The 72,089-nt window shown below is 37.2% G+C and overlaps 3 protein-coding genes and 1 non-coding gene across 5 annotated transcripts; all 4 read right to left on the reverse strand.

Annotated features, from left to right (window-relative positions):
- Positions 1–5,416: 5,416 nt before the first annotated feature.
- Positions 5,417–24,014, reverse strand: LOC146157452 (calpain-A-like). Its single transcript, XM_083387541.1, has 11 exons — positions 23,813–24,014; positions 22,214–22,372; positions 21,030–21,161; positions 19,289–19,482; positions 17,129–17,260; positions 16,394–16,508; positions 14,285–14,373; positions 11,177–11,347; positions 8,747–8,865; positions 7,768–7,904; positions 5,417–7,049 (listed from the first exon to the last, which is right to left on the reverse strand). The coding sequence occupies exons 1-11, from the start codon at positions 23,987–23,989 to the stop codon at positions 6,825–6,827; spliced, it is 1,650 nt and encodes a 549-aa protein (XP_083243667.1). The 5' UTR covers positions 23,990–24,014; the 3' UTR covers positions 5,417–6,824.
- A 1,763-nt stretch (positions 24,015–25,777) lies between these two features.
- Positions 25,778–38,931, reverse strand: LOC146157453 (NACHT, LRR and PYD domains-containing protein 3-like). 2 transcript variants are annotated; one of them, XM_083387508.1, is made up of 11 exons: positions 38,695–38,931; positions 37,902–37,979; positions 35,085–36,904; positions 34,546–34,713; positions 32,707–32,868; positions 31,722–31,883; positions 30,517–30,693; positions 29,824–29,985; positions 28,906–29,067; positions 28,280–28,441; positions 25,778–26,896 (listed from the first exon to the last, which is right to left on the reverse strand). In XM_083387508.1, exons 1-11 carry the CDS (start codon positions 38,861–38,863, stop codon positions 26,837–26,839), a joined length of 3,282 nt encoding a protein of 1,093 aa, XP_083243634.1. In that variant the 5' UTR covers positions 38,864–38,931; the 3' UTR covers positions 25,778–26,836. The 2 variants fall into 2 exon arrangements, with proteins under 2 accessions (XP_083243634.1, XP_083243633.1); XM_083387507.1 differs by lacking the exon at positions 25,778–26,896 and having other exon boundaries at positions 27,257–28,441.
- Positions 28,058–28,132, reverse strand: Trnaa-ggc (transfer RNA alanine (anticodon GGC)). The gene has a single exon. It is a non-coding gene; the product is annotated as a tRNA-Ala (tRNA).
- Positions 38,932–45,611: 6,680 nt separating the features above from the next.
- Positions 45,612–60,903, reverse strand: LOC146157455 (solute carrier family 22 member 4-like). Its single transcript, XM_083387520.1, has 11 exons — positions 60,642–60,903; positions 59,090–59,245; positions 58,045–58,148; positions 56,223–56,377; positions 54,894–55,062; positions 53,825–53,957; positions 52,608–52,732; positions 51,816–52,030; positions 49,621–49,803; positions 47,120–47,261; positions 45,612–45,824 (listed from the first exon to the last, which is right to left on the reverse strand). The coding sequence occupies exons 1-11, from the start codon at positions 60,819–60,821 to the stop codon at positions 45,725–45,727; spliced, it is 1,662 nt and encodes a 553-aa protein (XP_083243646.1). The 5' UTR covers positions 60,822–60,903; the 3' UTR covers positions 45,612–45,724.
- Positions 60,904–72,089: the final 11,186 nt, after the last annotated feature.

Genomic DNA, 72,089 nt, shown 5'->3' on the forward strand with positions numbered 1-72,089 from the left:
TAGCAAAAAGTAACTGTATGTAAGTGCAAATTTTTGGAAGGCTACTCAGTGGACGGGAGATTCTCACACTTGATGATTGTATATCACACTTTCACACAAAACAATCAGGGCTACAGGGATTTAAAGGCATGATTCTACATTTATATAAAACAACAATTTTAGGTTTAGATTTTGATAGTTTAGGTTTAACAATTTTTAGTCTTATTTGTCATAGTAAATTTACTTTCACCCTTGCAACTAGAAACCATGCTAAGTTTTTTTCATTTCACACTCCACATACTATTTTTGATGTTAATATTCAAACAAACAACTTTAAGTTCAACACAATATATTTATGCAATCTGGAGGCACATATCGACTAATATTCTAACCAATTACTTTCAATTCAAATGAAAATAGTGAAGCATAGTAACCTCATATAAGTTATTCAAACCCTCATACTGCCTGGCAAATTATACAGAAACTTGACATTTTGAAATTGCTACTGTCAATATTTTGAGAAAGACTATAAATATGATGGGACTACAAATAAATCAAATTTTAATAACTGCTTACTTTAATTAATAGTAAACAACTTCTTATTTTGAAGAAAGATTACTAGTAATTTTTTCAAGCTAAAACAATAGGCATACTTTTGCTATAACGCTTTTTTAACACATAACAATAGGATATCTACTTGAGAAAAACACCACACACTTAACCCCACAAACCAAAGCATATTCAACGATTCTCATTACACATCGGTCTAAACAAATCCCAAAGTTTAAGCCTGTTTCATGGAATCTCAACCACAAGAAGATCAAGCAATGTGACGTAGCGACAGTTTCTTATCCATTCTGATTATTTCCATTTGAGCTTTCTAAACACATTTAAAATAGCCCACAGATTGCATGAGAAATAAATAAAAATTTAAACTGAGACTTTGCATATAATACTTTTTTATAGTTTGTTGGTTAGAGAAATGTATAGCCTAATACTTGTTGCCCCTTCGTTTAATAAATTTTATCTATACCAATAAGTGTTAATAATCAAAATTAAGGACTTCCTATCTTGTATAATAATAAATTTGCATCTGTGTAACATGGAACATATTCTAGATTGTAACATTTGCGCCACAAATAAGGTTTTGATACAGTAACTTGACACCTCTAGCCTACAGCTTCCAGTATATCACAAAATCATTGTAAGCGAATGAAGTTGCAATAATATTTTGAATGCACTTTTCAAAAACAGGACCAAAAAGTATACGTGTTTTTACAAAACATAAAATTTTTTTTTTTGACTGATTCTTAGATAATAACAGCTTAAAAGTCATGTTCTTCAAATAAATTGTTCAAATAAGAAATAAACATGAACATGGATGAAAGCATTAAAGAAAGACGGCATAAACGAAAAATACCAAATTTGTATTATGTTTTTTCTATCTGTATGGCAGGGTTTTTGATAGAGAAAACCAATTAGAGAAGGTAAGAAAGTAAAACTTGGAGGATAAACAAACAAACTACATTGTTTAATATAAAATTATCCTTTACCTGAAGTGGTTAGTATTGCAATAACATAAGGTTGAGTACCAGGCCAACAGCTAATATGTTCAGTGGCAATAAAACAGGTATGAGTAAAGTTTACTACCTAAAAATACATGATTCAAAGCTAACCTATACCCTTTGGGAATATATCTTTACCACAAAATTGCACACTGCCTTTTTTTAACTCACAACAATGCAAAAATGACAGGTTAACAAAAAATTCCTTGTAAACAATGTTTATACATTACAAACTAATATAGTACAGCAAAGCAATAAATAGCAAAAGGTATCTTATGTTTAGAAAGCAAAAAGTCTTTCTTATTCTTATTGTGGCAGGTTATCACTTAGCTAATTACATCCCACATGGTCCCGAATTAAAACTATTTTGCTTAAATTAAAAAAAAAAATTATAGCACGATTTATGCAAATGCAACATTGCTGTACCTACATTAATTTCCAAACTTTGCTGAGACCAACTCTAATATCACTTCAAAGCTCTTGCGTAACAGTATGTGTTTCACAGTCAAGAATCACCAATATAAATTATACAAAAAAGGTGTTAAAGTTCCAATAAGAAGTATAATAAATAGATAAATATTTGTTCTGTCCAGTGGTGAATGAAAATTAATCTTAAACAATACAAGTAAAATGTAGTGAAATTTTCACAACTAAATTAAAAAAAAAAATTTTCTTAACTAGCCCATTTATAAAATATTGCAGACTTGGCCAAATTTTCACAAAAGAACGGTAATAAAAATAGGGGGTGATAGGATACACCAAAGATCAAAAGTGAACCCCGCTTGTATAACATAATTATAGGAAAATTGGCGAGTATATTTGATTTGTTTTGGGTTTGAGTATAAAAACTTGGTCTCGTCTAACATACTTCCATAGTGGTTAATTAGTTTCTAATTAAAAAAAAAATCAGTTTTTACCAAGTTCACATTCCATGGCAGGTGAGCATCCGATATGTGTGCACACCTGAATTTCACACTTAAATTTTATTATAATTACCAAAAAAATCTTTTTTGTCCAACGGAATTTTTAGTATCTCAGTCGAAAAACAGAATTTGAATTAAAACCCTTTGCTCGGAACGAATTGTGTGTAATTTTTGAAAAGGTTAAATTATGTTTTAGCATTTACATTCTTATGAGAATAATTTGCGGTTTAAATTAAATTCATTGCAAAAAAGAAATGTATAAGTCTAGTTCAAATTCGTTTTTATAATAATTGAATTAGTACATTTCACACTTGAATTTTTAAAAAAGTCTGATTTAAAGTGGTAAGATTTACAAATTTGGGTCGGCAAAAAACAAGATTGTACACCTTAAATTTTTGCACTGCTCTGCTCAACTGAGATCTCAGCATAAAGTGCCATAAAATGCAGACTGGGTTGTTACCTTACAAGCAAAACATCTACCTGGCGTTAGGAACTAACATTTAATACAACATTCAACAAACTACCTACACCGATACATTTTTAGTATTCTAATGGGATTATAAACTTTGGAGCATAATGGTTGGAGGTTGTAGTAAGACGTGATAAGAATATCAAAGCCCATACAGAAGTAGGTAGCATTTTAAACGTTTCGAATAACTCTTTATTCATTTTCAACACCTTATGTTTTAATGGAATTATATTACAGGATTTAGAAGTTTAAGTTTGAAAAATCAACCAACAGTATTACTTCCTTTAACATTCCTAAACAATTTGAGCGATGATTATAACATACTGCCAAGAAAAATAGAAACATAAAAAGTTTACCAATACACAGTTTAAATTATTTTCCTGAAAGCAATGATGATGTTAGGCAAGTCAATATGGCTAGCGTTCATAGAGTTATTGAAACTTTTTAATTTAAAATAGCATGCATTTTTTAAATTAAGTTGAAGAGAATTACTACTTGCATCACATTGTTTGACAGAAAATACAACAGGGCTAAATTAAACAAAAATATTTTTTTAACAAATCAATGCAAATGCAGAAAATTATATTTATTATTTAGTGAAATTGCGTAATAAGTTAATCACTAGATGTAGTTGTTCAATACATAAATTGTGAGCTAAGGTGAGAAATGAAGGATCAAACTTTTTATTTTTCAATAATTAAGATTATTATCAGTTTTCGTCAGTTAGTATTGTAAATTTAGTCACTTATCGTTGTAAGTTCAAATTACATATCTAAACATAATGCTAACTTCAGATTTAGAAACAGCACAAGGCATAACAACATTTCGAACAAAAACACAAGTGAAACCGAAAACAAATCTGACACCGTTTCGTTTTCAATAAATAAACTCACATTACAACCACTTTCTCATATGTCACTCATTATGGGACGCAGGCAAGTTAAAAAATAGGCCATTATTGCACATCGAAAATGAACCTAAAGCAACAGCGTTTCATTTCACATACATTCAAACTTTTACAGCTTAAACCTTCGCAGCGAACAAACATTTCCCTCAGCAGTTGTCGTGGGTTGGGCGTTTGCTCAGCGAGGTGTGAAATTTTTTTATGACGTCACAGTAACGTTTCGACGTTCTAAACTTGAAGGAACTTTTTCAAATAAAAACAACGCGGTTATATTTCTTTATTCATTGTATTCCGTGTGGGGATTGTAAGAAGGGTGTTCACAATGATGTTTTACAATTTATTAGAGTAAAATATTAATGTTTTTTAAAGAAAAACGAAACAGTCTAGTCTGGATTGTGGTAACATTTTCGCCACAGACCATTTCCGTTAACCTTTTTTAAAAATCACGATAGCTACTGAGTAAGGCTCATCAAATCAAAAGCACTTATTACTTCATCAAAACCATGATACTATATAATATTCTATCATTGTCAAAACCAAGCAAACAACCTTAGGTTTTGGTACTAAACCAGGTTATGTAGGTAAGGTAGCAGCTATATTGCTATTGTGCAATTTTTGGACAAACTTTAACAGGAACTTGGCAGTTATTACGGTACTAAGATTCTGAAAGGTAAATCTAAACTGAACCCAATATGCCGGGTTATCAAAACTTGGCGGGACACAAATCTGGTAAAAAAAGTTCTTTTGTTTGATGTATAAAGACATCCAAGTATGATAAAGTGTATTGCGTGGCAAACAAAACTAAAGATAGGAAATCAAAACGATACCGGTACCATTTATTGTTCATCTTTTCAGTTAAGTGATGTTCTTTATTGTTTAGGTAAATTATTTCATTAGTCTTCGTATGATAAACTAAAATTTTACTAAGCCACTTTGTGATTATAAACGATAAACATTTGATGACTGCCCAAATGAAAACTATGGAAAAATAACCGACTTTGAATTCGATTACAAATATACCATAATCAAAACCAAATACCGCGTTTTTTAAAACATGTCTAGTTGTCTACAAATTTCTGGTCTTAGCCTATATGCGTTTGGTGCAACGATATCAAGAAATTAAGAAGACGGAGTCATCCCTTACAAATCCTTAAAATTATCTGTTTTCGACTTTTTTTGATTAAATATACAAATCTGAACTGAATCCAATACTGAAACTGGTCTAAATCCGACCTAAAATCCGATAAAGAACCAATCGTGACCATATTTGTTAGTTGGTCGGGTTAGTTTTTTGACATAGGCCAGGCCTATATATGATAGGTTTGAAATCGAAATCGTTTTTTTTTTTTTTTACTGCGTGCTAATTTTGGCTACAGACCATTGCGAGTGCAATCATATACAGAAGAACAAAATGTTACAAAATACTTCTCTAACGTAATTAGATAGCTCACTTCCACTTTTTATTTTCTACCGTTAAAGTTGCCATAAAGTCACCGTTGTATTAATTTATGAATAACAAGACGTTCCTATAAAACTATCCGATGGCGTTTATTAGCAAAATAGACCGACCGTGATAAAAATTATGATTCTTGATTTAATATAGGCACAATAATGCAATTACAGACAAGACAAAATGGAGACGAAATAAAAGTATTACAGACAAAACATTTAAGCCACTATATATGTAATTAAAAAGCTATTCTCATTTTACAGAAATACAATCAACAGAAAGCACAATTAATAAAAGGTAGCAAACAAAACAAAACAATCCCAAAATGGTAAAATAAATTCTTCTTTAAGCTTTGAATCTGAAATATTTGTACGGCATTGTGACAGAGATCAAATTGAACAGTCAAAAGCTTAATATAGCGTAATGTTTTCAAAAAGGCATTTGCATTTAAAAATACATTTTCCTTGAGGAGTATAAATTTACAGTTTACAGAATTTCAAATGATTTTTCGCCTTTCGTTGTGTCCATCTAACTAAAAACTAAATCTCTGAAAACAAACAAAAGTTCATAAAAACTACACAAACTTTAAAATTGCGTTTACTACCAAAATGGCAGCAGGAACACAAGTTTGGCTTGCAGAGGTTTAAAACTTAAAACAAATAGATAAAAAATGCGAAAAGTTGCCCAAACACGAGAAACAAATTTCGGCAAATGCTTTACCCTGTAACCTATAGCTAAAAAGACACATATTACAGAAAATTAGCAGTGCCAGCCACGTAAAAATCGGCCTATATTACAGCAATACACTTTAGCGCGCTAAAACAGATACGAAGCAGGGATACATAGAATAGACGGAAAACACTGCGCTACGTATAAGCAATATAACAACCAAGAGCGCTTTATTCGGAATGTTATGGATCACATTTTCAAAAAGTACGTATCATACAGAGCTTGATGTTCGCTGTTATATTTTACTTACAGCGTTCTAAGGAAGCGATTTTATCAAAAACTCCCAGGTTTGCACAGTACAAGCAGCATAAAGGATAAAATAAAATAGCCACAGTTCCCCATATACAATCTAAAGATGTATTTAAAAGCCAGCCACACATCTTTAAAAGCTTGACACTTGGCGCTGCCCATTAATGACCCCCTCCCCCCAGCCCCCTAAAAAACGATCTGCAGTGCCTGTACACTGTCCATAAAACTGTAAACATACAACGGATTATCAAATTAGTGGTTCTCAAAATATGGAAAACCTTTTTGTAATGCCGTAAAATTGACCTTTTGGTTTTGCAATTTGTATTACAAATAGGCAGACGCGCAAGTATGCAAGACTTTAATGCGCACTATGCATTAATTAACCGATAAAACCAATCGTAGTAAGGATGGATGACTTTTAAAAAGTGTGATAACTTTTTTTCATTAATTTAGTGCGCCGCAAGCTAAAAACGTTCGAACCACTGGACTAGCATCTTCCCCGACGAAAAGGGCCTATAATACTAATGGAGAAAACACAACAAACGGCAACCCATATTTAGAAGATCTCCTCCAGATTGACCGGCTTCTCTGTGAAGATTCGGACCAGGTAACTGCCGCTCTTTGCAGGGTAGAAGGTTGAAGGCACAACCACGTAATTGCCAGGGCTCAGCAGGCTCGTGATCGCCACCTCCCGGCGGTTTATGTACGTGCCTGTGGTGAGCACGTCACGGTTTCGACTGAAGTAGCGAGCGTCCAGCTTTCTGCTGGGCTTGCTGCTCACCTGTACGTGAAAACGACGGGAAAAAAACATTGTGTAAGCCGTATTTTGCACTTGTTTTTTGTTAACTTTTTAAATAGGTTAAAAATTAGACGTATATGCATATGGTATACCTACTTCTGTATTGACTTTTACATCTTACTAAGTTTACTTACAATTTACAACGAGTATGCTCCGAGGTTTTAAATTTGTTAACGCAATCAGACACCGTAAACACCGCAGCACAGCAGTTTTTAAAGGTTCGAGTCAGTGTTGTAAACCAGTCATATTAAAATGACTTAAGTCCCAGTCAAGTCATTTGTGAAAAAATAACAAGTCTAGTCCCAGTCCAAGTAATGATATGCCCAAGTCATGTCCCAGTCAAGTCATTACTAGAGCAAGTCAAATCCAATTCAAGTCATGGACATAAAAATAAAGCGCAAAACTAATGAAATTGGCAAACTAGTCCGATTGTTATGGGCCATCACTCAACCAAAAATAATAAAAACGCCATATACAGTAAGCTAATGACTTGTCATTACAACACTGGTTCCAGTAAACCGTAATGCAATTGCTGTCAACAAAAGTCAAAAAAAAAAAAGAATTCGTCGTGAATTGACCCAGCTACAAGTTATCCGCCAGCATACGGCGATTTGGCAAACTTATAAGTACCCTTAGTGTATCATAGTTAGTTTTAAGCTTTAACGAAGAAGGTTATTTCCGTATTGCTACTCATATTTACCTTGTAAACGTTCAGACACAGATGTAGGTTCTCAACGCCCTTGGAGCGCTGCATTCTCCTGTATTCCTGCATCAATCCGACAACGATCGAACACTTGCCCTTTTCCTGCGGTTCGTCCTCGGCAGGATCAAAGTCGTCTGAAACGGTTTGTCAGTTAGAAACTTTCTCAGGGAAATTAAAACTTAGATTGCAATTTTAAGCGCCGTTTCAGCGCCGATGCACGACAAGGGGCAGAGAACTCAAGTTAAAAGAACTTAACTACAAGTTTTCAGTAAATGACAACTCAAGACCCAGTTAAGTCATAATTAGAGCAAGTCAATTTCAAGTCAAGTCCTTCACTGAACTAAAAAACTATAACAACACTGTATTTCAACCCAAGTCATTTATTCAAAAAACTTGTCAAGTCAATTCGTTTGTCAACAAAGTCTTAAGTCAAGTCATAATTAGAGCAAGTCAATTTCAAATTTTCAAGTCCTTGTCATAAAAATTAAACGTTAAACTATTAAAATCAGTAAATTAGTGCGATTTGAGCAATACCCTCCAGCCTACTAAAAATAACGAAAACCCAACATATTCTAAGCAACATGTTTTACGGGCACAGCTTAAGAAAAATAACTCAATTTTATAATTAAAAATGCTTGATGATAACACTTTATTTCAACACGGGTCATTAGTCCAAAAGACTCAAGTCAAGTCAAGTTATTGACTTAAGTTATAACAAAGTCGAAAATCTTAATAAAATTGCGGTAGGAGAGAAATGACTGTTGGGAAAAACAAAATTTGTATCGCGATGCCGAGTAGTTAAACCCTTTGTAGCAGTGCATATTTGTAAACGGAAAAAAAGCATGACTTACAAGAGAAGTTAGAGATACATTGCTGCTGAGAAACAAAATTTTCATTACAAGTCGTAAACATGAATTACGATAACTGGTCGTAAAATGGCATCACGAAACTAAGTAGTTTAATCAGCGTTTTGTACCAGGTTGCAGAAGTTGAAGATAATACTGCGGGTTGGTTTGATAAGAATATAGGTCGTTTCTGCAGCCTCCAGCCGTTTTGCCAGTCACCCATTCGCCGTGGATCTTGGACAAGTACCAGCTGCAAGTAAACAAAACAATATTAAAATAAAAATCCCCCGCAGTGAATGTCGTGCGCTGTCGCTGAATTGCTTCCTTTATGAAACGGTGACTTCAAAGAGCAATTTTGTCCATATATATATGCGACTGGTCTTTTGTTTCAGCTCGGGGCTTTCACTAGAAACCAGGAAGAATGGTTGGAAGTGAGTGAGGTTTGGTTGCGGGGTGCTTTCGTTTCCTGCAGTTCATCAAAGGTCTATGCGCTCAACGGCTTTCTTGATGGCAAGAGCATTGTTTGATGGCACATTGAATGTGGTCATTTTTTGATGAATAGATTTATTTAAAGGTAAGCATATACAAGCGTTGCTTTTTAATGAGGAAACGTTTAATATTCGCAGATTTGTCCATTCAGCATGTGATTATAAAAAAAAAAAAAAAAATTCATTGCTATGAAAATTTTATGTCGAATTTTCAGGCTGAAAAATTATTTACGACAAAAATTACTTTTTGGTTATAACGTTATATGGTAATTGGCAGATTCATTTGTTCAAAACCATGGGCTATAACACAATATAGCAATTTTACAAGGGCATAAAATGCAATAGGGACGAAGAGTCACTGTATGATGGATTGTTTTGTTTTGTTTAACCACGCAAAATTTAGGTAGATTTCGCAAATTATCGCGCTTAATGCAGGTGTAATTAATTTACATAGTCGGTTTAACTACATTAGTACATTATTAGTTAGGTTTTCTGTTACACATTTAAAAGCTTTATTTAACCTGGCCAACGCCAAATATTTTTTCTTATATATATATATTGAAAGCGAAAACGACAAAAGTTGAAATCAAAATTTTGTCTTAATATGGAAATATTCGTTTAAAAATATATACTTTTTATATTATTATGGAAGGTTTATGGTATATGGTTCGCGCGATGGATTCAGTTCATTTACATAAATAATGAAATAGACGCATCCTTAGAATTCTGACACACATAGGAATAATTGGCATAGTGATTATTGTATGGTTTTTCGTATTACGGTAATCATGTTCGTAAAAGCTATACGAAAAATATTAATTGGCATGCGCTGCGTAATCCTTTTATGTGGTTTTACCAAACACCGAATCGTGTAAACTAGATTCTAGATCCGTGTATATTTCTCACGTTTTAAATCGCCCGAAACAGTGCCTAACTTCCGCCATGAAAAATCATAGGAATGAATCATTTCCTTCGACACATGAATTATGGTAAACTGAATGTGTGAAATATGAAAAATCTCCTTGCCCTTACACGTAAATGACGACAATTGCATTCAAAGCAAATATTTTCAAACTTTCCTGTCCTGGTCAAAGTCAGTCATGTATAAGTTCTAGTCATTTAAAAGAGAAATATATTTCGCCACAAAATAAGGCATCATCAGTCTCTAATACGAAAAGTTCAAATAAATCCATTAAATAATATATTTCTCTTTTAAATGACTACAACTTATTATTGACTGATTTTGACCAAGACAGAAAAGTATAAAGCATGTTTAAACATAAATTATATTCTCACTATCTTATTTTGCGTGTGCATTGCTTCTGCATTGATGGGAAAGAAAAAATAAAACTTGAACTTAGAAGGAAGCATATTATTGTTGAAAATAAATAACGAGTTATTTGAAACGTTTAAAATGATACCTACTTCTGTATGGGTTTTGATATTCTTATTACGACCGGCAATGTACAAAAAATAGACACACTTATTAGAAATAACTACATTAGTATTTTCCAAGATACTGTACTCAAAAAAAAGCACAAGTCCTAAAAATAAGAACGGAATGGCAACCCTGCCCCTAACTGTGATGAAGTATTTGCGCTTTACCTCTCCAGGAACGGAAAAACATAACTGAAAACACGAACAACCTACTAAACCAGTGGTTCTCAACCGCCGGTCTGCGCCAGCTTTTCGGCCGGTCCGCCAAAAATATTACAGTTTTATATTTCAATTGCAAAATGCAAGATGTTGAAGGCTTGACCATCAAATTTAGAACTTCGCAAGTTCCGTAATTTGCAGCATTGTGACGTAACATAGAGTTAATGGGCTACTTTGGACTTTATCGTACGTCACAATGCTTCAAGTTTGGTACCAAACTGTTTAAAAGTAGGCTATAACTCTTTTATGTCTTAAAATTTAAGACCAGTTGTATATGCGAAAGCATACTTTTGTCATAATTACATTTTGGGTTGATTTTATATCTTGAAGGTCCACCAGTCTGCAAAATGCGTTTTTCAATTTGACCGGTCCGTCGTCTAAAAAAGGTTGAGAACCACTGCACTAAACCACACTTACCTGTCGCCGGTCGGGGCACCATCGCTGTCAAAGTCAGGTCCGACCGTGCATATCGTGATGTCGGTGAAGTTTCTCGTGAGGTCGTCGTAAGACATCCACCACTCCCCGTTGTCACTGTCCACGTGAAGTTCGCGCTTTACGTCGGCGCTCACGTAATCCCACGTCAGCGACCTGTCGGGAACATACAGGAGCTGGATCAGTCGTTATCAAAGTGAAGCCAGCGAATAAAAGTTATTAGCCTTCAGCGAAACTCTAAATCAGTGTTCCTTAACCTTTTTATCGCTCGTACCCTTTAGGCTTTCATTAAATTTTCTCGTATCTCCTACCTACAATGGCCGACATAAGTAAATTAAATCGTAACGATAGAATTTAAACTAAATATATTTATATCTTCCGTGTTGAATGCATGCGTTAAATACAGTCTTGTAAGTTCAACAATATTTACAACACACAAACAATAGGGCAATTTCCTAATGGCTTATTTGTTGTTGCTTTTCGTACTTGCCTAAATACAAATATGCCTAAAGAGCGCATAATTTCACACTGCATGTCGTACCCCCTGCTTGGTGCTTCATACCACCAAGGGTACACGTACCCCTGGTTAAGAACCCCTACTCAAAATGCATTACGTAGCAAGTGAACCCGCCTAAATGATCTTCGCTATTTATTAGATATAGTTTGATATGTTTTTACCTTGTTTTACATCAGTCCTTAAGTAATGACAGCTTTTTTTTAAATTAATTTATTTTTTTAAGGCCGCCATGTGAATTGCAACTTCTTACAATACCCAAAGGATAATCTGACATTAGTTTAATTTAATGTGTCTCCAAAAAAACATGTCATAATAATGGTTTAACGAAACATCGCGGTATTAAAATAAAAAAAAAATCTTCTCGATAATACGTCGGTACAAACCAAATAGCTGGACGTAAAAACACACAACAAAATCCACTGCCCAGTTAGAACAGAAGTCCTGTTTTTTTTTTGTCAATTAAAATATTCGATTTAAAAACCAAGGACCAGTTCAAATGAGTGAACCAGACCTATTCTGGAAACGGTTATACAGCATAGATAAGAACATTTATGCCTTGGTCCAGACTTCAGGACTAAAAACACACTAACTAACTAGCGGATTGGTTGGCAGTGTTGATGCGTTAAACACGTTTTTTAATTTTAAGTGGAGAATCCCCTTGGATTTCGTACACGATTTTCGCCAGTCAAATTGTAAGTTTTGGTGGAAAGCGCCATTAAACGCTGTGATGAATTTCGAATAAATTTGCCGGAAGAATCAAATGAACTGATGCTTAAACTTGTTACATGTTATTCGACGCACTGTACCTTCGCAACACCAGGTTTTCAAACGTTTTCACTTGAATGATGGATCGGCCGAAATAGACTTTCGGAAGTTAATGCGCTTCCGAAAACCTATTTCTTATGCCTTTGGATTCACTAAATGACATTTAGGGTAGTTCACATAACCACAAAGAAACGTGACAGCCCCTTGTTCAATTTTCTGCTTTTTAGTTAGTGTTTGGTTTGGGCACAAAGGCGTGAAAAATCCTCGGAAATCAGAATGGATTTACTAAAGCCGTAAAAAAAAATTTTTAACGGACCTATTGCTTTCTATTAAACTAAATTACGCGGGCCACTTCTTACATACCACTAAAGGGGGCTGCTCGTAATTTAATGATCGGCTAACAGCTATGCTTAGCGATCACAGACAGCTATAGGGTCAGCGATCAATACTTAAAAACTGAGGCATTACCAAGTATTTGTTCAAGCGTATTTTTAGATAAAGTTTTTTACATGCGCACCTAACTAATTTCGCATTGTTACTTATATAAAAGGGCGTATCGTTATGGAATCCAACACCACTGGTAGCAGGTTTTTGCCACTGTTCCGCCGATGCGTATATTAACAATAAAGCCTGTTAAAAAACCCGAATAAATCCAGTATTAGACATTTTTAAAGGAATATATATTTAGCCTATACTGACATCGTCGGTTCCTTAATTTTGAACGAACCGTCTTGATACCCTTGATTTTAAACGAGTAAACAAGCAAGCGCACAAGGGTGATTCATAGCTCGGTAAATCATTACCAAGACGCATATTAAATCGAATATGATGTTCAACATCCTTACGAAAGATATCTAAATTAAACAAACGCGTCGATTTAATGGTTAACGACTTAAGTGACAGTCGTAGGCGGATCTGAGTTCAACGCTGTATTTTAACAGGCTTATATGCCTATTTTGATATTAAATTGAAAAAAAGAAAAGAAAATGCGCTGATACTTTTTTCGTTAAGCTGGAGAAAAGGTAACACCCGATTGGAAAATTTAAATACAAATTTTGTATGTCGACCTACAGACTACATTTGTTTCTACTGACAAATTTCAACAATATCCCTGACTTATACATTGTGTTAGTTGTAATTGATTTTGAAAAAACAGTGTAGTAAACAAATAATTTTGAAATGACTGAAGTACCAGTTAAGTCATTTTGGCAAGAACTTAAGTCCAAGTCAAGTCATTTTGAATAACTGTATAACTGTTTATTTGATGCTACAATGCGAACACAGTAGCAAAGGATCAACGAAGAACCACAAAGTGATTATCGAGTCAGTTGACCCTGAATAAAATAACAAGTCAAGTCAAGTAATGATTAGAGCAAGTCTATTTCAAGTTGTCATAAAAACTAAACGTTAAACTATTAAACTTGGTAAACTGATCTGATTAAATTGTGAGCAGTAACTTAACTTAAAATAAAACAAAACCCAGCATACTGTATAGCAAGAAAGTCGTTTTATGTGGAAGATAAATCACCCAAATTCTTATGAAAGAAAAATGTCCAATAAAAAGCAATCCTTTCAACGTAAGTCATTGTCCAAAAGACGTAAGTGAAGTCATTTGAAAACAGTGACTTAAGTGCACTTCAGTCGAGTCACACTGGCATTAGGTTATAAAGTTAAATAATGTACACCTCGTGAAAAACTCGATGTAGACGCACGAGATTGACAGCTGTTCGACAGCGTTCATTCCGACAACCTCAACTGGGGGGCTTTGGCGCGGAAAGATAAACAAACAAACGGTCGACATTGAAACTTACTCGTCGCTCCAGTCGCCTCGCCACTCTGTGTGATTTCCCCACGGATTGCGCAACTTCACCAGGTAAATGTAGCTTCCCCTGTAAGAGACCTGTGACGTACAAAACATTCCTGTTGTAAACAAGTCATTTTGAAAGTAAGTCCCGGCCGAGTCATTTGTAAAAAACTTAAGACCAAGTCAAGTAGTTTTAAATACATAACAAGTCAAGTCCAATCTAAAATGACTTAAGTCACCGTCAATTGTTTCGTAAAAAACTTAAGTCGCAGTAAAGTCTTTTGTAAAAAAAACCTAAGTGCAAGTCAAGTGTTGTTGAATACATAACAAGTCAAGTCCATTCTAAAATGACTTAAATCACCCTCAAGTCTTTCGTAAAATAATTAAGTCGCAGTGAAGTCATTTGTAAAAAAAATTAAATTAAGACAAGTAATTTTAATAAATAACAACTTGAGTCCCAGTCAAGTCATAATTAAAGCAAGTCAATGCCAAGCCAAGTCCTTGTCATTGAAGTTAAACTTTTAAAATTGGTAAACTTTTCCGATTATGAGCAATTACTTAACTGAAAAATAACACAAAACGCTACTTACAGCAAGATTTTGTTTTAGATACACACATTGTGATAAATGAATCTATTTTACTAAAATATTGCTTAATACAAACGCTTCATTACAACCGAAGTCATTTGTCCGAAAGACTTGAGTCAAGTCAAGTCTTTAAACACAGTGACTTAGGTTGACTTAAGTCATTATAACATTGCAAAACACACATATAAAGAAACTTCTAATATGGTAAATGCCCGCGATATAATCTATTTGAAAAGTACGACAGGCGAGGTACACTGATGTGCATTTGAAGTGGTTAAATTGATAGGTGGACACTGCCACAGGACAGATAACAATTTCCTGGTAAACGTCCAATGAATGAGAGTTCAGCGAAATGAATGAGATTAATCCGGATATGGGCGCGAAAGATTGCAAAAATATAAGCGCATCAACGTACTTTTAAAAAGGCAGGAAACCGTTTTGGCAGCAGTATGTTCGAAGCACATTGTACAGAGCAACTGACAGAGTAAAATAGCAATTATAGGCTAAAGAATGTTGTAGCGCGGAGCTCAAACGCGCTTTCAATGACAGAGAAGGAAGTAACTCGGATTGGGCATAGTGACAGGTATATGAGTTAAAAAAAGTTTGTTGGCAGTGACAACCGCAAGTCAAGGAAGTAATGACTCTTAAATTTTTTAGAAAGGCCTCTGAACACGATTGCGGCCAAACTTTAGGTAATGTGCAAACTGAAAGTAGAGTTTTTCGATGGGACCCTTATGGTAAAATTGAACACTCAGTGTGACAATAAATAAAAAGGGCTAGGATTATCACACAAAAGAAATGTTAATCTTTAAAGACGGGGTTCTACGTTAGTACAAACGCGTAAATGATGTTTAAAATCTATGAAACTAACTTAAAATCTTTGAAGCATAGAGTTATTCGACACGTTCAAAATGATACCTATTTCTGTATGAGCTTTGATATTCATTCTAACTTGAAAAAAAAAATTGCGACCATTTAAAGGAAAAACTAGTCTTCACACCATTTAAAAGAGTACACCCAAAGCCATCGCAGACTCACCGAATATGTCAATCAATGAAGCAAGCAGGGAAGGCCAGCCTGCAGTGAGGTTCGAACTCACGACCTCCAGTCATACTGGGACATTCGCTCTACCAACCGAGCTACGCATTCATTTAAAAGAGTGTTCTATTTTAGTTTGTTTGTACGCAGGCACTCGTCATAAAATGGTTGGAGAAGTAGAAATAGTAAGAAAGTCAAATACGTAATTCTGTATGGGCTTTGATCTTCTTACTAATCAAAAATCGTTAACAAAGTCAAAACAAATTGCGACCATTTACAGGTAAAACTGGTGTTCGAACCATTTAAATGAGTTTTTATTTCAGTTTTTTCTTGAACAGCACTACTGGGGCCTGCGCGTGCGAGGACAGCACAACAAGACCACCGGACGAAGGGGTCGCACTATCGGTGTGTCCAAGAAGAAGTAGACACTGCTGCTCCTACATTTTCGGGCAGCGAAAAGAAACTCAGAATGATAACCAACTAAAACCGACCTTTGTTAGTTGCAGAACGGAATAGGCGTGGGCAGATACGAGGCCAGTCGACTGGTTGACCGACTCGGTCGTTCCTGTGATGCCGGTGCACGCGAAACTCTGATTCTTCATCGCCCTGTAAGTGGGTGAAAGTTGACGGTGAATCATTAACCTTCTTGAAGTGACAAGAAAGGCACTACTTGGAAATAGGTGCAGTGTGTGCTTAGCGAGGAACACGTGCGTTTATCTATGTCTATTTGTCCGGATTAAAAATGTCTCCAAAAAGGGTTAAAAAATGGGTCAACTGCTATCGAATTAGCTATAGGTAAACTTGAAGAGTTTTGGTCAAAGTTTTGTGTACCTGTCAGTGATGTAATGACTCAATATAATGCACTCAAGTAACAGTGTTTAAACGAATTGAAGTCTTTCATCTTAATTTTTTTACATAAAACAATCTGCCTGCTATATGTTAAGTTTTTGGGTTTTTTTCAGTTGAAATCTTGCTCGTTATCAAGGCGATTTATCAATTTTACTAGTTTAACGTTTAATTTTTCTAACAAGGACTTAACTTGGAATTAACTTAAAAAAAAGAAAAAAAGCTAAAATTATGACTTGACTGGGACTTGACTTATTTTACAAAAAAACATGACCTGGACATAAGTTATTTCACGAATGACTTGACTGGGACTTAATTCATTACAAAATAACGTGTTGACAACACTGGTATGCCTCTACCTGGCAGCAGTTTCGCCTTACTTTCTTAATATAGTGAGTAGGTCGGGTGGAGTGGACGGTCCGAGGTTGTACGAAAGAGCAATTCCACCAGTGAGATCTTCCATACCGTCCTGTGTGTGTCCGCCCTCGATCGCTTGGTACGAGTTGTGCAGTCTGCGAATGCATACGCCGTTCATTTACTACACTTTTGGAGGAAAATCGCCAAAATATCGTTAATATATAATATATATATATACCGTTAACAACGCCTAATATTGCTTGAAATTTGATTCTAAATAAAATAACATGAAATACCACATTTAGGAATTTATCGTCCATAGATCTCTACCGTTCTGGGAAAGTTTTAGATATGATTTATTTTCATAGGTTTAAAAATATATTATTTTTTTCATTTTTTTTTCACTAAATTATGTTTGGACGTCCAATTGACATGAACAGGATTTTAATTGAAAACACCGATAAAGCCCTTTTAAAACTTTTTATAGAATATAGGATTGAGGTTAAAATTGAAGCTAAGCCTTTGTTCTGACATTTAGTCAGTAAAATTTAATGCAACGTTTTCTAAACATCGTTTTATTTTACAGTCAACATTTTCCAACACACGCTTTGCTGGGTCAGTCACTATAACGCGCTTTGCGGGAGTTCTCGGCTTGACGTGTCGAATCTCTCAGCAGCCTCCCACGAATTTTGTTCGCAGTCCATAACATTGCGATTGTTGACCGCTAATCCCAGACGAAAACACATTCCCCGTAGCGCCAATATACGTGCTGGGGCGTCCTTGTTCAAATACAATGCCAGTTTGAAGAAAACAAAAATCGCACCATGTGGTCCAAGGACTCTAAAGACGCCTTGAAGACCAACTGGGGTTTTACTATAGTTATGTTTTACAACCCGCCGTGCCCTTGACATAATCCACTTTGGAGGTAAATGCAGCGTTCTATTGGCAAATCGTTTTTCTTAGAAACGGGGTTTAACAACTAATTTGAAAGTACTGTGGAGCAATCCAGCACAACATAGGGTCCGCTACATCTGTAAGGCGTTCAAGATTCGTAAAATCGCCAGCCATAACAAACATATGGCGATGAGCGCTAAATAATGCATACTTTTCCGACAATCTTACGCAGGCTTTTTTAAGTCGGTTTTCTTCTTGTCTGACAAAAAAAATGTTTTACAACGTTTTTCTGTTTTTGTCTAGTCAAATTTTTGCACAGTTGAAAGGGAATTACACGAAATCAGATTCATTTCATGTGCGAGACAAATTGAACAATAAAAAAATGGGGATATTCGACCATGTAAAAGGAACAAAAATACGGCCTTAAACAGCGGCGCCCAAACGGCGCCCCCAATGGTCCCTTCCCCCTACCCCAAACGGCGCCCCCAATGGTCCCTTCCCCCTACTTACAGTTTCAGGCATTATTTTGGACATTAAGACCTTCTTCCGGCAGATTTAGATCTTATTCAGACGATTAATTTTCTATTCTGTCGTGGATATTACTGCGTATTTGGCTTTATTATTTCGTTGGTCTTCATACTATGGTATTATAATAGATTTTTCATCTTTGAGTATTGTCGCCTTGTAGGTATTATTGTGTGTTCCCTCTCTGCTTTTGTCTAATTTTCGCACTGTTCAAAATGGAAATACATACAGTCAGATACTTTGAAAGGGCAAGACAAACTAAAAAATTAAAGAATTGGGCTAATCGACCAGTTCAAGGGACTTACAAGCAAAACGTACACAGAAAAAGGAGGCGGCGTAACAAAGAACCAACTTACTTGGAAAAAAAAATAATTTTGACAATGTTGCTCTGTTATTACCTAATTTTCTCACTGTTGGAAGTGAAAATATACGTAAAGTCAGACACTTAAAATTAAACAATCAAGGAATAGGGATATTCGATCAGGTAAAGCGACTTGCAACGTAAACTTACACAGAAAAAGGTGGTGGCGACCGACACTAGAAAATAATGATGGTGGTTAATAGACGTTACTTATTTCCGTAAAAATTTAGGAAATTTAGAGCCCGCTTCAAACTTTTTTGAAGTCTTTCACTGAAATCGAGTACCATCGTTTTAAATAAACCATTTTTTAAATAATTTTTTATTTGTTTTTTTTAAGGTGAAATAGTTAAAAATCCTGTTTCCACCGCTATCCAGTGATTTTAGATTATAAGGTCACACTTACTTGGCAAAGGCCTTCTCCAGCAGCGGTAACCAGAACTCGTTGCGGTCAGCCGAGTGTCCGAAGCACAACGAGCCGCTAACCGTTGGTAGGCTGTCGTCCACTATAACGTCCACCCACGAGCCAAAGCGCCAGAAGCGAAAGTGGAACATTCCGACGTAATCTGGCCCACTCATGGCCTGACCGTCCGGGATAACCTTTGACACAGAGGGGTCAAGGGTCAGTGAGATTACGGCGGTCACTCGTAAGAATGCTTTGATATAGCTATCGGTGATATATAGGTAATGTATCGGTAATTTGGCCTTTGCTGTTTAATGGCATGTGACCGCGAATTGGCGACAGCGTTGTAGGCCGCATTTGCTTCCTGATAAAGGAGGCGAATTGTATCCCTACAAGCCATTTCAGTGACTGTTCAGTTTGCTACTGTAAATGAGAATGATTTGGCTAAACTCTTTACTGATTTGTCCTTGCTTTGTGATTTATCGATGTAAATACGCCAAAACTTTGCCTTCCTTAATGAAGTTCAAAAACACGGTTAAAAAAAAAAGTCAGAATATCATATTGCGCTGGGAAATCAGAATCTCGCAGCATTTCGAGTTAAATGGGCCAGTCTTTGAACGTATATATGTAGCTTCTTATTAGGTGCAATCTATCTTTTATCTCTCGTGCGTCTTATTCATCCCCAGCGTAACATATTATAGCGTAATAAAAAAGGCGGATTGGCACAACCCTGTATTATTGGTAGGCGAATCGACCTACCATGCGAGTTTTTTTTGAATTACGACGGGAAATGGCAAGCGACAGCAGGCTTGCTGTATGTGATGAACATCCCGCCATTGGGAATTTGGGAATACAGTGCAAAATTGTCTTTTGGTGTATTAGTGTACTTGGTGTACAAAAGCAAGCCCAACACCAAAACGTAACATCCAAGTTTGAGGTTTCCGAACTAAATGGATTTTATTACTGAAATCGTGAAAGCGAAAATTGTTCATATTTCTGTGAAACAATCGATACGGAGTTACATAAATCACTCTCTAGTCTGGCTACTTGAAAATGCTCCCACACTCATTTTTTTAATTAAAACCCAAGTATCGGCAGCACGAATAGACAGCCGGTAAGCATTTTAGTCATGTGTGAATCAACCCAAGGCTTTAATTTTGATTATATTATTGGTATCCATTCATTATAATTTTGGAATAGCGAAAATAATTAATATTTCTGTAAAACAATCAAATTCAAAGTTACATAAATGACTGTTTAGTCTGGCTACTTCAGGGGTTCTTAAACTGGGGTCCATGGACCCCTTGGGGGTCCGTGAACTAGTTCTAGGGGGTCCATGAAGGTCTAATTGAAACATTAGTGTATATTTAAGCAGTAATCAATTTATTAAAGAAAACAATTTATTTAAAAATGAAAAGGTTTTGAACTAAATGTATTTAGACTCCATTTCACTTTCACATTTTCGGACCAAAATCAGCAAGTTGGTGAAGTCTATGCGTACTGTGACGTATTTTTTTGGCCTTCAGTGGTCCACGCGAGATGAAAGAAAATTTTAGGGGTCTGCAGAAAAAAAAAATTTAAGAACCCCTGGGCTACTTAAAAGTGTCCTATTCAATTTCTGAGTTTTAAAGCCTGAAAGTATATCGACAGCAGGTATACACCCCAAAAGTGTGAGCCATGTGTAAAATAACCCAAAACTTTTTTGTTCTAAATCTAATTAAAGTCATACGAAGACAAGCCTTACTTTTTTCATTTGTATCGGCGATCTGCAAATGGCGGCACACGAGGCGAGAAACCAGCAATCGCCCAACATGCCCTGCTCGATATCTTCGCTGCTGATTCCATCCTTTGTAAGTCGAGGAGCGCTAGAAAGATCCTACAACGAAAAAATAGCAATAGTTAATTAGAATTTTTATTCGCTTTAGACTTATATTGGGGCCCAAAAATGTACTTTCATATTGGGGTCGAAAAATGGCCATTTGTTTGAAATATATAGAATTGTGGCCAGTGTATTGAACAAACGAGAATTTTATCAGCAATCCGATTGAAACGCTTTTTAATTCACAGTTGTGTATAAAGGCAGAAAATATTTTCGAAACGCAGCGGAAACGGTAAATTGGCAATTGCATGGCCAGGCATCATCCCTAAACGCTTCAATACTGCGTATAACATATTCAAAAACTGTTTACCCAATTTCGCTTTGGACTTACATTGGGGAAAAAATGCACTATATTGTTTGAAATATATAGAATTGAAGCACAATAAATGTGTGGGTGTTCGTTGTATGACTAAAAACTTTAGCGGAATTGAATAACGAGCGATAGAATTTGCAATCTGATTTGAATACCTTTTAAAGCACCATTAATATTGTATACAGACAGAAAATATAACCGAAAAGCAGCGGAAACGGTAAATTAGCAAATGCACAGCCGGGCATCACCCCTTGAAGCTTAAATCCTGGTTATAGCATACTGTTAAAAACTGTTTACCTAATTTCGCGCCACACGCACAAGACATCAATTGTGGAAAATGAAATAGGCAGGGTGAAACTTTATACGACCAAAACAACCCGGGCAGATTTGAACGTCGCGGGTTATACTCAACGAACCGTTTCAACGTTTTTAAATATACAGCTTAATATAGTCGGTTAATTTATCACACATGCGTACAGGAGGGACATCAAAAGTTCGCGCGCGCCGCAGCAATTAATCACCAACAGCCAGCTTTTTTAACTTCACCAGTTCTTTCGCCAGGAAGACGAGCAACCCAAAAACCTGTAGCGCACAAAAGCACGTCGAGCCGAAATTAATGGTCGGCAAACAATTGCCGGTCAAAAGGGACGCTATTTTGGGGTGCTAGGCCAATAGACGAGAGGTGCACAAGCGGTTTTGAAAAAAAGACAAACTGTCACACCCTTTGCATATTTACCGTCGGACGTTTCCACTCTATTCGACTCCAGTTAGTGGGAGGGTACTTGGAGTAGTAGAGGGATTTGTTGTCGCTGGGAAAGTCGACGTCCCTGTAGACGTAGGCCTTGCCCGCCTCCTTTGCCCGTTTCTGGATCGCCGATCTTATTTCGTCGTATTCCTGCAAGCGACAAGTTTTTTTTTTAATATTTTAATAAAATGACCGCATGCAAAATAAACAATATGTATACTTCAAAGCCCATACAGAAGAAGATATCATTATTACTGTTTCGAATAGCTCTTTATTAGTTTTCAACATAGTGAAAAGGCACTGATTATTGTAATAAGTGTATATATACTGCTCAATATGTTGAAAATGAATGAAGAGTTATTTCGTCGTATTCCTGCCAAGCGATTAATTGATAAAAATAAACAAAATCCAAAGCGGTGTTTCGCGACCTTTTTGGCTTGCGGCACCCTACATGAATTATAAATAGTTAGCGGCACCCTTGCTCGTATTTTTGCTGAGTGTTAACTGTAACGGTGCAATAAACAGGATTGAAACAGCACATTAACTGTGCAACAAGGTTGAAAAAACTTTTTTTAATTATTTGCGCTATTATCGTTCGCAAAAATTATAGTGCCGCGGCACCCCGGTTGAGAACCACTGCTCTAAACTGTTAAAAGTCAAGACTTGTACAGAACTTATTAAACCGAAAAACAGTTTGTTTGGATGTCTTTTTTTATCCTATAACATCGTTATACCATATAGTGTGTGTTCTAAAGCGTCTTTAACCAAGCTACATTTTCTAAACGGGCCGCGCTGCACATTTAGCAGAATTTCCGGCCCCCTTTGGTTTGTCGATTTGTCAAAGAAAAGCTGCTAAACTGCAGCACTCCCAGTTTGCAACATGTAGCTTGCAGAAGAACGGTTAAAAAACAGAGCAAGATTAATACGGTTTCCCGCAGCGGCAGTACTGGCACCAATAAAGTAACGAAGTTAAACCGAACAAAACGCGCCTATATTTGCCCACGTAACATTCTGGCTAGCTTACAATGAAGTTGTTAAACCACGCTAACACACTGCAAACTGGGACCACTACACTACCAAGTACCGACTTGGGCCACTCACATAATCTGAAGTATTCGCACCAGTAGAGCTTGAGGGCGTACTGGATGCGTTTTAGTGATTTTTATAGCTTGTCTTGGCCGAGTTTTGACTATGGTTTATCTGATTGGCGATAGGCTTCTCATTCGCAGTACGTACATGCATAGGCGCCAAACTTTTAAAATTCCATGGCGGTATTTTCTAAATCTATCCAGTGCTAAATTGCCTATGAGTTTAATAAAAATCTGAGATCTTTGCGCTGTTGCATGTAAAACAAACTATTTCCTATTATAACAGTTTCTTACAGCGCCATCAGGCAGAAAAGTTTGCTATAAAATTGGCAAAATGTAACCTTAAATTTAAAAAAAATTTTTTGGAAAATTTTTTGGTTAACTAAAACTGTGCTACAGGAATTGATTTTGCACATTTACTCATAAATTGGTCAAATTCCAGATCGTTTGGACGCCCTGTCAGAAATCTAGGGCGTCCAAAAACGTAGCCTACACAACTTACCGACGTTACTTTGTATTCGGTATAGGTTGAACTCCCTTCAATGTTTTCGACGACATCTGGGTCCTCAACTTTGGGTTCTGGAGGAGAAGGGGCTTCGATTGTTGTGTCGTTAAAGTCGATGTCATTTTCTTCTTCTTTCGGTTCTGGGTCGGGGGTGCTACTGCTGCTGTTACCCATAGTATTTGCACTAGCTATACACACATATACACACCTAAACCATTAATACAGCAATAGTGGGTTTAAAACGCTACTTATTTGGCCTAATATCCTTGCTTTAACGACCTAATACTAACGATTAAACAATCGTAGGTTCTTAAAGTTGCTTAATTGACATTATATTCCTGCTTTAACGATCTATGATACGATTTTTATCACAACACAGTTTACCCCGCGGCCATGCGGTTATATAGTAATGACCGCGTGTCTCTAAAGGCTCCTTTCGCTTTAGAAGTTAATCTTTAATCTTGCAGCTGCTACCCTCGCCAGCTTACAGCTGAATGGCCATTTCACTGAGGCAAAAGTTTGCTATGGCAGCATGTTTATGCGCCGATACAAGCCAACAGTTAATAACAGTTGCCAAACAAACACTAAGTATACACGAAACGAAATTCCAGGCACCCATGACGAAAACTCAGCTCAACGTTTATAAAGCAAGCTAGATACTGATTAGATTTACACGGTCTTAACTGTGTTTATAGTTGCACATCTTTTAACAGTCAGTGCAATCCAATACATTAAGCAAGAGCTGGTAAGTACAACCTTTCGCCGAGGCGAAACACTGAACGTCTGACAACTGTTTAAATTCTAGCAACTGCAAGCTTGTTGTCTGGCCGGTCCATTCACTGGCCGAAAGGAAAAAGGGAATGTCGCGCTGTTGTAAATGCAGTTGTCCTCGGTCTGTTTCGTCACCGGCAAATGGCGGTATTCATTCAAGTAGTTTGAACACTTGATACCCTCTGTGCTTGAAATTTCACCATCGTTTTGTTCGGTAATTTGCCTGACACTTACACTTGCGAGTATAGCATTTCGAGTTGCAACTAAATTTGTCAGAATTTTTTTTAAACAATTGCGACATAGGGTTTTGTGTTACATTTTCAGTCGACCGCTGCCATGAACTTTAGCCGAAAACTCTGGTATCTTCGTTACGTCATAATGACGTCACCTCTATTGGAATTCAGAAAAATTACTTAAAAATATATTTCTGGAAACTTGCGATTGGTATGATAGCATAATAAACAGTGAGAAGGGAAACCTATATAGGACGCTGACCATTTTTTTTAATTGGAAAGTAGGTGGGATAAAAAAACATTTTTGAACATCAAACTGGCAAAGTTTGAGGGTAAAAGTAAAACCTTGTCGCAATCAGATGCCAGTTTTTTAACTGTGGCAAACATTTCTTCCATTGAATTGTCGGCATCAAAATTAAGACTATTGTTGTTAAAATAGCGTATACTGTATTGCAAAATATTGGCAAACAAGACGTACCAGCATTGGATCGACCAGCAGTAAAGAATTGTTCCACTCTTTTCAAACACATTGATATTTACTGCCTACTTTTCGTTTTAAAAACGAATATCTTCTACGAGGCTCATTACAAGCTGCTAGTGCTAGGTCACAATTGTGAATTGCTGGACAACTTTAACAATGATTCAAGTGACGAAACAATTAATTTAAATTTAGAAAAGGCAAAATCGTCTCCACTATACAGTAGTAGATTCGTACGTTTTAATACCTTTTGCATAAAAATCTAAAACCAAAGGCAAATTCGTGTATCAGTGTAGGATGGCAAAAGTTTGCGCGCTCATGTCTACTATGTATTCACATCGGTTAACAGCAAATTATAAAACAAGCTATGACGTCATTTTTTTAGTTAAAATAAACTGGCTACCCTCAGTTTAAGAACCCGTGATTTGGTTCTTCATGGAATTACGCGTAGATAGGTTTGAATGATAGACTCTTTCGTTCTAATTTTACCACAATAAAATTTAAATATTGACTTTAATAAGGCAAATACTTTTTATTTGATGAATCTGTGGACAGGTAAGGTATTTTTGCACTGCAATTTTACAGCTTTTTCCTGTGGAGCTGTATTTTGTTTATACAGTCGTTTTGTTCAGCGATATAACAGGTTAATTAAGACTACAAAAAAAACGATATCCTGAATGAAAAAAACAAGCATTTGTTATTTCTAAATACATTTAATATTTCAACTTGTAGTTGAAATAGTATGGCATCACGAAATCTAGAACGGGTAAAAATAACATCGCAAAACGCATCATAACAATAACTTGAAATACAGATTACTTGATCTTAGTTCATGCATAATACCGTTAAACAAAAAAATATAAATAATAGTATTACACTAAGTTCGTAGGAAGGATTTATACGTTTTGATTCTTTTATCGGGCTTAAACTTTAAGCACCACGCTATTATATAGGTGGCAAACAAAACAAAGAAATTTGTATTTAACCTTTGCGTTAACTACAGACGAAATTGGACAGATAATAATGTCACCCTCACTTTGTGACAGACTTAGCTTAAAAGCGAACAGTAAACGTGCTTATAGCTAAATAAAAAAAACTCACTAAAGCGACAACTTAAACTACAGTATGAAATCTTAAAAAAATCGATAAAAAAGATATGTGGGTCATCACAGTGTGGGAATGTGAAAATAAATGCAACCTTGAAGGTCAATATAGGCAAGGTGGTGGAACGAACATGGCCTTTAAAAGGCTCATTTAGAATGTATAATTGAAAATTTGCAACTGTTGGTCTGCATTATTTCATAAATAAAGTTTGACTCGTGAAGCAATTTCGTAGAACGCGTAAAAATAAAAAAAAGTTGTTGTATTTTGTGACCAGTGGTGTAGGTGTAGGTAATAAGCTGCATTTACGAGCTCAGCAAAAACAAATTCCTTATATTTTGTGACCGTTGGTGTATGTAATTCCGTACAGCTGCATGTAGAGCTATACAAGTTTATTGTCAACAGGGGTGGCAGTAGTCGTGATCAAAATGTTTTTGTTTATTTTTCTATGGTCGAAAGATCCAGTTTTCCTTGCCACTTGATGCCGCTAACAAAGCACTGTTGAAAACATAAAATTTTAATATTAAAGAAACTTAATAATGATAAAGCACAGTGAAAAAATAATATTAAACCGTTGCAGGACTATCTGCCAATGAAACTAACCTGTACCACAGAAATGGCTGTGCTTAAATAAATTTATACAAAATACTTCAAAGTACTGATTGCAACGCTTAAAAACAAGTAATTCGTAACTAAGTTTAACGTTCATAAACCTTGCTAATTGCAAGTTTTCAAACCTTAACCGTTTGTAAAACCAACAAGTGAGTTTTTAATTCACCAAAGGCCTATATAGTTCTTGTCACTTACAAACGTACTACATTGGAATGCTTAAAAAAAACAAGGCATAAGTCTGTCGGAATAGGTAATAAATTCATTGATATAAAGCCTAAATAGCCAACATAAAGCCTGAAACTGTAGGAAGATGTTATGGGACAGTCGGGGACCTGACACGGGCGCTTTGGTGACGTTTGGACACTCTAGTTTGAATGACGCCGCTAGGGCGCCGCTGTTTAGGCACTGTATTTTTTGTCCTGCTTTGCAAATTGTTGTTATATATATAAATTATAATGTTTTAAAAATATATATATATTTAAAAAAATAGTTCTAATATATTAAAATATGATATATTTAAAACACGCCTTGGTAATATTGGCAAACTAAACGACAATAACTCGGCCGCCGTTTGACTTGATTAGGTCGTCTATTGCAGTATTTTAATACTGTTAGATATTTTAAAATTGGTTCTAAGAATAATTTCTTCAAAATTTAGGGATATTTGAGAAGTAAAACGAAAATATGGCTCTTGTCAATTAAATTTGAACTTATAAGAAAGATTTTAAGTTTTTTCCCTTTCAAAAAGTTCAGTAATGAGAATTGCGTCGCCAAAGATTCGCTGTTATACTTTCATAGGCTACTTACGCTTAATATTTGGTCATTGGTGGGCTTAGAAAATGGATTAGGGTTGAAATGATTAGGAGAGAATAATGTATTCAATGAAACATGAACACAAATGTGTGTTAATAACTGAGATCTAGCCCTTCTGAAGTTGCTTTTTGACCAACGATTACGGCTTACGTATAATTAGTACACCGAAAGCCCTTACGGACTCACCAAATCTGTTGATCTATGATGCAAGCAGGGCAGGCTAGAAAAACAACTAGCCTGCAGTGAGGTTCGAACTCACGACCTCCGGTCAAGCCGGGACCGTCGCTCTACCAACTGAGCTATGCAGGCTCAGAGAGCAGCGGTTGTTTCTCGACTCGCTTCCTTTCGGCGGGTTTACGGCTTGTTTCGATTTACATGGTATTACGACTATTAGGTATTAGTCATATTTTGGTTTAATTTCGAACTGTGTTTTATTGTGACGTTGATGCTGTTTACCTGTTGCTCACTGTTCTGCGGACGAGTGTTGAATTTTCTCACTATGCCCGCTTTAAGATCGCACTGGCACAAATGCAGGTTTTCAACCTTTTGAAGGTTGTCAAACAAAATAGAGGCATCCTCTTGGCAGATTTGATTCATCGACAAATCTAGTGATTCCATCTGGAAAGCATATCGTGACATCTTTTTGCTTTGAAGAAGCAATACAAAAATGCTGTGTTCACTTTCAATGTGACCCGCGCAGAAGAAAACCAACAGTGCAAAATTTAATGAATATTTACACTGCTTGGTAAAACAAAGACTATACAACGCAAAAATATTCTTTAAAATAGCAGAAATGTTTCATATATTTCCCGCACAAAACAGGCAGTGTCAGTTATACATTAACTACAAAAAGGCCGAATATTCTTGTAAAAATTAAAAAATGCAAAATCGCCTTTTAAAGTAAACAGCTCACACTAAGCAAAACAATTAAAATACACAAGGAAAAATTTTCTGTTAATTTTTACCAATGATATATGTTTTGCTAACTTGAGAAAAAACTGATGAAAAAAGTAGCGTTACATTTATGAGCTCTCCTTTGTGGAAATACCCTATAGCGGAAATACCCTATACGAAACACTTACAGGGCTTTTCAGTTTGTCAAAGGGATTCTTTTTGTCGAACAAGCGACCGCCTTCCACCCCGCAGTTTGACATCTCTAGTTTCTTTATTTTGCCGACACACTTGAGCAAAGCCTTTCCTCCCTCTGATTCGATTCGGTTGTTGCTGATGCTCAACAGCTCCATCTAGCGAGAGTATGCGAAAACAACATTACACCTTCGTCGAAACACGGAAATACTTAAGAGTGACAAATCATCTTCTGATAAGGTGCCAAGCGTTATTTAACGATACTGCTTTTCGGTTCTTAGTGTGACATAACAACTGCAGCAAAATAATATTAAATTAATGGATGATCTTAAGACTGTTTATAAAAACAGGTATAAAACATAAAATAATTTCTTAAAATTTGACAGAAATATATATTTCGCCTTATTAATACTTAATAGGCATCATCAGATTCTGCACAAAAAGCAAACATTTATAAAATGGCAGTTAAAATGTATAAATTAATGAAGTTTTATTTTAACTTAGCCTTCTGTCGAATGTTTTTTGGCAAGGGTATATAACAAAAACAGTGTTAAATTTACCTTAATGTTTTATCTACAATAAAAATTATAATAGAATAAGACGTCTCGACGAAAGCAAATAATTCAGCTCTTGAACTCTATTGCGTGTATTTGCATCAAATTGTAAAAACTTTTAATTTAAAGATACGTGGGTTGCATGCTCTGGTTCAACGCCTGAGCCGTCCCTGTTGTTGACACGCATACATTCACTCCTTCGCGTCAATCCACACTTTAAAGAACAAATAAACGTGACACACCTTTCGCCCTTCGAGCAAACCTGTCGTCGATATACTAAAATTAGATTGAAGGTGGGTGTATATTAGAAGCCGCAAAATTCCTATTGAAAAGGTCTGCGGTACGATCCTATTTGCATACCGGTTTCTTAAGCTTCGCGAGAGATTTGCTCAGTTTCTGCGCTCCTCTGGTCGTCACGGCGCAGTGGTCGATTTCCAAACTTTTGACGAAAGTCAGCGCCTTGGCCAAACTGGACGCTGCCTCGTCTCCGCAACTGTTGTACTTCAGACTCAGTCGGTTCATCTGGAACAAATATACGTTTTTACAACCTGTGCCTTCTTACTATGTTGAAAATGAATAGAGAGTTATTCGAAACGTTCAAAATGATACCTATTCCTGTATGGGCTTTGATATTCTTATTATGTCTTACTACAACCTCAACCAATTATTCCAAAAAGTATATCTACGTTCGATAACCGGAAACTGACTCGGGACAAAACAGTTTTCGAGTTTTCGTGCTTCTAAAAAAATTGAAGAATAGTGCGGAAACGGCAATATTTTTTATAGTGGTATTGCGATAGTGCCCAGGTGCTTGGCGCAATTAGGGATTGGAGGCTGGAAATAATATGTTTTACAAACAACAAAGCTTAATGGGTATTACAACTTTAACTTGTACACCAAAAGCCTTCACCGAATCAAAAACAACTACCCTGTGGTGAGGTTCGAACTCACGACCTCTGGTCATACCGGGACCATCGCTCTACCAACTGAGCTGTGTGTGCATCTTTTCATAGAACTTTAAGTTCTTAATTTAAACCAAATCTGTAAAATCACCATGAACTCTTTGTCTTTTTGGCCGGCGAGAACCTTGGCAATCATCTCAATCCCGTCATCCCCGATATCACAATCGTCCAGAACCAGTTCGTTGACCTTTCCCATTCCAGGGGCGAGGTATTTTGCGCCCTGTGTGCCTATCGGGTTGCAATCCAATTCCAATTTCTCCATCCGATTCTACAAGAGGACGAATAACGACGCGCTTATTTTGGCAAAGTTTAAGGTTTTGTAACACGTAGAGATGTTAACAAAAAGTGCAACAAATTGTGAACCACGGCTTTGATTGAAATATATGCAAGGTTTAGGTCATTTAATCTAAGTTACGTAAAGTATAAAAAACCCAGCAACTCCTTATTGAAATATCTAAATATTAAAAAATCAACGTTTTACTTATTCAATATTCATATATTTTTCATAAAATTTCGAACATGGTGTAACTTGACTCTGTAAAATAGAAGACGTCAGGCTGGAGTGAACCGCTTTTATTTACAGGTTCGGGTTCGGTTAAGGTTCAGGTACTTTCAAATTATTCGGTTCAGTTCCGGTGAGGCTCCTTAAAATCTTATAAATACCGTTTCAGGTTCGGTTACGGTTCGGCTCCTTAAAATCTTACAAAAAAAACGGTTCTGGTTCGGTTACGGTTCGGACAAAATTGACCCAAAACCGGTTCATAATGTTCCGGTTCGGTTCCGGTTCGACTCCCTGATACAAAGATATAAAGTTCTATTAATTATTGTCAGTGTTGTAATGACTTAATTCAATGACTTGATTTAAGTGCACTTAAGACACTGTTTTAAATAAGTTGGGCCTGACTCAAGTCTTTTTGGACAATATGACTTTACTTGACTTAAGTCTTTTGACAGTGACTTCAGTTAAAATAAAGCGCTTTCATTAAGCATTTTTCATTACAAAATTGGGCTATTTATCTAAAGTTTTGTACGTAAAACAATTTTCTAGCTATATATTGTGTTTAGTGTTAATTTTCAGTTAAACTACTGCTCATAATCGGACAAGTTCCCAATTCTCATAGTTTAACGTTTAATTTTTATTACAAGGACTTGACTTTTAGTTGACTTCGCTTTAATTATGACTTGACTGGGACCCAACTTCTTTAAAAGATGACTTAACTCGGATTTAACTTGACTCAAAATGACTTGTTTACAACACTGATTATTCTACTTCAACTTGTTGTTTTGTTATATTACCCGCAGTGGTAATTTTTCCAGCGCTTTTCCCAATGGCTCCATATCTTTGGCACTCAGTTCGCACACGGCCAAGATGAGAGTTCTGATATTGCCCAGGCATTTTGATAGATCCTTGACTTCTTTGAATCCAAACTGGTTTCGTTTCAAGTGCAGGCGTTCAAGCTGTAACAAAAACTTAATGTAAAACCAGCAGGACTCGCTTAAATTGTTTGTAAAGCAAAATCGCCCCTAAAGGTTATTGGTTTTACAATAGTTATTTATAAATTTTCATTGTACAGCTCAAAAGGGAGCGACCGCCTACTGAAATATTAAACACGTAAGGCATAAAAGACGTAGCCTTGGTTCACTGACTATCTACAGGTTTAGTTTGGGAATAAAGTTTTGAAATATATTTAGATGACGAATCGAGCTGGTGTTTTGCAAAAGTTTGATCATATTTTGTTTAAAAGGTAGAGTTTGCAGATATGTTATGCCTTTCTGAATCTTAACGACAAGAACAAATACGTTCGAAATCCTTATCGCCTTTACGAAAAACTCGGACGCCGACAAACAGAGTTGGACAACTAGATTTATTTTAGCTTTTAAAAATTAGTTAAGATTCGAAATAAAATTAGATCATTTCAGTTTTTTAAACTAGATTCGAATTCGAATTAGGTTATCTTAGTTCTCTCAAATTAGATTAGGATTAGAATTACTAAATTCTTAAAAAACTTAAAAAAAAAAACTAAAATTTGAACTAGAATTACATTTAATCAAAGTAGCATTTTTGGTAAAATCCAAATTAGATTATAACTATAGGATTAGAGCACACAAGCAGTTCACAAATTAGGTTAGAATTAGAATTAGCCGCATTTTGCCCTAATTTATGGAATTAGAAAACTAGAATTATCTAGTTGTCCAAGTCTATCTACAAGGGCGGCACAAACGACACGCTCAAATAACTCTAGAATTCGACTGATACAAGTGCAACCTTGCGACAATTTACCGGTTCGCTGAGTTGGCCACAGGCTTCAGCGACGTGCAAGCAGCCCTCCGTTGACATGCCGGTTTGGCGCAAACCCACTCGTTTTGCATTGTGGAGACCAGAAGCGATCGCTTTGAAGCCAAGCTCGTCTATATGCTGGTCGGTGATGATCAAGCGTTCCAACTGTAAGGGTTACAACAACGTATTTAACGGATTTTAAGCCGGCGCCGACCCAGGATTTTTGTTAGGGGATGGGGCATGAATTATTTTATCCGACGTGACGTCAAAAAGTTACGTCAAAGCGCGTGACATCACAAAAGCAAGCGCCCCTCCTACCCTTTGCTGTGGCAAGGGGGGCAAAAGTGCCCTTTTCATGAAAAATGTTTTCTACGGAAAGCTACAGCAAAATGCAAAAAAATTCGTAAAATGACATGGTTGACATTTGTTAAAACATTTTTGGTATCATTTTAAGCCAATCTAGAGGGCGTGGCCGCAAAATTTTTTCCGGGGGAGTACACCCGGAACCCCAAATATTTCGGGTCGCTACGCCTGTCTGCTGTCTATGTTGCCCTTACCAAAAATGTCGCCCCCCTTGCCCTTAAATCGCACCGACGTCCCTGCTTATCGTCTGAATAAGACATAAACCTGTCGGAATTAGTCCTAAATTCATCGGAATACGGTCTAACTTTATCGAAATTAGACCCAAATGGCCAAAATAGCGCCCGAACCTGTGGGTAGAGGGTATGGGACGATCGGGGGCCATCGGTCTGGTATCGGCCGGTTTGGTGACTACGTTTGGACGCCCTAGTCTGACCGGCGCCGTCAGGGAGCCGCTGTTTTCGCACCGGATTTTTGACGGATTTAGGACTTATTCCGATTTAGACGGTGCTAATACTATTAGGTATAATAACTATTTTGGCCTTATCCGAACTGTGTTTTATTCTGACGTTGGTGTTGTTCTTATCTCGGTCTTATGGCTGGAGTCCGATTCAGGTTGCCAAAACAAAATCGAAAGTGTGATGAGACGAAGTCAAAATGGGCTACGTCTTGAGTAGACAATAGACATATACCAATTTAATCAAAACGCGAAAAGTTTGTTCGTTTACTTAAAATAGGCAAAAAATACAATTTGGCATTCGCCCAAGATTGTAGACAAGGTCCCTTGCGAAGTCATTTGCAAAATAACTCAAATCTAAACTAAGTATACTTTCGTTTTCAACTTGTCAGACATCAGTAAAAGTCTTCTTTAAAATGGAAATACATGTCATTGGACTTCTAAAAAAGCTTTACGCACCTAATTTAAATAAATTATTTTGATTGCAATAATATTTCGGACAAAAACGGTACGTTTACCAATTGCAATCAGTTTTTGTTTAATCATTTTATGAGCAACATCGGTGTCAACAAACGAATATAAAGCACTTAAGGTCAGTAAATCCTTCACAATTAACTCTTGAAATACCTATAGGCTACAGTTTAGCCAAGTTAATATCCAATGATTTAGATATTCAAGCCACTTGCAAAACCTAATTTTGTAGAGTACTTGGCTGATGTATGCCTACATTATTACAGAGCATACCACCAAAATGCTATAGATGTGCGTTTGTATAAACGCCCCTGTTATTAAACTATAAAAAGGTTGGATGACTATAAAAAATTAGAGGCTTGACTAAGGCTCAAGTCATTTCAAAATGGCTTGTTTACAACACTGGTGCTTTGCACTGATGAAGTTACAACTAGCTTTAATGTCATGCTGTTATGGATTCAGTTAAGTGGTGTAAAAGCTATCCTTTACATTGTCGAAAAGTGGATTTATAGCCGTACAGTTGCAATAAATGAATTTAATTTTAACTGCCTTACCTTGTCATTTCGCCTACGAACGCTTTCCATGACCGTTTCAATCTGAAAAGTTGAGATTTTGCAGTTTTGAAGAGCCAAGTGCTGACATCCTACGATCAGCGCTGGCAGCCTTTTTACCACTTCGTCCGTCAAAGGAAAATCGCCGAGAAATAGAAGATCCACTTTCAGCTGTGAACGCATTTCGAATTGAAACCGACATGGTATATAATGCTATAGGATATATGGGTAGTGGCCAATTTTGCTTTTGAGGCCCGTTTTATGAAACTTCTGTACTTGATAAATGACCTATTAAAAAAAGATTTGACAATATTGAGTTTCTAACAAAATGTTTTTCATTGGACTTTTTTCGGTTATTAGATTATTAAGCACCCCAGGCTTTTTGATAAAGTATGAATTTACGGACCAGTACCGCGGATCGGTGTTTGTCGACCAATATCTTAAACCACATATTCGCATCATGTTTTTAACGCTAAAAATAAACTTTGATCGCGACGCTTGTTCAACCCAAACGAAGTTATCCACGACTTTTAAAAGCTTACCGACTTGTTCACCAGCATTGCAGTCGTGACGTCATCCAGGAGCCGCTCCAGGCCGTCCTGGCGCCACTTGGCCACGCGTCTGATCTCCATGCGGTGCAGCTTGGGCGACTTGAGCAGCATCCGTCCAAAACTGGACACGTCATTGGGCAGGAAGGTGCCATCCAGAATCAGACGCTCTGGGAAAAAACGCATCAGCCTAGCAGTGACCTCGTCGTCAGCTGACTCGTACGCCCAGGAGGAAATAGTGATTATTGAGTTGCGGGATTTCTCCGCCAACTTGCCGGCCATTTCCAGGAGGGCTTTCTTCTTTTTTCGCTGAACCTCGTCGCTCTGAATTGCGTCTAGAAAGAACTTGAAGTCCTTGAGACGTGCAAAGCTGTAGCCGTTGCATATGCCGAAGGCGAAGCGCAGCACAACTTCCAGCCTACCGTCTTTCATATGCGCCTTTAGAGCCCTGTTTAACTGTCCAAGATCGGCGAAGACCATTAAGTGAAGGGCGGCGAAGAACTCCTGCCAGGTGAGATGGGAGAAGTTGCTGGTTTTGCCCAGGCCGTAGCCGCCGTCCATGATGCGCACACGGCGCGTTAGGCGCGAGTTCTTAGTGTCGAGAAATAGCTTGGTTGTGGCCGCAGAGACGCCATACTCGTCAATGTCGCTGTCGCTAAATACCACGCGTCGAGGTTCCGAGGTAAGGCCGGCATAGGCGAGACGCGAGATGCCAGATAAGCAACACTGCGATCTGTCGTCCGAGTTCTCTTCCCTTATCTTGATCAGCATCCGTTGGAGACAGTTCAGCATCACTTCAGTCATTGTGGTTATGCTTCTTACCTCTCCAGAGGCAATATCCTCGCTCAAGCAGTGGGCTGTTAGGATACAGTTGACTGGTACAAAGCAGAGTGCAGATAGTCCTGGCTGTTTTTTTAGCAGCTTCCAGACCTCGGTGAAGTGCTCGCCAGCGACCTGTTTAGCCAAGCTCTCCTGTGAGCTCTTACTCAGGCCCAGCACCTTTACGATAAAGGCGGGCGCGAAGTTGCGCCACATGTTCATGAGCACGCGAGGTCGCGAAGTTATCAGCTTATAGGCGTCTGGCCACAGGTCGCCGTTTAAAAGAGCTAACATCCAAACTCCAGCAGAACGCTTAGCGTCGGGGTCCAGCTTCTTACCACGCTCGTAGTTTAGCTCGCACAGATTCGCGCCTGCTTCGTCCAGGCCGTCAAATACCAGAAGCACACTGGACTGATTAATAACGCGAAACACCTTAAACTGGACGCCTGGGTTAAGCCCAACAGACAGCTGCAGAAACTCGTAAAAAGTGACTTTGGACGCGAAGTCGATAGCGCGTACGGCCAGGTAAAATATAAACTGCACGCCTAGCAGCAGCACCTTGTCCAGCACCTCTCTTACCAGCATCTTGCTCAAGGTAGTCTTGCCGATTCCGGCTTGGCCAACCGCCGACACGCAGCGCCTTTGCTTTCGCGCCGCCTCGCCGTCAAAGACCTGCCGCTTGTCAGCTGATTCAGCGGCTGATTTGAACAGCTGGTCCATCTTAATGTCCACTTTGGTCGTCTGCTCGTAGAACTCCTGACAGCGTTCGTAATGGACCTCGCTGGGGTCCTCGAAAAGGCCCCAACGCTGTTTGCGTTCGTCATCGGTTTCAAATTCGACCTCGTTGACACCCTGCATCACTTGTAAAGACACGGGGTCAATCGCCTTTTCTGTCTCGCACAGAGCCGGGATTTTGGTCACCTCTTCCGCTATTTCCCTCAGCTGAAGCTGCAGTTGCTCAAGCATATTATGGTGATCCATGCGTGGACGTTTTCCTAAAAAAACAGACTTGACGCTTGGGGCGGAATCGAAATGATCAGATCTTATTTATCCACCCTTTTTATCCTTATTTATCCACCTTTTATCAAGTCGTATAACTGTAAAAAAACATAGGTATAGAAATATTTTTGTAGCGGTTACGCGGTAAAGGTCCCTCCAAAAAGAAAGTGTCAGCCTGATAAAATAACCTTGAAACAGGATATTGTTACCCTCGACACAAATTTGTCTGCCGTCAGAGTAGTTATGCTTCTAAACTCAGGTTTTTACCAACAAACTACAAGCACGCGACAATTGTTTTTCGCTCATGACAAATCTATCACAGATTGCTTAAATTTATTGTACTTCATTCAAGTTCCACATTTGACTACAAACACCGGTGACAATAGTAAGTGTATTTAAAAAAGTATGGCTATTTTTTTCTCGTCAGGGTATAACGTTATTTAGCCCTTTCTGTATCTGCCAGTACTTTACTCACAAATGATTTTGCAATATGTTTAAAGTTTTAGTAAAAAACAATAATCTATAATAAGGACAAACGTGCCCTTGAGCGTTAACAGGTTTGTTTTAGCCAAGTGAGAATAGGTTTCGAACTGTGTACAATCCAAAATGGAAACCATTCAGTTGTCTGCCGTTTATACTTTACAGACACTGACATACTACGCCTCAATCAGCAGTTTTAGCTTAACAATATCAAAATTCAATTAACAAAGTTTATTAAAGATTTGAAGCAATTAAAGAATGAAACTGTCTGCAACTGAAAACTGAATACATGTCCCTTACCCTTTACCAACTGTTTTAAATGTATCTTAAACATCGCTTGAAACTAGCTTGGTTTGACTGGTATGAGAACACAATGAGTGTTCGACTATTTGTGGGCGCATTTCTGTGAAAACGTGACGCTCATTCGATACAGCAAATATGGCTTTACAAATAGTCACGTGCGCATTACTTCATTGTCAAAGAAGTTGGTAGCGTGTTGAGAATCTCTCTTACCTTTTAGCTCGGCGAGTGAAGGAAAACGACCCTCAAAGAACTTTGCAGCAAGTTGGTAAAATTCCTCTGGGGTTCTTCCTGGTAACACAAAACGACAACCAATTCACCACTTAGTACAGTGATTCCCAAACTAAATGCCGCTAGACTATACATTGTCAAGTGTGACGCGAAACTTTGTGATTTTGGAAATTAGGTTATTTGTATTACCAATGGGCATACATGCAAGCATTTTCGACTTAAATAGGCTCTATCCATTACAATTTAATAATATTGAGAAATTTACATACATTTTATCGTGTGGTAAAGGCGGTTGTAAAATTCTATATTGTTGTTATGGTAAAAGTGTGCCGCCAAATAGTTAAGATATTTTTAGTGTGCCGCGAGCTAAAAAAGTTTGAGAACCACTGAGTCTTAGTAACATATTTCAATAATTGCTTCTATTGTTCCTATGCATTTATTATTATCAGCTTTACTGATAAAAGTAAATCACATATTACAATTGAAATGTTTGGTCGGCAAGCAGTAAGATATGTCCGATAAGGATTAAAGTTGGTACTAAGTTGTAATATCGGCATCCATCCGATGACAGGGTGTGATCGGTGCTAAACGAAAGTATTTTTGTAAAATGGACCTTTCAAAAAATAAAAAAGTTTTTTTTTTAATTTTTTCATACATTTTTTGCACCAATTTATTTGGCTTTTCCGCTGATTTTTGGCCGACATAGCATTCTGCCATGCATGATGTATGAGACAAGATTATTTATTATATGAAAAAAGCGTCGCACATAAATCACCTGGTTTAGCTTTAAGCCAAGCCTTGGCCAGGTCATATTTCTCCTCTGCAGAATTGAAATGCTTTTGTATCGAATCTTCCTCGACCCCAGCTCTTCTCACTAGTTCTCTGCATTCGTCCACATGCAAGACATCTATGACTTTGTACACCAAATCGCTAGAAAACGACATTTTTCGCCTTAGGACAATTTACCAGCTACTAACACTGACAACAGTGTTGTCGTCTTACGACGCTGTTGTCCACGTATCTATAAAAAAACAAATATTCGATGACCCTTAGGAATTTTCAAGTAAAAGCGACGGTTCGTTATGCATTTTAGTTATATTATATAACAAAATTTCCGATTGAAATTTAAAGATAACCTTGAGGTTGTAAGCTACGTCTGAAACCCGTATTGCGGTAAAAGTTTCAATATTTATTTTCAAGGTACCAGCCTATTTACTTTATATTTACGCGACTAAAACGGTTTTAACATTTTATAAAATAGTCCAAAATTTGGTGGCTAAAGAGCAGGGGTTCTTAAACTGGGGTCCATGGACCCCTTGAGGTCCGCGAACTAGTTTTAGGGGGTCCATGAAGGCCTATTTAAAATATTAGTGTATATTTAAGAAGTAATCTTTTTTTAAAGAAAACTGTTTGATTAAAAATAAAACGGTTTTGCGCTGCAGATTTATAAAGTCCATTTGTACTGTGACGTCAATTTATGATGTCATTTTGGATCTTTTTTGCCGACCGTGGTCCACGCTAGGTTAAAACAAATTTTAGGGGTCCGCGGCAAAAAAAGTTTAAGAACCCCTGCATTAGAGTTACAAACAAGTTATTTCAAAAAATAACAAATCAAATATTACGTGCAAAACTTGAGATTAGTAGCTCAATTTTATAATGAAATGTTAAATGAAAACATTTAATTTTAACCCAATAGTTTGACTTAATGACTTGGGTCCAATAAAGTCATTTTACCAAAACAAATTAAGTCAAGTCCATTTATTTGAAAACAGTGAATTAAGTCATTACAACACTGCTATACTCATGACATAACTAGCAAAAATATGTCATGAAATGCTCTTTTACAGTACTCAAATGTAATTAACTGTGCTCAAATGAGTTTTATCACTGCTCTTAGCTGCACAGATTCGTGTCTGTTTTCCGTTGAGCTTGTCAGTGATCAAAATGGAAGCACTTGACTCTCTAACCTTGGGTAAAACCAGGCGGACCTAAAACAGACTAAGCCTAACTGGCGAAACGCCGAACGTGCAACTCCAAGCCTACGCTAACCCTCTTCCTGCTAATTGCGCCCACCGTTATGACTTCCGGCTGCTGCTGCTGCTGCTGCTGCTGCATCTTGGGTAAAACCAGGCGAACCTAAAATAGACTAAGCTTAACCGGCTAAACGCCGAACGTGCAATTTCCAGCCTACGCTAACCCTCTTTCTGCTGATTGCGCCCACCGTTATGACTTCCTGCTGCTGCTGCAATTCCATGTAAACCAGTCCAACAAGCAGTCACGTCTGGTTTTATGAAATTACTGTCATCCGTCAAGTGTGTCTGGCTGCTGTCAACATGTGTGCTACTACTACACCTAAAGACATTGTTTAAAAACTTTTTTAGGATGTAATACAAACCAGAAACAGTAAACTATAACACTGATGTTCGGTAGTTGCTAGCGCTGCGTATTGGAAGTGCTGCAGCCAGGGGCGGAACCACCTTTTTTCATTGAGGGAGGCATGAACATTTTTGGGGATGACGTCAAAAATTTACGTTATGGCGTAGCGTCATAAAACAATTAATCTTAAAACCACAGTTTGTTGTCGAGTTAACTCATGCGCAAATTGCAACTGAATCCAGTCAAAATCGAGAAAAAAATTGGTAAAACATTCAATTTAGTGGGTTAGGTGACTCATTACGAAAACAAAAGATTTATATAGTGCTCGAAATAACTGCATTTATAGTTAATTTAAAAAAATGCGCTATAGAGTTTATGAGTTAAAACTGCATAACAAGCAATAGTGTGCATAACGCTAATGGATAGAATAGATTTCCTTAAACTAGTACACCGAAAGCCATTGCAGACTCACCAAAATCGTCGATCATCCCCTTAAACTATATTTGTTTTGAACTTTGAAACGTTTTGTCCGCTTTAAGGGGCTCAATTTTAAGCGTCTTTAGCCTGATACCACCCTCGATCTGCTTTGTCTGCAGCCCATTGCGCCCTTGAAAGTCCTTGAACAAGTATGACTCACTGCTTTGTCGACACGTAAGGTGGCTACTACAGTTTAAGGCTGTGCTACAATACCGGCGTACCGTGGCAGCCGTTTTTCTTGGCAAACTTGTCACTTTAAAAACAAACCTAATTTTGCGGCGACCAGCGCGTTAAAACATCACTAAACATTCGCAAAATATGACAAAAGTTATATGTTTTTGGTCATTGTCATTTTAGTTTCATTTGTTTTCTAGAAAAGCTCAGATGATTACAGTTGCGTCCCACCTCTTATATGCAAAGCTTTGATTTTACTTCTCACATTAATTGAAGATGATACAAGTTCGTATCGAAACGTCTTGATCAAGATGCTGTCGATCTACTCGACCTTTTTTGGCTTTCGCTCATTGAAACATGATTTCACTGCGAGCTACACATTCTCTGACTTGTGCTAAACACCAAAAAGTTTTTGTTATGGTTGAACAGAACGGTCTCTACAAATCAAATTACGTGGGCTTTTCTGTTCACTGGACTGCGACAAGACAGTTTGTCGCCTGTATTAAATAACCCTTAAGCCTAGTTTCTTGTAGTTGTAGATCTGCATTTCTGCCATTTCAACAACACGTGGTGGTCTACTCTATTCTCTTATTGGGCTCAAAGTCCGCTAAGAATCCATGGGGCAAAATCAGCATAAAAAACCCTAACAAAGCATGGTCAGCAGAAAGCATTTCAATAGACCTAAAATACTGAGCGACGTCACTGCCGACTGAGAGTTGACAACGTAGTGCTAACTAGTATACAGTGTGCTATAGTGCAGTACACACAGATTAAAAAGCGACCTGTTGTTCTAGACTGGAATATAGACCGATCGAGTTCCTCATAATGGGAGCTGCTGATTCTGGGGAATTCCGCCTTGTCTATAGAAAAGACAACCACTATTTGGTTTTGCCATTACAAAAGAGACATCAAGTAAACCCTATCTCTATACAACAACAAAACATGTGTCGCGATTTTCCCAAACGGCCGAACAACGTTTATCAGCCAGTCAAGCAAAGCCAGGCTGACTGCTTGCTTGGCAGTTGGCTTCGTATTTCTGGGGAAAATCGTGTAGAACAGTGCTCTTCAACCGGTGTGCACGAAAAGGTATACAAGGGTGCATCACAAACTTATGAACCTTTGTTACTTGACTTCTAAAGTTTGTTTGAATGCTGTTTTATGACATGTAACAGTACTCGCAAGCAGCCTGCAGCCAATCGAACTCTCACCGACAGTGTATGGAACTTCGGTAGCTCCGCTTGGTTTAATTGACACGGTGGTATTGATATGCATAAAGATTTTTCATATCGCTTTTTACCGCAGTTTACCTTTTAAGTAAGCAAGGTGCATAAGTTCTTCATCAGAACGTGTAAGAGTTCACCAAACCAAAAAAGGTTTAAGAGCACTTGTGTAGAAGACTCGGTATAATTGTGCGCCAAATAATGAAATATGATGTCAACATTTGTCATCCTTTTGTAATATCGCAAAGGCAGGGGCGAATCCAGATGGGGCACATGGCCATGCCATCCCTCAAACGTATTTTTCTCAATTATGTGTCAGCTATATGTTTTTGCCGAAAGGGCGTCGTGCGTCTAATCGCACCCTCGCAAATTAAAGTTTTCACAACTTGAACATTATAAATCCCTTTTATAGTATTGCATAAACCGATGACATCTTTGTAATGTTGCCTTTGTATTGAAAGTAGTACATCTCCAATGTAAAATTTAACATACGAAAATAAACGAGCTGTGTGGTGTTCTTCAACTAACGTGTTATGACATCACCTTTAGATGTACCTCTGTAACTTATGACGTAACTGAAATCCCTGAAAAAAACATGCATGCCCAAAACTAAAAGTACTTATCCACGCCTGCTTAAAGTTGTAGGTAAGCTATTCATTGCCATTCCCATTAAAAGGAAAACGCTATTCCAACACTTTTCCATACTTCTAGTTATTTAGCTTTACAAACCACAGCAAAACAGTTCGGTACGGTATTGGTTTAGTAATCAAGACAAAAACAAAAGTGACGTTCACCAACCGTAAGGTTTTTGGCCCAAAACGGCACAGTAAATAAGTGTCACATATTTTGTAAATCAAGAGTTTTTTTTGCACAAAACTCTCAGGTGTTCTACAAAATGAAGGCATTGGCGGATCTAGCAAAACTAAGACTAGTAACTAGAAAGTTTTCTGGCCTGCTTACATCAGCCAAGCAGCTTTACTGTGTAAATTTAACACCTTTTGCTTATTTGTTACCTCTATTGCATATTGTTTGTAATTGAGGCTTCACACCGAACTTTTACTGTGTTTTCCTTATGACTATGACAGATTAATAAAAACCTATTGCGAACAAATTGTCTCCTATTCAACCAAAAAGCCTGTTTTAGTATAGCAGACTACCGGTAGTAGACGCTACGTGACTTACATTACGCTTCGCCGATTGAAGTAATCGGCAGCCGGCAGACTGCTGTTTTTAGTGGGCTGCTGGCGACGTCTGGCCTTCAGAGAATCGCTAAAACCAGATGTATTGCGTTTCAGGGCATACGTGCTCTCAGAATAAAAACTTACCTATGCTGTATAGCAGTGGTTTTTAAACTTTTTAGCTTGCGGCACACTAAAAAAATCTTAAGTATTTCGCGGCCCACTTTTAACAGAACAACAATAGAGTAATTTTACAATCGCCCTTAACATGCCACAAACTATATGTATATGTCTCAATATTACTAATTTGTAAAGGCTAGTGCGTATTTAGGTCTAAAACGCTTGCTTGGTATACCTATTGGTAATAAAAATATATATTTTTCAAAATTTACAAATAGTTTCGCTGCACACTTGACAATCTTTTGGGGCACACAATTTGCGAATCACTGCTGTATAGTGTTGTTTTGCTTTTGCCGCGGTTAAGGCAAATGTGGTTAGTTCGTAGAAAAGATGTTTTGAATGGTTGAATTCGTTTTAGCCCTTTCACTACTGACACTTTTTTGTACGTAGCAGTTTCGCCAACATACTTAGGCTACTATTTAGTAGGTTAGTAAATGGAATACTACTTCTTATGCATTCCACTTCAAACAATTTGTCATTCATAATTTTGCAAATAGTGGTTTATACCTAAGTGACACAAAGAAACACGTTAGTAGACGAGCCAAAGAAAAAAGTGATATAAAAAGCTTAGTAGATGGTTGTTTCAAATATTTTTTTATTTTTTGGGGTATTTGAAAACGTAATATTTCTTGACTTTTCCAATCATATGGACCAAAAAGACTTGGTAAAAAAAAGTTCCGAACTCGTTGGTAAAAAAATAATACGAAAATTCAGCTATAAATGTTTGAGTGGTGTGGTGATGTTTTTTTAGTGGGGAATTCCCCGACATTTTTGTCTTTTTATCTGTCGATCTTTGAGCGTCTATTGCGTTTAAGCAAAGAAGTATTTTTTATTTTAGTTTTTGCAGGAGTCGTTTATTCAGACCATATTATGGAAAAAAGGCCTTATAACCTTTACATCTTCAAAAAAAAAAATGTTTGTCAGTTTGAATAATTAATCATTCTTGTAGCCTAGTTTGATATAACATTTTTATCCCAAAAGGTTTCATGCGTTGGCTCGCAACTTGGAAAATGAACGGTTCGGCAGCCTGAACGATATAAAGGCGTGTTTTTGCTTCGCACGAAGCGCTGTAATGTAGTTTCTGTATTGGAAGTATATCTTAAAAAAAACCTAAAAAAAGAAACGTACTGTGTCGCTTCCTGAAATTACTTCTTCTATTATCACGCTTGACGTCACTTTATGGCGTAACTTTGTGACGCCATCTCTACAACAGAGTCGTTAACCTAAAATCCTTGATCCGCACCGTCGGAGAACCATAGCAAAAGTATGCCATGTATTTTGCAATATTGAAGTAAGTTTAATTTAAAAACAGCAATACCAGTGTATTCTATCCAACTTCCTGCTTAGCTTGTATATCAATCTATTTTCATTAGATAAGTTGGTAATGTGACTCAAACTGTAAAAAAATCTAGTTCATTCTTTGTACAGTAGGCTATATTTAATCTATATTCAGTATACCTATATTCATGCAATACGTAATTTGTCCAGTAATTTGATTTCCGCCTAAGTATAACATCCCTTTAATAGTGCGATTGTGATATATCATTAAAAAGCGGTAACCGAATTTGTAGGCTGCCATTTTCCCCCCAACGAAATTGGAATACAACAATACACATGAAAAAGCGATTTACGAATTAAGTATGCCGTAGCAACGAGTATATGTACGCCCGCCACAATTATATAGGCTACACGCAATTTATTGCAGGTTTTTATGCAATTCACCAGCCGATATTTGAAACTTTACGAGGCCTTTTGAACTTTAGTGTAGATGGGTTTAGGCAGATATACAACTATTGCAATTTTCAATATTGATAATGATATGTGCAGAACGCACTTGAACTAAAAGTAGTTATGACTACAATAATGATCAGGCTTGAACTTAAACTAATGATGAACATAGAATGAACTTATCTAGGAAAGTAAAACGTTTCCAATGGTATGTGCAGAACAGACTTGAACTAAAAGTAGTTATGAATATAGAATGCTTAAGGTTGAACTAAAATTAATTACGAATATAGAATGAACTTCTATGGAAATGTAAAACGTTTCCCAAAATGACAGAATTGGATTTGTTGTATAGGCGTACAGGCTTGCGGTATTTAACGGTTACCAAGTGCGCTTCATTTACGTTTGTACCACGTACACACGTACACTGGGTGCAACATGATTTCAAAGAGCCTATACTACGAATAAAACGGCGCTAAACTTCTTTTTCGTTGGAAGTTTCGCTGGACGAACGGTGACCAAGTAGCTCGTTAGACTCGGGAAATGAAGTCTTCTTTGATTTGAAGGAAAGCCAGCTGAAAAGAAACAACGTATTTCGGTATGACACTTGAGTGCAACTGAACCTCATGACACGAACTGCGAGTAAACGCCAATACAGTAAAAATTAAAATATGGGGAAAAGTAAAATTTTGGTATCAGCGAAAGAGAGTGCTTCTACTTCGTGCATTTTAATTGCCTTTATTTCCACTTTGACCTGATGAAGCACGGTTGTGCGAAAGCTTGTCAAGAATTCAATGCAATTTGTCTTTATATAGTGCCACCTGATTACGCTAAGCCAGTGGTTCTCAACCGGTGTGCCGTGGGGGTGCCATTTTTATCTCTCAAGGGTACCTAGAGATATTTCAAATTCTTTAGAATTTAATTTTTTGCTCTATTGGTAAGCTTCTTGATACCATTTTGTGTGTACGATAAAAGTGCCAAAAATATAAAGTTTTCTTTTTTTTTGAACAGTTAATGCGCTGTTTCAATCTCGTTTATTGTAACGTTGCAGTTAACCACTCGGCAAAAATACGGGCAAGGGTTCCCCGCGAACTATTTAGAATTTCTGTAGGGTGCCGCAAGCCAAAAAAAATTGCGAAATACTGCCCTAAGCGAAATAGAGAGTTAAACACTGGAGATAGAGACGTGCCAGTTTGACGCAATTTTTTCATGTTTGCAGTAGCTGAAGCGTTACATAGTATAGGTACACTTCCTATAGCAGTTTTGTTTGTTATATCAAATTTTTTCCGCGTTGCACCTTTACCATGTTGATAATGGTATAACTCACAAACAGCAATGCACGATAATAAAAAAATGACAAATAAATCAGTTGTTTGCTAAAGTGATTATATTGGTCTTATAACTGCAACAAAAGAGAGTAATTTCCCATAAGTTATGATGTTACCCTGTTACAGTTGAGATCGCACTTATACTGCCTAAACCTGTACCCTTCGTATACACTTTTAAGTTGTATACCCTAGCTTCATCTGGTATACACCTGGGTATACATCATAGCCGGTAAAATAGAACTGATACAAACCAATAAAAAGTGGATATCTTTTTGGCAGTTTTTACTGAGGTAACCCATAAGTAATGAATAAAAAACCGTAAAGAAACTTAACAGTCTATTATACTAAAATGGGAGACAAGTTCGTTTAAAGGGCCACTTTTAGGCTAGAAATTGATATCACATTGCACAAAATAAATAAAAGAGATGGCCCTAAAGCACCGTCGCAATTGATCACCTGCAATTTGTTAAAGGCCGACACAAACGTTTATTTGTATGTTTTGAGCCAGATTACTTTGCATGTAAGTTATTTGTATAACTTACGGGCGAAGCTGTTTAGCGTCGTGAAGGGAGTCGGGAAGGACCTGGTCTTTCGTTTCTGGTAAGACTAGAAGAGTCAAAATCGCAGAAGTGCAAGCCAATCCTCCCATCACCAGGAAGGGAAGGTACCGGTTGGTGGTCTCCCCTAAAAATAAACTCTTTTAGCTGTTAAAAAAAAACAAAAAAAAACACCAACTCATTGTTATAATTCACAAAACACATATACAAAGTGTACAGTCTGTAGGATACCGACATTTATTGCAACTGCAAAACTAACTGTTGCAAAACGGATCATTTCAAAATTGTCTAGTTTCTAGTTTCTGGATTAGAACTGTATGCAAGCGATACACTATATTGTGATCTACATATGAAAACCGGACATCCTATTGTCCACTGAAGGTTTACTGGTAGGCGTAAGGTTGTAAAAGGTTAAAGTACTTTTAGCCATATCACTTTTGAGACTAGCCCAGTTGTGGTTTCGTTTGGAGTCCTATTTAAAAAATGCAATATGGACTTTGCCGCACATCTTCATTAAATAAGCGAGTTTTTGGCAGAGACTAGCAAAATACTTTAATGTTTACTGGAAGAATATTGTAAAGTTGTTTTTATATACGAGAAACCAACTCCTGCCATATAAACAGGATTTTTTTAAACGCAATTCTTTACTGAAATCGTTGGGTTTGGAAAGCCAGAGCGTTTTCCTGTTCACTACAATTTTAATTCCTCTCTCTGCAACAATAAATCACTGCACCGGAAAAAATAGTCCCTTAAATCCCCCTGGATCAGGGGATTTGCAAAAGGCATAAAATTCAAAAACGGTTCCCTCGCTGTAGTCAAGTATAACAACGGTAAAGGAGAAAGTTCAAACCTAACAGGCAAACTAAAGTGCTGGCCCGACATTGAACTAGGAACTTATTGTTTGGTTTGGCGCAAGTTTTACGTCCATGATAATAACTTAACTATTTAATGTCTTGTTGACAAGTTTTAACGACAGTTTTGTCCAATATATTTATCTTGGTAAGTTTGTAGTAATCACAAGTTAAATGTCAGGCTTTCAAGCGATTCGAACAGACATGTCCTTAAAACTAAATAACTAATGTACAGCCGTTTTTTTATTTTTTATATATTAAAACAACGTTTGGTAACCCAGTGGATTCTAGGACACGTTTACTCAATTTACAAAAACTTAATTGACTGGGAACAACTTTAAGGTTAGAGGTAAAAACAAAGAAACATAATTTCCGTATGAAAAAAGATTACGAAATGTCATTCAAAGCAGGGAACTTGTGCCCTAGAATTTCCTCTTTTACATGCAATATATTGTTATATGTGTAACTATACGAAGAATGATGTAATAACTTAATCTCTATTTCTCGGGTGTTAAAATGGACATTTCGTAAAGTAGCCAGCCCCTTCTTGAGACAGTCGGTTTATATCACAGCGTTTTACCTGTGACATAAACCGGCTTTGGAAGAAAGACGAAAACTAATACAACACAAAGAGAAATCAATTGTACAAATGTTCTTTCGGAAAAATTTTAATAAAGTGCCACGTTTCGACCACCTATTGGGGCAATCTTCTTCAGGTCAATATAATTGCAACTAAAGGCGAAAACATACATATATATATATACCACCAGGCAAAGAGAAAGCATTGGGTCATTGATCCTTACCTTCCCAATCACGCCAAGGTCTACAATGGACCGCGAAAGTGTCTTCTTTTTTCTAGAGGCGTTTTGACAACGACCAAGAGCATTTGAAGGCCTGGGAATCGCTGCCGTTTCGACAGACCAACCTCCAAACAGGTGGATTAGGTACACAAAAAAAATCACCAAAACAATAGGCTGCGCCGATCACGTTGGCTGTTTTTACGCGCTTTTAATTAGCGGGCTACGGACACACAGTTAACGTTAATTAAAATTTCATGCGATAATTAAATCGGGTCATGTATGTTGAATTTTATTGGGTTTTATATATTTCAATTTTGTTGAATTATAAGTTAAAACACTTTCGGAAATAAGGAATCTCCCGCAGACAATAAAATGTAAAAGAAAGATTCTTGCTTTCGTATCAGATGATGACAAGGCTGCTAGAAAACCAGGTATTAAACATAAAACAGTTTCTTGACGCCTATTCATTAGGCGGAATAAGTGTCTCTAGAAAAATTTAAGAAATGATTTTATGTTTTATACCTGTTTTCATGAACAACAGTCTTAACATAATCTGAATATGCTTTTGCTGCCAGGCACTGTTTGCAAAACTAATTGTAAAATTGTTCCGGAAACTTTTTATTAAAGTGCCAACGTTTCGGTTAACTGTTCGGGCAATCTTCTTCTCTTTGCCTTCTTTTTACTTAAATAAAATTTTGCCGGAAGAGCAATTTTACAATTGGAATAAACACCATCAGTCGATTGATATTTCTACCGTGTCTTTATGAACGCCGAAAATACTCAAAAACATTCCCTGCGCGAAACAGTCGCCAAGCATAATAGCGGTTGTACTTACCTAAAAACATTAGGTACGGCGCCGTAAAACTCCCAATTTTTCCGACGGCCGAAGTTATTCCGATCGAAGTGTTGCGGATCAGAGTGGGCGACATTTCGCCGGTGATGCTGAAATTGATGTAAAACGCTCCGATGATCGCAGTCTTTCCAATTAGGACCAGTGCGGTCATTAGGCCTCCGCTAACTAGAAATTTTTTTAAGTAGATTATGATTTCAGTTTAGAACACAGAAGCACGTAAAAAGTAATTAATTATTACAAAAAAATAGTTATTATAATCGGTTGTAAAGTATAACAAAAGGCTATACATGAAAAGGAAAATTGCGAGTCAACACAAGAAGAAAAATATAAATATCAGGGAAGAAAAGAAAATAAATTCGACTTGTAAAAATTCTGTTCTATATGTCTATGTCACATGTCAGACTTTTTAATATACTCGGATAAGTATGCTAAAAAACCTAATATAATATGTTTGTATTCAGAACTGGCGTTAGTTTAAACCAGGGATGTCCAACTTGCGGCCCGCCTGATATTTACGTGCGGCCCACCACTTATTGTCACTTTCAGTATAGCCTTTATTAAAAGCAATTGTTTGACTATCACAAAAACGTGTAGAACGCGCAGTATTTGATGTAGGCCTAATCTTATGTTTTTTCTGAGACCATAATCGAGTTTAATGTCGCATTTCAACATCCATCGAACACTTTGTGCACCCATCATTGCTGAGCAAGATGTGTGTTTTTGCAGACCGTTTTAAGGAAATGTATCAGCCCAAACCTGTAAAAATTCAAATTTTCGCTCTTCGCCATAATAAAAAAAATAAATAAGGTCGAGATTACTTGCATATTTGCGCACGAGTTCACTCTCGAAGAGCGGGTATTTATAAGTAAAGTTGTTTTATGACGTCACGATATGACGTAACATATGACGTCACCCCTTTAATTTGAGAGGTTTTGCGGCCTATCGAAATTTTTAAAGTGGCAATGCGGCCCATTCTGCTAAACGGTTGGACATCCCTGGTTTAAACGATAGCAGAACGATAGGTTTTACATTTATAACTGTTAATTTAAGTGGGTCAAACCTTGAAGGGTTATACTTGGGATGGAATATCATAAATCGGCAACGCGAAGAGGTTTCACAAGCAAAGCAATGACTTTGGGGATTTTAAGCGAAATTCTAGTTAATTTATGTGAATTTGTGCGTCGGTCGGGAAGTATTTAATTTTATACATATTAATCAAAAAAAGCTCGTCTAGTATTTGTAATTCTTAACCAACGCTTCGGCAACCCATTCAAATCGCCTTCGCCACGGTGAATGACACTGAACGCTCGTAGTACAATTATAATTTATTAGATTTATTATTATACTTTGTGATGAAACATGCGGGCGCTGCCACAAATTGCCAACTTTTATATGTTTCACAAACCAAGCAATCACTATAGGGATTAGGGATAATTTATGTGTAATGGTTTTATGTTTAGGTCGTGATTGTAACACGGAATGGTCAAATAAGGTATATGCTAAGGATGGAAAGACTTTGAATTTGGGCTGTCAAAAAAGTACGGCTGAGCGATCCGATAGGATTTATTCAAAACGGGGACATACGGTGCGTCTTCGCCATGTTGTGAGGCAACTAATCTGCTGTGTAATTTAAGGTTAAGGTTACCTCAGTTGCGTTTTCTGTGTGGACAATTAATAAAAAAAATTAAAACTATTCTGTTCTAAATAAATGAAAAATAAAACGCTTTGGGTCGGTAACCATGATTGAAGTACCTTGATAAACTTGGTCTGGGGTATTGGTATGTTACCGTATAACATCTGATACGCCACCGAACTTTCAATGCACATTTAAAGTGCTGACTAAGTATTAAATAGTTGCCGATTGTAGGGTTGTATATCCTGGCCGTACATCTTATACACAAGCCACATGCACCCTTTATAGCCTATCACAACCACAATTTGTACAGCCTTAAAAACACGCTCTATAGGACAGGGGTTCTAAAATTGGGGTCAACGGACCCCTTGGGGTGCGTGGACTAGTTTTTTTGCCACTTACAAAGATTTGTGTTTTATAAATCAAAACACAGCTCCTCTGCTAATTATAATTCGAATAACAATTACCAGAGGAATTCTTTTTCGATTTATATTACTATGCCTAGTAGCAACACTTAAAATATATTGGTATTTTAGTTACACACCTGCTTCTATAAACGGAGCCACGGCCAGACAAACTCCGCCCAGTCCCATAAGAATCGAAAGAGAGAGAGGTCTTCCTATCCACTGTATGACGAGAAAGCCAGTGATGATACCGGGATATTCAAGTACGCCAGAAATTGCAGCGTTCCAATAGCGGTCGCCGCTCAGAATGGAGACGTTCAAGGCCAGGCCATAGTAGACCATGTTGGTTACAATCCTGCACGTAAAGTCTAAACTTGGTCAATGGCTGTGCTGAATAGGCTCGTTGGCTTCGGGTGTTTTAATACGTCTATTGAAATACCCGAAAACGGAAGTTAGCATCCGTTTCATGCTGGCGTGTAGCACAGAACAATAGACGGAGCACTGTAAACATGCGAGCTACAAGGAACAAGGCGATGAATATGTAGTTAAAGGCATTTCAAATTTCAATTAGTGGTTTTAACTTGTTGGGGACGGCTTAATAAAAAGAAAAATACGAGTTATGCTTTAAGTTTGAATTAATTAATTTACTATAGCCGCAATAAAAAAAAATTTTCTATAATGTGCGCTGCCGCTACACATGTTCTAATTACAAATTTGTCGCGTTTTTTAAGGCCCTCTATGATTAAAAATGTAATTAGTAGAAATGTTTTTGCACATGTTGTAAAGATGAACTAGTGTAAGCGCTATTGGGACCTTGAAAATTAAAGGATACTGTGCACTTTACAAAAAAAAAAACATTCGTACTGTGTTAAGAGAACCTTCTTTCTGAATGGCAAAAATTGTGTTTATGCTCGTTATCTTATAGCTCTTACCAGGATAATCCAGCTACTGCCAATCTATTCCGGATGGTGGAACTGAAAACAATCATCTTCATGGTGGACGTTCCCTTATTCTTCGCTGCGCTCTTGTTAGTTTCTTTTGAAATTAGCTGGTCACTCTAAACCATATATATCATAATAAAGGAAGTTTTTTTAGACATCTTTTTTTTTAATTGAGTGAAAGTACATTTTAGCGCACTGGTGTTAACACACCTGTTAAGTGTTCATTGACATATTACAAACCTAAATCGATTAATTGCTGAGTTTTTATTATCACCAAGTTATTTTACGTATATATAAATATGATCTTGGATTAGGGCGTTTCAGCCGTCGCTTTATCAAATGTTTTTTCGGTTACATAAACAGTTAATCACCTTTCAACTACAAGAAGCAATAGGCGGTTGCACAGATTAGCTAGCGCGGAGCCGTATAGAATATTCATTTAAATATAGGTTGGTGATTCTCTAACTTTTTGACCCACTTTTGTTTATAAATTTATTTAGGTCTAACCAGAAATACTATACCCACCACAAAAGTATTTTTTTACCTTTTCATTTAAATAAAGCGTTGGCCATATTGCAAATTCAATAGTCACGTCAGGCATAATGAATACAGGGCTGCGAAGTCGGAGTCGGTTTGTTTTGCTGCAGTCGGACTCGGGACTGGAGTAAGACCACCTAAAACTATCCGAGTCCCGAGTTCCGAGTCCCGAGTTCCGAGTCCCGAGTCCGACATGCGCATGCGCAGTACCAAATTTATAACTGATAAGAACGCCAACTGTAAACTGTAAAGGCTGAATAGCATAAGGTGGTGGGTATTTTCCAACCATGTATATTGTGAGTGGATGATTCGTATGACCCCTATGAGGGAACTTCTGAAAATCCACCTGAATTTGATTATGTAAATAGGTAAAATACAGGCCGTAGAGTCGCAACCGGACTCGGGGCGCGCCGAAATCTCACATTTGGCCGGGTTTGTTGTAACCGACTCCGCAGCCCTGGTTTTCAGTAGGTTAGTTAAACATGGTTTTCTCGAAAAAGTACTTCGTTCTTTCCATTTATGTGCTTTAGGTATCGGAATATAATTGGAAAACGAGAGGATTCTAACTCCCTGGTGAACCACACCTAGAAGGTAGTGTTTAAAGAAAAACGACTATACTGATATTTTCTGCATATTTGTTGGGTATACATTCTGTTCAATGGAAACCTTACCTTCCTTTTAAACAGCGCCGTGTAGTTATTCTGTCCTTCATTTCCGTTGTAAGTCGCCACTTTTGCCAATTGCTTCGCTGCCCTCGCTTCGTTGCCAGAGGACAGAAGCCAGTAAGGCGATTCCGGGATAAGCCTTGAAAAACACAAGTGGTTTAACTACAGCAAAACCAAGTTTAAGTTTTAAGTTTTATTTTTCTCCCCATCCACGCTTAATACAATGCACATGCAAACAGAAAAGTAAATAACGTTACCAGATTTGGGGAAGGATCAGCATTGAACCACAAGGGGTTATACAAAGAGACCGACCCTTTCAATTTTAGCCTTATGTAAGTTTGAGAAAAACCAAAAGTTCGGCAGAGCCGATTTTTTCGAAACGTTTGATTGCTTTCTGCTTGAATACTAGTATTAGGCTAACTCGTATTTTTTCTTTTCGAAATTGGTATCGATTATTTAATTGGAACTTTACTTACGAATTGGAGAACTGGAGCTTTACTATACCTTTATATACAAAATGCAACTTAAGGCATTTATACAAAGACGACAGGAACACACAATCAGACCTAAAAAGCAACAATACCTAACGCAGAAAATCTATAAAATCATAGTATTAAGCTCAACGACATAATAAAGAGAAATACGCAGTAATATCCAGTACTACACATGCATAAGATCAAAATCGTCTGAATAAGACCTAAATCTGCCGGAATACGTCATAAATTCGTCGGAATAAGGCCTAAATGGTCGAAATACTGCCTTGAACTGTAGGTAGGGGGTATTGGATGATCGGTGGCCGCCGGTTCGTTTTGGTGTCGACATACGGACGCCCAAGTTTGACCGGCGCCGTTAGGGCGCCGCTGTTTCGGCACCGCACCTTTATCCCTTGAGGTTATTGGTGGGTAATGAGTGAGGTTAGAAAATGGGTTAATTTTAACCCAAGTCATCTGTCCGAAAGACTTAAGTGAAATCAAGTCAGGTCATTTGAAAACAGTGAATTAAGTGCACTTAAGTCAAGTCATCGACTTAATTCATTACAACACTTGAAAACACCGCATTAAGATTATATACAAACCAGTAGAAGGGGATGTACAGTATCCCGAGGAGACCGGTGAATCGCATCAGCCAATGCCAGTCCGGGAACACATAACCGAAAAGCGGGACGATTGCAGCTCCAAAGCAGTATCCCCCGTATACGCTGAACGAAACCTTGTTCCTGTGGTTGGTTCCCATAAGTTCGTTACCTGTGGCAGAAAAATGTTTTTTTAACAGTTTGGGGTTGTCCGGAATACTTATATGGGAATATATATATAGGAAAGAATATTTTACCGGGATTGGAATGTGTGTTGCTAAATAAAAATTATTTGGGTACACTATGCACGAATCTGTAATGTATAGCTTGATAAGCCAACAAGGTCGAATAGATCGACGTCATCTTGGTTAAGACGTTTCGATACGAGCTTGTATCATCTTTAGTTAATTTATCTTCTCATTCACATTAACTGAAGATGATACAAATTCATTTCAAAACGTCTTAATCAAGATGATGTCGATCTATTCGACCTTTTTTGCTTGCAATTTATTATAAAGCTAAAAATTTATTAAAATGAAAAATACATTTTTAAATGCAAGTACTAAAAATAAACGCAAGAGTCGCTTTGCCAAAATTTCAAATGTATGTCAAAAACTTTTTAGCTTTAGAAAGCATCAAATTCTAGCTAAAGCCAGTTTCGAATTGTTCCACTTAGCGTATAGGAAATACCATTTTATTGAAATTGGAATGTATAGTAATTTTTCTAAAGCACTAAACCTATAGTCATCAACGCTCACAACCTTGAAAAACAATCACAAAAAAGAAAATCTATTTGCTCTTTAGTTTCTTACCTAAAGTTAACGACGAAAATCGACTATAAGCTTCATACAATGTATATTGACCAGTTGTACGAATGCTCGAAGGGTGCGATCTCACAACATTAACTTTCAAAAAGTTTTTTTTTAATCAAATCAAATTCGAGTCAAGTCATTGTTAGAGCAAGTAATCTCCAACTGAAATAACTGATATCAGAATAAAACGATAAACCTTAAAAAATGGAAAACTCGTCCGTTTTGAAGCAATAAGTCAACTAAAAATATGAAAAACAACATTTAGCATACTATTCGTTTTACGTGTAACAATGGAGACAAATAGCAAAATTTTATGAAAAAAAAATAAAACATCTAATTTAAACCCAAGGTTTTTGACTAAATGACTCAAGTCCAAAATCAGGTCCTTGGTCCAAAATGACTTAAGTCTAGTGAAAAGTCAAGTCAAGTCATTCTAAAACCGTGTTAAGTGCACTTAAGTTACTGAGTGCAATTAAGTCATTGAGTAATTGACTTAAGTCTTTACAACACTGGGTCTTACCCAATACAAATGATGTTGTGTAGGACGCATAGATAAAAATTCCGGATATTGTCATGAGGCCGATGTACATTGGCACACTCGAACTGAATCCGATCGCGAAGAATGTAAGAAATTCAAAAAGTTTGGCAACCAGTAAGATCCGACGTCGTCCGATTCTGTAACATAGTCACAACAAGTTTAGCATAAATTGGCTAGAATTTGTTTGTTTGTTTGAGGTTGACAAGTGTTTTATTTAGCATTCATTAAACATTGTATACTTTTTCGAGAAATCTAACACAAATAAGCTTGATAATAAATTGCAAAGCCAAAAAGGTCGAGTAGATCGACATCGTCTTGATTAAGACGTTTCGATACGAGCTTGTATGATCTTCAGTTACTGTGATTGAGAAGTAAATCAATTATAAAGGGTGGGACGCAATTGTTATCATCTGAGTTTCTATAGTTCGTGCTTTATTTGAAACCTTTAGGTGTTGAACAGATACAGCGTTGTAGATTAGGTGTCGACGTTCAATGTTGTCGATCTACTCGACCGTTTTGACTTTGTTATTCATTATCAAGCTACATTACAGATCCGTGCATAGTGTACCTTACACAAATTATATATTGTGTTTTTTGCAAACAAGTTGTGTAAATCTGCTGCGCAAACCCAGCGTACAATTACCAAGCTGTGCCACTGGTATATTGTGTTATTGATCCGGCAGACGAAATATGCTTCCGGCAGACGAAATATGCTTTATAGTGTCAAATTTGACGCATTAAAATTTTACGAGGCTGCTTGCTGTCTGGCGGTCTCCGGGCAACCTGAGATATACCGTTTTAACAGTATGTTGTAAATGGGTTGCTAGAACGTCTTTCCTTACACAGCACGAAACAGAAGAAAACAGGACGTGTCCATTTTGTCGAAAATCTTTTAGCCGTATAAAATAGGCCTATGGCCCTCAATCGTAATCAAGAAAATGTTCGCCGTGACCGCAAAATGTTTGATTAACTTTGTCGCTGATTTGAGTTTTGGACAGAAGTTTTGCAATATTAGCCAATGCAAATTTAATTCAACGCCTACAAGAAGTCTGCAATTTAAAAGGTAATTTGACTGTTTTTTAGAAACTTTGATATTTTATGTACCCGAAATCGGAGATGTATAACTGTAACCAACAGCAAATCGTATGTTTATTTCTCCTTTCGAACGAACGCGTTTTAATTCAGGGCATAGGGTTCAAGACGTGTTTGTGTAGGAGGCACACGTCACAAAAGCTTTTCCAAAAAGTGTGGCTATGTTCCGCCTCGACGAAAGACCATAAGCCCCGGCAGCGTGTATTACCCTCCCCCTTAAATGATTTACCCCAATCCCCCTTGCTAGGGTGGGCGGTATTTGTTTCGCATGATGGCTTTAAATCCGATGAATGGTTGCGTGCTACTTTAAGGTTTTTAGTGTTGAAGTTCTGGCTTGGATTTTTAAAAACTGATCTTCCATAGCAAAACCTAAAATACTGTTTTGCGCCCAGCGCATTTAGGGGAAATAAACTCGTGTCAACCAAACTTTTATCTTTTTCAACTTGATTAACCCCAAGAAATTCACGTCTAGTCACTTTGTCCAAAAGACTTAAGTCAAGTTGCTTTGTCCAAATGACTTGAGTCAAGCTACTTTGTCCAAATGACTTGAGTCAATTCAAGTCACTTTGTCCAAAAGACTTAATTAAAGTTAAGTCACTTTGTCCAAAAGACTTAAGTCAACTCAAGTTATTATGTCCGAAAGACTTAGTCAAGTCAAGTCATTTAAAAACGTGACTTAAGTGCCCTTAAGTCAAGTTACTACAACACTCACGTGTCGGAGAGCGAACCGCCAACGAAGCTTCCGATCATTTCGCCGAACATGAAAAGCGAAACGGTGAGTGGCTTGTACCAGGCGGCTGAACAAACTAGGTCGAACTGAAAAAGCAACACGAAAAATCCGTTAAACAACTTTCCAATTGTCATTTATTTGGTAAAATTCTTTTTTATAACAATGTTCGTTATTGTAGATGAAGGCGTCACTGCGTTTCTAAGTTGTGCGACCCCCGAATATTAGTTAGTGTTGATTGACGTAGTAAGCAAGACGTAGTAAGCAAAACAAACCAAAAAACTACAAAAATTACAAAGGGCACATTTTGCATGCTTCAAATTTTTTTTTTGTTCCACAAGATTTTGGCCCGAATTTGGTAGGCTCCATCGTAGTGGCATTTTTTTTGTCGTGTATCTTTTAATATGTTTATTCATAAAAGTGGAAGCACCCAATTTGTAACTCTTATTTAGTTTTTCGTACTGCTTCGGTTTTACTAATATCGAGTAGTTTCCAGCATATAGCTTAAGTCTTTATAGCCACATAGTTTCATTAAACGTAAAGCCAGCAGTTAAAAGTATAAGTAGCACAATTACAAGCATCTATAGAAATTTGAAATGCAGTCTTCTCTTAAAGAGCTAAAACTACAAATATTGCCGACAATTTAATTTTAATCTTTGTAAATGGCCGTATTTGTCTAATTCTAAACAGGTTAATCTGGTGGCACTGTATAAAGACAAATTGTATTGACTTCTCGACAAGCTTTCGCACAACCGTGCTTCATCAGGTCACAGTAGAAAGAAAAAAATGCGATTTTCTACTTTAACCTGATGAAGCACTGTAGTGGGAAAGCTTTTCGAGATTTCAAAACAATTTGTCTTTATATAGTGCCAACCGATTACCCAATTCAATTTTATTATCTCAGTGCAGTTTTAACCGCAAACGTGTTCAACATTTCTTCAAAGAAACAACGTGACATCGCCCACCGAGTTCTACTTAATGCTGAAACAAGCGGTAAAGCTAAAAAAATTGAGGGAAACCATTGAACGACCTGTGTCACGACCGTCCGTATGCGAGGCTCGTCATAGCTCCAACCGCTTTGGCAAGGCTGTCCTGATGCGTTGGCGAAAGTGCTGTTGTACTGTATAAGCTCGTCACAACGCTGATCGTTCAATGACGTTTTGGGCGGGAAATCCAGCTTTTCAAACTGCGCATAAGCAGTCGGTTTAGTTGATAGCCGGCAAACATTCTTTATACTTTCCTGTTTTCCTGAATTGGTCAAAGTCGGTCATTTAAAAGTTCTAGTCATTTAAAAGAGAAATATATTTCGCCCTCAATAACACATTCAACCGAATTAAGAGACTGATGATGCCTTATTTTGTGGCCAAATATATTTTTCTTTTAGATGACTAAATGGCGTTTCAGTATGATTTATTTTTTTTTTTCCGAATGTTCAAGTCTAATTTATGGAGGATGTGTTGTTTCCTATTATAGCTATCAATTCGATAATAATAAGATTAAACAAAATCAATGGCTCCGGAATCATTGATTGTTCAATCGCTGCAGAATGAAACTATTGAAAAGAAATAAAGCATTGGGTGTTTTTTAGATAGATTTGCCAATATAAGGATTTTTCTGGTGTGGAATTTGGCCGATTTACGACAAAGTGTAAAAAAAAATAAAAAAAATATAAAAAAATTGCGTTTAATACAAAGGGTACTAAAAATTATTACATATAGAAATATTTTAAAACTTAAAGTTTAAAGAACAGAAGGACACATTCTACAAGTGGCAAGGTATGAATGATAAGTAACGAGATAGTTAGAAACAACTTCTCATTGCTTAACATTATTACATAATCACGTGTTAAAATTGCAGGGTTAACCTAAAATTCGGCCCCTCCGACTGTACACGACAACCGGAAAAATAAGGTGAATCACACTTCCACAATTTTTATAGTTGTCAATAAATGTTGCAATAACAATCATATCAAATAACGGCAATAACTTTCCATAATACTCAACGCTTTTTAACTAATGTGTAATTTTGGACTATATATAGATATATAAATATCTACCTTTTTGGCTTTGCAATTTATTATTACCAAGCTACATTACAGATTAGTGCACAGTGTACCCAAATATATAAATATATAATACAAAATTACACTCTTTGGTATATACACACATATATAAATATATTTGTACATAACATGTATATACACCTGAACTTTTGCAACAGGACAACCGCGCAAAGAATAGATGCCGTTGTAAACTTAAATATCAGTTTACTTGTAAATACTACTCTCACATTTACGAATATCGACACTACGACCGATATGATCGATCCAATACAGGGTGGGCCAAATATAGGCTTTCAGTTATTCCACAGCGTTGGCTTGGAAGAAGAGGTAGCATTGAATGGCCACCACGTTCAACTGACCTGACATCAATGGATTTCTTTTTGGGGGTGTGGTAAAGAACAATGTGTATGAGAAGAACCCCCAAAACAATAAATTTACTTTTAGAACCAAACCCCACTCTTTATAACTGTAAGCCTACTTTTGGCCCAGTCTGTATATAACCGTACATCCCAATGCTTACCCCTGTCGAAGAACTGAGATTGGCGGGAAGGTTGCAATGGTGGTCCGGGGCGTAGTGGGTAAAGATCATAGTGAGGGTTCCAAGGGCCGTTGTAAGGGTGCTGCAGAAAATGACAAAGCACAGGCGCTTCTGGTAGGCACCGAACGTACCCACACTTCTTAGCACGTCTTCGTATGTCATCCTTAAGTCCGCGCCGCTCGCAGTTCAAACAAAATATTGCTATGTTTACAACCTGGGAAAGAAAACGTTGCGGTGAGTTCGTACCAGGCTGTAAGAAGAAGACTGCTTGTCAGGGCTTTGGAGCAGGCGTAAATGTTAAACGGCTCCACCTCCAGCTCCGGAGCTCTGTTTTATCATAGGTTAGCTCCAGCTCCGGAGCTTATTGATACCACTGCTCCGGCTCCAGCTCCGGCTCCATTACGACAAGAACTGAAGTTTAAGGCTGAACGCTTAATTTGCAATATCTAGCGTTTTAAAATATTCACAAACGAAACACCACAATGGTTAGTTAAAAAAAGTGCGCCAAAGAGGCAACAATTCTTAATTTTGTGAACGGTTGCTGTTAAATTATGTGAATTCAGCTATTAGTGGAAGGCTAGTAGCATAGCATCTTATGGAATACATCGGAGCCGAAGCTATTTTTTAAACAACTGGCTCCAGCTCCTGCTCCAGCTCCATTTAAATTTCACGTAGAGCCCCGGCTCCAGCTCCGGCTCCAGCTCCGGCTCCGTTAAAAATGTACGGCTCCGGGGCTCCGGCTCCACGCTCCGGCTCCAAAGCCCTGCTGCTTGCGATATAGGAAACCAACCAATACAAAGCCTATATACGAAGCGTCAGTGTTGGAAACAAGCCATTTTGAAATGTCCCAGTCAAGTTATTTGTAAAATAACTTTAGTCTAGGTCAAGTCATATGTAAAATAACAAGTCAAGCCCCGGTCAAGTCATAAATAAAGCAAATCAATTCCAAGTCAAATCCTTGGCACAAAAAATACATGTTAAGCTTTTAAAATTGGTCAAACTTGTCCAATTATGAGCAATAACTTAACTAAAGAATACCAAAAAAGCGAAAAGAAAGAAAGAAAAGAAAAAAAAAAAGAAAATTGTTATATGTGCAAAAAATAGGATAAATAACCCAATTTTTAGAAAAAAGTTTATAGAAAACACTTTTAACCCAAGTAATTTGTCTAAAAGACTTAAATCAAGGGAAATAATTTTGCCCAAAAGACTTAAGTCAATTCAAGTCATTTGAAAACAGTGACTTAAGTCAAGTCATTTAGTTAAGTAATTATAACACTGCTAAGTGTTGTAAGACAATAATCAAATCGTATACAACATTGGTTCGCGGCACCTGCTATGCGTTACGTTACACTCCCCGAATATGGCTGGGCTGGAAAGCGGCGGCGCTTCCTGATTTGTGTGGGTTCACATTAGACATGTTAATTAATCGGTTATAGGTTAGAATTATCATCAATTGTCTTTAACTTTCACTGAGGAAGTGGGTTTATAGAAAACCCACTTCCTCAGTGAAAAGTGGGTTTATAGAAACGACATAGGCGCCAATAGTAAGTATAGTTTAGATTATAGATCGATTAATATGGCAAATACGGAATATAAATAGCTGCACATACAATAACACTACGCTTGCGTTAAATTTCCTAACTCTGCGCAAGTCCTGAATGGTGCTGACGTTCGACCAGAAGAGTCGCGTTCCAATATAATGTGAACCACAGGTTGAGGTCAATCGCTCTAAAATGTCGTCATCACAAGAAGCAGAGGCCAAAAGCAAACTTTTGTCAGTCGTTTAAAAAGTAAAGTCCTACACTGCCTAAACTCCCTGTTAAAACGTGATCTAAAAATCTCAACCTTGGGCGGAAAGGCCTCTTTTTGTGGGAGGGGGAACCTACGTCCTGCTGAGAATGACTGGTTTAAAAAAAGTAACAGCGCCTATTTCCTCCACACACTAATCTAGTCGAGAACATTGTGCCAGAATTAAGTGAACACAATAGAATCTCTGACAGGGGTGGCGTTGTTTCGCACAATCAGCGCAACATTTTAAAATGCCTTTAAAAATGTGCGCACCTTTTTTCAGAATGTACGCACATTTTGAAATGCTTTTAAAAGTATGTTCGCACATTTTGAGTTGGAGTTAGAATTGTGCCCATATCACCTATCTTAAAATATGCGCACATTTTCATTTGAAAATATGCGCAGACTTTAAAACGTGCGCACATATTCAAAGGCATTTTAAAATGTGCGCACAATGTTCAAATGATGTTCGCATCCCCTTCGTAGAATCGCTTAAAAAAAACACAAAACAAACATGCAGATCGTAACACGGAAAGTGATAGAGATAAAACCTCTTTGGTTCTTCTGTACAGTCTAAAAAAATTCAAACGAGAAGTGAAGTCCATAACAACAAAACACCGTAGACGTTATACCACAAGGAGCGCGAAAACGTGCGCACATTTTAAAATGCTTGTAAAAATGTGCGATTAGTTTTGAGTTGGAGTTAGAGTTGTGCCCGCATTACCTATCTTAAAATGTGCGCACCTTTTTCAAGGCACTTTAAAATTTGCGAAGCTTTTTAAAGGCATTTTAAAATGTGCGCACGTTTTTGCGCTCATTGTGCAAATAATGTTCGCATCCCCGCCTCAGAATCGCTTTACATTTTGAGCGTTTATAGCAATGACATCGATAAAATTTCATGTTTCCGCGTTTTTTTCCTTTTTGAGCCCTTTATATAAAACATTCCGACCACTACACGGAAAGTGACTGAAATAAAACCGTTTTGGTTCTTCTGTTCTGTCTCAATTCAATCGAGAAGTGAAATCCATAACAACAAAACACCGTCGACGTGATACCGTTGACATATACAAGGTCGTTGAGATGCGCCTCTAACAAATATCTCACATAAAAAACACCACCAATCATCTAAAGTGATGTAATTGCGGAACACTGTTTATTTCTAGCAGTGCTCTTGTCATGTTTTTCTGTGGTACACCGTAAACAAGTTATACTAATTTTATATTCAGTTAATTATTTTTTACAACTTTTATATTCAGTTAATCTTTTTTTACAACTTTTATAATCAGTTAATCATTTAAACGTCCAAACATCAAACCGTTATAAAGACCGATTATTACTTTGAAACACAGCTTCAAAAAATCATCAAAAAAAAAAATTTTATGATTTGGCACCGGCGCGTAGGAAGTGATACGGTTCAGGCGGAGGCGAAAAAGCGCTATATTTGATCAGACTCGGAACGTGCTTGCAACGTAACAACGCGGCAGCATCCTTTCGGCACGGGTTAAACCAGTTTACAATAACCAAAGGCTAATCTGCCGATAAGTTTTCTCTTGCTGTTTTAAATAATCTCAATTTTGTTTAGTTCGGCGGTACATTCTACGCTGTCAGGCTGTTAAAATTTCTATTTTGATCACAAAAATCAAGTTACTCGAGATTAAGCGTGGTTTTGCGTGGTAGAATGGTAATGACTATACTGTTGCCGCCAGGAATGTTTTAATTGTAAAATGGTTCTTCCTGCAAAACGTTATTAAAGTACCAACGTTTCGACCACCTATTCGGGCAATCTTCTTCAGGGCAATATAATTGCAAATGTAGGCGAACAAAAAAATTATATATATACCAGACAAACAATAAAGAAAAAATATAATGGGCCACGCTCTAAACCACGAGGGGAGAAAAACGAGATAAAAATACGCAATTAAGTAAAATTTTGACGGAAGAACAATTTTACAGTAGATTGTTAATGTTTTTTGTTGTGCCTTGACTCATAACAGGGCTGTGAAAGATAGGCAGCAGCATAGCAGGCTACAATATTCCAGTAGCGATTTACGCATGCCATGCACATCAGTAGGTTCGAATGTGAAGTTTATTTTACTTTGCATTTGCCAGTGCGAAAAAGTTACCGAAATATGCTTAAAACGTAAAATTATCTCCAATTGTGGTTCAACCTTTGGTTACACAGATTCACGGCATTCCTTCAACGCAATAAATTGACAGCTAGCAATTTATTTTCCCTGACCTTTTACACAAACACCACAAGCCTCGCGCGTAGCACATTCCAGTTTGAAGTTTTCACAAGAGTTTTTCGTTTAAGAACCACTGGTACACAAAGCCCTATTATTATTATTTTTTTTTTGCGGTACAATTATCAAAAAAATTAAAAAAGCGCGGCACATATTTTTACTCGGTATAGCAAAGGGTAACTACCATATAGTGTTAACAGTTATTTAAAAGATTAAGTCTGATGCTTTCTTGCATGCCATGTGTATTACGAATAGATATTTTTCAAAATTCCACAAAGTTCTGTCGCGCACTTTTATTCTTGTGGCAGTATAGTTTAACAATCGCTTTGTTATAACTTACAGCCTCTATGCGGTTCGTCCTAACAGTAAGGCGGTTTGGAATGTGGTGGGCTGCGACGTTGAAAGTGAAACGATTTACATCCACAATGGCAACAAACTTTAACGATAAAAAATTTCCAGAGGAAACAAATGTACAAAATTCTTCATGTACAAAGCTGTGCAATTCTCAGGTAAAAAATGCGAGTTGCCAGTCGCTAGAGTTCGGATCTGAAATACTGCGGTAAATTGACTGAAAAAAGGCTATCAGGCCTTGGCTCAATCTAAATTAAACATCTAACGCAAGGATTCTTAAACTGGGGTCCATGGACCCCTTAGGGGTACGTGAATTAGTTTTAGGGGCTCCATGAAGGTCTAATTGAAATATTAGTGTATATCCGAGAAGTAATCAATTTATTAAAGAAAACAATTTAATTAAAAATAAAACGGTTTTGCAGTGAATGTATATTTAACTCCATTTCACTTTCACATTTTTGGACCAAAATCAGCAAATTTATAAAGTCTATTTGTACTGTGACGTCCATTCATGACGTAATTTTTTAATTTTTTTGCCTACAGTGGTCCGCGCGAGATGAAAGAAAATTTTAGGGGTCCACGGTAAAAAAAGTTCAAGAACCCCTGGTCTAACGCAATTGCAAGCCTCTCACTTGTAAATGGTCACTTAAGCTTACACAGGGCACCATTTTCTGCCTTTTTATCGCTCTTCGAATAGAAAATTTGCGGTCGCAAGTTTAGATCTTAACGCTGCGCTAATCTAATAAAGCTATCAGTTTTTGAATTAAAACCAACGTCTTTCATCAGTGTTTCTCAACCTTTCTTTGCGGCGAAAAGCTTAAGTGTAATAGCATAGCTTTGGCGACCCAATTTATATTTACTGAAGATTTTGTAAGTTAAAGCGAACAAAACGCAAATAAGACAGTAGTATAAATAAGTTAGAGTTAAATTAACATGAGCCATTTATTCGTGCTGCTTCTGCATTATTTTAAATGAAAATAGATCGGCTCAGGACTAATATTTTAATAAATCTAACCATGTGAGTTGCACCAGTCGGCTACCCAACCAAATCGAATAGCAGCTCTATTCGGGTCGCGACCGATAGGTTGCAAGCCTCTCACTCCCTTAAGCCTACACAGTCCACCTTTTTCCGCCTTTTAATCGCGCTTAGCATAGAAAACCTGGCGCAAAACTTCACCGAAACACTGCGAACGTCCGAAAAAATCAGGGGCACGACAGCCCTGTTATATCTGTTTGGCCCCACGGCTTAAAACAAGCGCCATCCGTACGCTTATTTTTTCGAATGTCACAAGACAATCCGTACCAATCGTTTCCTGCTTGATATGCCTATCCGGCATTACGAAGCTTCTTTAAACGATTGTTTCATTAGGAACAAAAGCAAGCGGGCGCTAATACCGATAGGCTTATTAAACTGTAACCTATAGTTAAGCGAACTGTAGATGTAATGAGCTGTACCACGGCCATAGGCGCCGAACTTAGGTGTGCAAAGCGTTATTAGACGCCCTGGGATTCTCCTAGGGCAGGGGTGTCCAACTCAAACATGCCGGCGTGCCAATTTTTATCTTATAACTTCTTCCCGCGCCAAAGTTTAGTAATATAATTCGTTTTTTTACAAATAATAAAAACGTGTAGCAGTGCGCATTACTGCACCTAAGTGTCCATCGGTGAGCTCACTTTTGTTTTTTGTTTCTTCACACCAAACTTTATAGTTTTAGGGGGGCTTGCGTGCCATTTTTTATTTGGTCATGTGCCACATTTGGCACGCGTTCCGCTTGTTGGACACCCCTGGTCTAGGGCGTCGAAACGCCCTGGAATTGGACCAATTTATTAAAAAAAATTGCACAATAATTTCTGTGGCACAGTCGTAGTTAACCAAAAGTGATTAAAATTTTTCTGAATTACCATGTATAGGCACGAGGTTATATAATCAGGCAATTTTTTTTTCGAACTATTTCAATGAAAACTATTTTAGCCTAAAGGTGCGAATGTAAAGTTTTAAAAGGAGTAGTGTTTGGCTCAGGGATAACAGGCAACAGCACAAAAGCTATTATCTTTTTGTCACGAAGGTAAGCAAGCCAATTTTTTTTTACAAATTATGATATCCAGTCGTTTACTGGAGCTCAATCGGTCACTATTTTCCATTTTTTTCTCACTGTATTAGGCAAAGAAAATGTTAAAAGGTGCCCTAACTACTTTTATTCGAGGAACGTACGACCAACAAAATGACAAATTATTGTTACGTGCGAACAAAAAGTGACAAAGTTACCAAAGTAGCGTACTAACAAAGAAGTCCCTAAATTACTAGACGAGCAACGTACCAACAAAAATAGCTTAAACTATATACGAGCTACGTATACGACACAAAGTGACTAAAACAGGGGTCGGCAACCTACGGCCCGCCGGCCGGGTCCGGCCCGCCAGTAAAAATCATCCGGCCCGCCATTTTTCTCGATGACAAATAAAATCAATACAATTCTTAAACAAGCGAAAAAAATTAAAAGTTCAAAGGTATTTTTAAGGATGTTCAGCTTAAATTTTCCGAAAATGTTACGAAGTGTTACGAACCCCAAAGTTAATTTACCTTTTGTAAAAAATCGCCGCTTTGGTCACAAACCATATTTAAAACTTCTATATTAATTAGGAATCACTTGACATTACTACCACTTGGTATCGGGCATCGGCTCCGATCCGATATTATCGCCTTGGGGCAGATTATTTTTAAATCAGGATGGAAATTTGATACACAACAAACAAAAAACTGCAACTTTTTCAAACTGAACCCAAGGCGATGCCTCATTTAACTTTTTGAACCATACGAAAATGCAAAAAATGTTCTCGCTTCGCGCAAGTCTTGTTTCACTTTTAACTATATACATTTTCCTTTTGAGCGAGTCTAAGACCAAAGGCCGTGCGCATAAAAACTATTTAAGTGGAAACTATTCAGAGCATGGAACTCTTTAAAATAAGTTTTTCTACAACTTAATCAATATAATCTTTCCTCTGATGTATTTAGTCATTTATGATAAACGTATACACAAGGGTATCAGAAATGTGCTCATATTTCATTTTGTGTGTGCGCAATGCGTCACGTCTTTTTGCAAACTAAAAGGTTTGCCAATTTAAACAAAAAAAATACGCAATTTTTTCGCGTTTCGCGCGTCGTTTTTTTGGATGAAATACACATTTGTATTCAATTGCATAAAACATTTAGGTCGGTCCCGATCTAGAGTGCTTCACAACCACCTTTTTCTAACCAATTTTTTGGGGAAATTTAGTAGGCCTACGGCCCGCCGAGAACTTGCTGAGCTTGGTTTGACCCGCGACTAGCAAAAAGTTGCCGGCCTCTGGTCTAAAATGACCTTAATGGGAGCTATACGTATGACCCAAAAGTGATTTAGCCAAAAGAGTGAACTCAATTGGGAATTTAGATTTACTCGAGGGAAACCTATCCAGGAAAGCTTTCATCTGAGAATATAACACACCACGCCCAGCAAGCAAGTAAAAACTCTTTGATAAGTAGCCGAAACGTCCGACAAACAAATGACAACCAGAAGAACTTATTTCGGTAACTGTTACAACAGCTACAATAAACAGAGATTTTGCACCTCTGATAGAAATCGTCCAATAAAATGTCTGATTAGAATTTCGTCAAAATTAGCTAAATTTTGATTTGGCTTTTAAACTTTTAGCTTCTGTCGAACAACAAAAGTTAAATATTTTGTGTTTTTAGTGCATCAAGTAAGGTTAGATATATTCAACATATAGAGTTGATGTTTGTAAATCATACATGGCACATTAGACTTTACAACAAAGGAGTTTTTAGAGGCCTATACATCAATAAAAACTTTTCTGTTGAATACGGCTGCAATAATATTGACACAATATAAAGTAGTGTGTTGTTTTTTCAGTCCACATAGCCTACCTTGCGTACGCTTTACTTATCGCGTTCCCCCATCATTTACATTATGAAACAAACTGCCTTGCCTACATTAATAATTCACAATAGCCGCGTGTGGCCTTAGGCTTCACTTTTATGCAACCTGTTGAATACACACTAAACCACAGCAAAACAATACACATTTAACTGCTTTGCTTAAAATGCTGCTGCAATTAATGTAATACAAACCTTCTGGACATGTTAAACTAACTTGGTGGCCTTAATGAATAACTCTGTTTCCTTTTACAGTTTTGAACGTTTTGAAAATCAAATTTGCCAAGAAATATTAAACACTCATTTCGTGCAAAAACCTATTTTTTTTTAAGAATCAAAATTGATATGAACTCCGTTGAAAAACTTTGCGTAAGTGAGGATGTTCCACTGTGCTATTTGCGCCTTCCTAATTGTTGGTTGGTAATATGAAAAGCCTCAAAAAATTTCTCGTTACTACAAAGGATCAAACATGAAATTTCTTCCGATTACGAATCTTTCAAAGAAAAATGCAATCAACGCAGTCGATAGAGTCAGTGCTTACTTAGATTTGTGCCCAAGGTTTTTTAAATTTTACTTATTTTGAAGAACCCCGAAAGCACTGTTAAACTTTATTCATCAGAAACAAAGAATGGTTTTGTTGGCGTTTTATGCCTTATTACACTAAGGATTGGTTACAAAATAAGCGTTTCCGTTTAAAAAGTGGAAATGGTTTCAATAAATCAATTCTATAGGCCCAATACAACACTTTATCTAACCCTGAACCCCAACCCTAAGTACATCATTAACTCCCCTAATAATTTCAACCCTAACCCGTATTCTATAACCCCACCCATTACCCCAAACAGGACCGAAAATCCGGTGCCAAAACAGCAGACCGACGGCCCTCAATCGTCCCATACCATCTCCCTACAGTTTCAGGCGTTATTTTGGCCATTTAGGTCTTCGTCCCATGAATTTAGGACGTATTCCGGAAGATTTAGGTCTTATTCTGACAATTTCGACCTTATTCTGTACTAGATATTACTGCGTATTTGGCTGCATTATGTCGTTGGTGCGTTAAGTATTGCTGCTTTTTAGGTCTTATTGTGTGTTCTCGTTTATTTCTCTTGCTGATAAATGCACTATTCTCGCTTGACAATTGGGCTTAAAGTGTAGCTACGTAAAGGCTGTGTAAAAAGGAACTTGACCTCAGAAAGTAACAAAAATACTATACTAAACAAATTCTAATTTCCTTCTGCTATGTAAACGATTTAAAGCTTAAATAACCATCAGGCGTAAGTCTTTCATGATTTTACACAGGTGCTTGTTTTTTTATTCAGTAAAGAGTTTACCAACATAAAACTCTGCCCATGCCACACGACAAAAATAAAACCCTTGAAGATAACCTGAACTCCCTTCTTTTCGTTTTATCGTGGTCATAAGTTTATACTACACTTTAGGTAAATCAACACAACTGCAACGCTGACACAAAGTACCTTAAAATGTTGTTAAACCTAAAGACCGCCTTCGCGCCGCCACGGGCCAAATTGCCACGCGGTGAAGACGCGAATAAAAAAACGGAAAGGTTGTGTAACAAGATGTGCGCGGTGTTGGCACGTACGTATCTACACTATACCGCAGCGGTTCTCAACCTGGGTGCCACGGCACTCTGGGGTGCCATTTTTAACGCTCAAGGGTACCGCGAGATACTTTAAATTCTTGAGGATATCAATTTTTGTTCTATTGGTAAGCTTCTTGATACAATATTTTGTGTACGATAAAAGTGCAAAAATTAAAAAAAAAATTCAACCATGTTGCACAGTTAATGTCCTGGTTCAATCTCGTTCATTGTAACGTTTTAACCACTTGGGAAAAATACGAGCAAGGATGCCGCGAACTATTTATCATTTCTGTAGGGCGCCAGAAGCCAAAAAAGGATGCGAAACCGCGTTATGCAGTGTGTGCTGCCCGGGGCAAATTTTTGTTTCCAATCGCATGACTGACTTCGCCAGGTCACTGTAAGCATATTGCGTACTTTTATCGTAATATATATTACTACTTTAATATTTTTATATTAATATTTTTTTTTTTATAATAGACGAAACATGTGCAATGAAAAGCAAAAAAATATTTTTGTTTGGCAAAAGACTGCGATAAATTGTTATGATCTATATATTTAGCAACTAGGACAACGCGGCAACGTAAACTAACAACAGCACTCAAGTGAATTTTGTGAACAAATTAGACTTTGAAATGATTTTGATCTAAGGCTTTAACGTTTTACTTTTTTGATAAGCCAAACAAAAAATCGCCATTACGAAGGTATTCAATGACAAGCACTTATACAAAATACGTTTCTCTTAGTCCTAATCCATTCACGTTCAATGCTAAACAGGGAAAACGTCAAGGCCAAATTTAACACTAAGCCACAGGGCGCTACGAATATAACTTTAGCGTCTCCAAAGCTTGTTGTGTCACGCGGTTACTTTGTCCCTCGAGATTGAATATATTTGCCGCACCGCCAAGGGCTCAACGCTGCACGTTACGAAACCCATAATGTGCCCGCTATTTGTGAATTACTTTGACGCTCACACAGTCTGTACCAGAAAGTTTGGCGCTGGTCTAGAATCCTACCAAAACGCACATTATTTGGGTGAGGGTGCGGGTTAGCGTTTTGGGTTAGGGTGGGTCAAGTATTGTTATTAAATACAATAATACTTGACCCACCCACAAATTTCTTGCCGGGCAGTGTCAAAAGAGGGGATCTCGAATACACATTATACAACGTTTAATTCCTTTTAAAAGAATTTTTAAATAGCCTTGTCTTGACAAGCTGGTAAGAGTAGTAACAGGTGAGGATGTCTTACAAGAGTAATGTATTCAATAAAATATTCTGAAATAAATAAATAAAATGTTAAGGCTTGTTTCTGCCTAAAAAAGTTGTATTGAAAATGAGTCGCGGGCCGGATTTTATTGCTTGGCGTAGTTTGCCCAAGTCTGGTCTGTAGGCAATGTTGTCATCGGCATATACCCCTAAAGAAGGACAATCAGAAAGTTAAATTTCCATAGAACGAACCAGGTTTTTAAACAAATCTTTGCATTTATACGAGCCATGGCATATCACATTTTATGAAAAAT

Source organism: Ascidiella aspersa, chromosome 4 (genome assembly GCF_963924565.1).
Source record: "Ascidiella aspersa chromosome 4, kaAscAspe10.2, whole genome shotgun sequence".
NCBI lineage: Eukaryota > Metazoa > Chordata > Ascidiacea > Phlebobranchia > Ascidiidae > Ascidiella > Ascidiella aspersa.

Bases quoted from the DNA above. Each gene is read 5' to 3' on its own strand.
- LOC146157452 (XM_083387541.1), bottom strand. From the start codon at position 23,989: ATGGGTAACAGCAGCAGTAGCACCCCCGACCCAGAACCGAAAGAAGAA. The intron at 22,373-23,812 runs GTAAGTTGTGTA...TGTCGCTTGCAG, and splicing joins CCGAATACAAAGTAACGTCG to GAATACGACGAAATAAGATC. The intron at 8,866-11,176 runs GTAAGTGTGGTT...GTTTACTTGCAG, and splicing joins GGTGCCCCGACCGGCGACAG to CTGGTACTTGTCCAAGATCC.
- LOC146157453 (XM_083387507.1), bottom strand. From the start codon at position 38,863: ATGTCGTTTTCTAGCGATTTGGTGTACAAAGTCATAGATGTCTTGCAT. The intron at 36,905-37,901 runs GTAAGAGAGATT...CTGTTTTTTTAG, and splicing joins TTCACTCGCCGAGCTAAAAG to GAAAACGTCCACGCATGGAT. The intron at 32,869-34,545 runs GTAAGGCAGTTA...TAACCCTTACAG, and splicing joins TTCGTAGGCGAAATGACAAG to TTGGAACGCTTGATCATCAC.
- LOC146157455 (XM_083387520.1), bottom strand. From the start codon at position 60,821: ATGACATACGAAGACGTGCTAAGAAGTGTGGGTACGTTCGGTGCCTAC. The intron at 59,246-60,641 runs GTAAGCATTGGG...GCTTATGCGCAG, and splicing joins ATCTCAGTTCTTCGACAGGG to TTTGAAAAGCTGGATTTCCC. The intron at 58,149-59,089 runs GTCGTTCAATGG...TTGCTTTTTCAG, and splicing joins TACGGACGGTCGTGACACAG to TTCGACCTAGTTTGTTCAGC.